Consider the following 72089-nt stretch of genomic DNA (forward strand, 5'->3'; position numbering starts at 1 on the left):
GCATCAGACTTGATAAGTCCCTTATTATATTTGATTCAAACTCATTTTCACTAGCCACCCAAGTCGCACATCTAGTGCGAGTGTGCGACTAAACTCGAGCAGGTGAACAGACTAACACAAACTAATTGAAGTTCAAAAATTGCATTCATAACAATTGCACATCAAACATTCCAAAAGAAAGATAACATAAAAAAATCTCATAGCTTCCCTAGGTAAGAAAAGAATAACAAAAAGGTACCAACTAAACAAAATGTCTCCAAAACTTCAAATTCTCATAACCATAAATAACGAAAAGATAAAGTCAAACCCCGAAGAGAGCTTTTTATAGTACGGTACTAACTATAGTGACATCTCTAGTAGCGACCGATGCCCCAAACTCTAATGACTCCGTCTGTGTATCCACTGAAAAGTGTGCTTCCATCCGCACTCCAGCTTAGACTTGTGCAGTAGATCACCTAAAATAAATAAGTAAATCACCGTAAACACGTATTTAAAACATGTACGTAGTGACTGCTCGAGTGTTGAAATATTATCATATAAGATAACACGATGCAAATCAACCAGATTAACTAAAATATAACTAAAGCAAATACCGACAGGCGTGCTGCAAGACAGTGTTATATAACATACGCACAGACACGCATGTAAGAAACATATGGCATTGTTCCAACAGTTGCAAGCACATATAACCACTAGGCTATAATAAGGCAATTGCTAAACTTATCATATGGATTTAAACGAATTGACCGCAAATAATAAATAATATATATATATATATATCAAATGAGCATAACTATCATATCCCCCCCCCCCAAACACAGTACACAATAACATTCAAATGCACAGAACAAAAATACAGCATTTCATCACTAATTATCCAAATGCAATTTCTTTTGAGACTAAATAACCAACAAGCTTCTAAACGCATATCTCAAATCTTGTAAACTTCATATCAAAACTCAAAAATTGGAAACCAATTATCCAATTTGGTACAATAGATAATAACATAAACCACAAAGCAATGGCATCGAAATCATAGTTATTAAAAGCGCAGCGCTTTGGCGCCCAGGCGATTATTTAGGGCGAGTCGCTAGTATACCGCTTCCATGATTGAAGGCGCTAATTTAGGAGAAAAATCGGCAGCTTAGAATTTTTTTTTTGATTCTTTTTTAACTTGATTGATTATCCCTTAAAACAACTTTCCTAAAAATAATGGGATTAACAAAAATAACTCTAATCTCTCTCCTTTCCTTATAATGAAAGTCAATTAATTATGCATATGTGATGTACCACAGAATATACTTTATCAGCTGTTTTTGGTACTTAAAGTTGAGGATTATGGTTTTGCAATATTTTGGTATTTGAAAAAAAGTGATGATTTCCATTACAAACTGTTTTTTTGAATTTTTTATTAAGTGTGCTTATTGTTTTTTAGGCCCGTGCTTTTTTTGCACCTAGCGCCTAGGCCCTAGGAGAGGCCCTTGCGCCTTAAGTGCGCCTAACGCATTTAATAACTATGATCGAAATGCAAACATAATAAAAAAGCAACATAAAAAAAGACCTTAGTTTTTCCAGCATTGGTTTGAGCAGCTTCAACCGCCATTTCAGACTCCTGCTTGAGATCAACCTTAAGATCCACCACAATGGTCTTGCTCTCCAAATCCCAAATCTTGATGCTGGATTCCGTAGCAGCACACAGCCAGTACCTGTTAGGGCTAAAACACAAAGCATGAATAATCGAACTAGCATCAAGAGAATACAGCCTCTTCCCCTCAGCCAAATCCCACAGCAAAATGCTTCCATCTTTCCCACCACTAGCACACAGCGAACCATCAGGCGACACGGCCACAGTGTTTACGTATCCGTTGTGTCCGGCCAAAGTTGACCTGAGCTTGCAGTTAGTCAAATTCCAGATCTTCACCGTCTTATCCCAAGAAGCAGACACAATAGTTGGCTGCAATGTGTTAGGGCTAAATCGAACACAGCTGACCCAATCACCGTGAGCTTCACCATCCTGAATCGTGTACTTGCATTCACCGAGGGTGTTCCAGAGCTTAATCGACTTGTCACGTGATGCAGACACAATCTGACGGTTATCGATCGAGAATGCCACTGAGAGGACGTCCTTTGTGTGACCTAAAAAAATTAAATCAAAGTTAATATATACATGTTCTCAAGGTTTATCATTACAACATAGACACGTATACCGAGTCCACTAGGAGTGATAAAAAACCGAAACGACAAAACTGATAAAAAAAACTAATCGTTAAACCAAATTAAACCATTCATATTTTCATATATTTCTTCTAGTTTCTATATCTCAACTTCATATATTTCATGTATTGTACCACCATTTCTTGTATATATACCTCCATTTTATGTAATTGTAGCTATCTACAGATGTATAAATCTAGAACTAAATATCAAAAGCGTACCGACAAATCTCCGGGCGGTGGTTCCGGCATTAAGATCCCAAAGCCTAAGCTCTCCATCCCAAGAGCCAGAGAGAGCAAACTGTCCATCAGATGACAAAACCACGTCCTGAACGAAGTGCGAGTGGCCGGTGAGACGGCGCTGGGCGACACCGTAGGTCTTGTCTTCTTTCGTTAACCGCCAGACGATGATGGACTTGTCACGGGAAGAGGTCACAATCATGTCTGAGTTGTCGATTGGGGTGGCGATTGCCGTTACCCAGTCGGTGTGTGCTCGCATCGTGCCACGGAGAACAAGTGAGTCGGCCATGGTTAGGGTTTCAAGTGGCGGCGGCTGCTGCTGCTGCTGTAGAGGTGGATGTGAACTCTAGGGTTTTGAATACGTCAATTTATAAATATAGAATGGAATAAAATAATCTGAATAATTTATTTATTACTATTATTTATTTATTTATTTATTTTGCTATTATTCGTATTCGTATTCAATTAAAAGATGAATTATTCGATTCGTATTCATATTATAGGCTATACTCGAGATTCGATTCAACTCGTATTTGAAACTCGAATTCGAATCGAATACGATCCAGATTTGAATAAATTTGATTTGATTCAAGTTCACTTACGTTAAAATTTTCAATAACCAAAATCATAATTTAAAATGCACAAATATTAGTTTAAAGTAGCTACAATAACATCTAATATACAAATAGTATAGGATAAGAAATAATAATAATAATAATTGTTATTGGGTTTAAATATAGGAATATATGGTTTTAATACTCCCAATTTTCACTCATTGGTCGATAGCACTCTCAACTCAAGATTTGTCTCCCACTACTCTCAACATGTAATTTGTTTTCTTCTGTCACTCCTAAACTTAATGGACCCTAACTCCGTTAATTTTTTTTTACTGGCATGGCATATTTTTACTAATGTGACATTTCTAACATGACATGACATCTTTTCAAAGAAATAACTAAATAAATAAAATAAGCCCCACCAATAGGCCTTCATCTTCATCCCTTTTTCACTCATAAAACCCTAACCTCCACCACCACCCACCCAATTGTGACATTCGTCAATTTCTGGTCTTGTTTGTATTCGTTTTTGTATTTGTTTATTATGTAAACCAACCCGATTTGTAAACCGAAGCTTATGTTATAATCAAAATGATGGATTTATGTTACAATATTGTTTCACACTTGTTTGTTGGGTCTTGAAAACATCCTACCTTTATTTTTATTTTTATTTATTTATTTATTTTATTATTATTTTTTTGTTATTTTGTGTTTTTGTCTTGATCCATTTTGCATGAAAACTCTTGTGTCTCACACCCATATTTGACCACCAACATTACCCTATATATACACCACATTTCCTCTTCATTTTCCCTTGCTACAACTCCAAAAGAAAAACTTTCTCAAACATCAAAGATTCAAGGTTATCTTCTTAAGTGTTCTTGAAGGATTTTGGTCTTTCATCTTAATTAGTTTATGTAGCCTTATTAATACTTGTTTATGGTTGTGCAACATATATATAATATACACCCCTTGTTTACCTTTGGTAGTTACTTCTCCAATTCCGGTCGGTGAGGTTTTGGAACCCATAAGGCAAGGCTTCATGGAGGACTTCATGTCCTTGATATATATACATCTATATAACTTGTTCATACATATTAATCTTGCTTATTTTAGTTTGTTGGTCATGTTTACAAGTTCCATGGTTATGGGTTTTTAAGAGTCTATGCTTCGGTTTAACCGTAAATAGCTCTAAACCGTAAACCGAACTTTGTTACTAGTTTTGTTTGTTTAAACATACTTAGTGTTAGATCTAAGTTTCTAAAATCATTTTTACAAATTCTATGGTTATGGGTTTGTAGAATCTTACCTCGGTTTTAACCCGAAACACGATCCGAACCGAAAACCGAACTTTTATTTAAAGACTTTATTGTTAACTTTTGGTATTTTTTTTATTTGTACATTATTATACAAATTATTTAGTGTTTGGACATGTGGAAACCATCTATGAACTTGTTGTAAGATGGAAACCGAACCAAACCGATTCTTGCTCGCTTAAGACACACAAGTGTGTTTTTTTTAGCCATCAAGACTTGTATATTTCTTTAAAAATAGTTACAAATTGATTTTTAAATATTTTCTTAAGTACTTGGAAATGTTGGATCCAACTTGATCTCATAACAAAGTTTGGACCGACAAAACCGAACACTCGCTTAACGTGCGTTGTTAGTTCTAAAACAATGGAACTACATACTTGGTTAAGTCTTATTAAATTTTATTGAGTTATCTCATAACATTCAATATTTTGGAAAGTTGACTTTGGGTTTGACCAATTATCAAGACCCGAACCGACAACCCGTTTTAGTATCTTTATTCCAAAGGGATTTGCATTTTTGCATTTTACCCACCTTATTACTTGACATAGGTTGAGTAAATATTAAGGTTAGATACTTTAACCCGGTTTCGAGCAAACTTACATTTTTAAAGGGTTATTATTATAAATTCTTAAATAGTCACATTTTAAACCTTGAACTTTAATTATTTACATTTCTCAACATTTATTTTGTTTAAAGACCTTCAAGACAACCTTTCTAAATTCAAGACTTCTTTTCTTTTTAGGCATTGTGCGTTAAACTCGTCATTCCGACAAATCTCCAAATTATCATCTTTCAAGTTTACTACTTGAAGGTGAGTACTTCATACCCCATTTTCCATCTTTTATTTTGGGGTGACATTTCATACTTATTCAACAAAATGCTTTATATTTGAATCTTAAACCACAAACGTAGTTGTATACTTTACCTAAATAATTGCTCGATTTGGTGTTCTATGCTTATATGCCTATGTGTTTATCGCTTTTGGTTGGTGGAACTATAAAATCCTAGACTATTTGGCATCCCCTTATAGCAAGGTGTCGTTAACGTAATGCAATTAACGATAACTATAAAATCCTAGACTATTTGGCATCCCCTTATAGCTAGGTGTCGCTAATGTGTTTAGTGATATCTATTTATCCAAATTACCACTTTTATTTATCGTTTCGTATGCAAGTTTTGTGGCTATCTTTATTATATACTAATATGATTAAACTTATGAATTGCTCACCGACCTTTGTGTTGACAAACTTTATTTTATGAAATGTTGCAGGTTTGCATCTTGGTTGATTTATGATTGTGAAGAAAACGACATCAAAGACCTTAGGATATTAGTAAAAATGAACAATATCAATTTGTCATATTTTGTGATATCTTGTTTATGGTTATTTTATGGATAATTGTTATGTGACATTTTCGATGTTGATGAAATGAGTTTATTAAATACTGTCACTTTAATTAGTGTCATGTGCTTATGGACAATCGTTACACCTTGGCATGTTCCGCCGCCTTTGGTCGGGGTGTGACACCAATCTTCATCCACTGCATATCCTTCTTTGAATTAGAGGTTATCATTACACAAAAAAAAATGTTTAATTAGAGGTTATTACTACCGTATATCATGATAGAAGTTTCGAGCTCTAACAAATTAGGCTGTTGAAGGAAGACTTCGTGAGAGGTGGAACAAAGCAAATGGACCTCGACTACGGAGAGTTGAACCTAGCGCGTCGTCTTGGCTTGTCGGAATTCTAGCAACGATTGATGATACTGTCAACCTCGTTAAGTCACAACCACCTCGGTGATTAAACCCCCAGATTGAAGTGAGTTTAGCGTGAAAGAGGTTGTAGTAGGTGTCACACCCCGATTTAGGGCCTAGGTGTGACACCCATAGTTGGTACCTGTTTTGAAAATATATCAGAGTTGCAGGTTATTAGCGGAAGTCTTTTATTATAATAAAATATTAATTTATTTTGAAAATTCTTTTGGATAATAAATATCCAAGTATTTAGTTTACAAACCTTGTTTATTCTATTATAATATTTTATTTATTTAAAACTGAGCCATCACCATCTGCGAGCATCTGACTCCATAAATGACTCTTATGCCTTGTTATCTGTACTATGCTTGCTTACCTGTAATGTGAGGAAAAATACGTCAGCAATATGCTGGTGAATCGTTGACTCTAAAAGCATTTTAAATAACAATTATAATACAAATATAGTTTTCTTGACATTGCTCAACAGAAAAATTTCTATTTCCGGTATTGTGACACTGCCCTACACACACACAAGTCTCCGAGCCACGTAGCTCATTCCGGAGAAACTATATATGACCATTAGCCCGCGGCCACGTAGCCTTTGACTGTATAGGCTTAATGGTTATGTTTGAATCCAGACACATGTGTATTCGGTCTGAGTTGTTTTATTCTCTAATTTGTATTATAACGTTTTAGAGATCACGTAATCTCATGCAAATAATTGACTGACTCAATAAGACAAACAACCTGTTTATCTTATAGAGTATAAATATGTCTGACTGTTAATAAAGGTTTAACGTATTCACGTTATAAAAAGGTTGAACGTATCCACCTGTGATTGTCTGTCTGAATGATTTGGTGATCTCGTTTAAAAAACCTTTCCCGATTGTGACTGATTGTTAACCTATAGACAAATAGGTTTGAATGATCACCTTGATGGTGTTTCTTGATTAGACTGCAGACTTTAAGTCTGGTTTTAACCTTGATTAGGTTTGTGAATGTATTTCGAAATCATGATTGTATTTGGGTGACGTTTGGTATAGCATGCTTTGGCCTAATAGAGTCTATCACGTTGGCAAACTTCTCAAGGTAAGTAAACAGGGTCCGCGGTTGATTGGGATGTGTACGAATTACTTACCTTAGGCAAGAAGAATCTACTAATGATATCCCCCTTCTAGTTACTACATGCCCGTCAAAATATAGTTTTGTATAACATTATATTTATAAACATAATGCTTGATTGAAATCTGTTTGTGAATGCTTTTGAAAATACTTTCAAAGTTAAAGGCCATAGCCTTGACTGAGTCTAAGCTATTATAATATGATTAACAATAACTTAAACTTAGATTCTACCTTAGTGAATGCTTGGAATACTTATGCTAAGGCAGAATGATTGCTTAGTTGGCAGAACTTCGCTCCTAACTCGCTTAACTGCTCTACAGCTCGTTATATCTCCAATACTTACACGAACTTCAAGAAAATGGACCTTGGAACTTCACGGCACTCGGGCACGTTCTCCAACACTAAGTGTGTGTTTGTGAATGTGATTGTGGGATGAATGGGGTTTAAACCTGTAGCCCCCTATTATAGGCAAAGCTTTGGGGACCGTCGCGTAGCACGATGGTCTTTTCCTTAGGCCATCGCGTAGCGCGACGCCGCAATTGACAAGGTGATGACACGTGTTGACACGTGGTTGGCCACGTGGCCCTGATTACTTAATGGGGTATCGCTTAGCGCGATGCCCATCTGACTCCGGGTCGTCGCGTAGCGCGGCGCCCCCTTTTTCTTGGCTTTCGGGAAATCTGCATCACGTAGCACAATGATCCTATTTATCTACCCATCACGTAGCGCGATGTGTCTGAAAAATCCAATTTTTCATTTTCAATCCTTTAGGTTTCAGAATTGTCACTTTTGGCCCAAAATTGATCAGGGTATTCCCGAGATGTTACAGTAGGTGTAACATCCCGAAAATTTCCATACTAATTTTGTCTATTTAGGAAGTTGAGGGACCGGTTAATCATTTAGCTAAAGATATATGGAATCGACACGTGTCATATGACTCATCACCATGAAAAGGCACATGTCATGTGGTGGCAACACGGATGGACACATGTCAACACATTACCACACGTCTCCTCATGAAGTGACATATGGCTATTGACTAATCAATTATAACGCCACATGTCAACACCAAATAGCACGACTCATCATCAAAAATGACACATGTCGCATGGTGGTGAGTGATGGTCTGACCGAGGATGGCTATAAATAATGAACATGGGCTCTTCATTGTGGCATCCAAAACATAAAACCACTTTCACTTTATCATAGTTCGTGCCATCGAGTTGGAGTCATGACGCAACTTCGAAGTTCCGACGTTTCACACCCCGACACCTAGGGATGAGCTCGGCACCGACCGGTACCGGTACGGGACCGGGATGGGTACCGGTATTTAAGGTAAAAATTCGGGAAATACCGGTACCATACCGTACCGGTCCCAAAAACTCAAAACCTTGGTACCAATTCGATACCAAATCAGTACCGTACCGATTTTTGCTCATCCCTACCGACACCCTACGTATAGTCGAAGTAATCCTCGTTTGTCCTTAAGAATTATACGTATTTTAAGGTAAGAGTTATGTTTAAGATATTTTACTTAATAACTTAGATTCTAGTCGAGGTTATAACCTAAACCTTGAAAAGTTTATATATACATATATTTAAGTCTTTTTTATGGATAAAGGTTTAGAAAAATAAATGTTTCTTTATTATTAAGATACATAAAATTTTACATACAAATGTTATTGTCAATTGAATTTCTTCTAAAGGAAGAAACATTAAATTATATATATATATATAAATAATTAAACAAGAAAGCGTGATGGTCATGTAGTAAATGGAAATGTGACAATACCGGTAGTCGAGTTTCTTGTCTAAGAAAAGTGATTCGTATAAGTCTCAATCAATCGCGGAACCCGTTTACTTTTCTGGTGAGTTTGGTGAAAGTGTTCGAACCTATTAGGCCAAAGCATGCCACACCAAACGTTATGCGAACTAAAGTAAGCATTTGGAATAAAAATGACTTTTATATCAACATAAATGTTTTATCAAGGTTTAAAGGTACAAAGTAGACTAAAAGTCTAAAGCTAGATTAGTTGATCTAGATATTCATATAAAGATATTATTGTAACTACAGGCTCGAGATAACATGCACAACATAAATCAGTAAAGACATACTGATCATAACAAAGGTGAGTACATTGACTCTAAAACTAACGCGAAAGCGAAAAGCATTTTACATATGATTTACAAATCAAACGCATGGCTTGAATGGTTTTCAAAACGTTTGATGCGTAAAGGTAATCTACTAAAAAAAGCATTCGGGCCATAATTGCACGTATAGTTGGATTCAAGTTATACACGTGTTGTGGATGAAAGGCTGCAACATGGCTAGCAAATAGACTCAGTTGTAGGCATACTTAAAACTACGGTTAACCTGAGTAAAAAGACTAGTGTGCTCCGTGGTTGTACACTCGGGTGAAACAGTCCCGCTGAGTGTGTAGATATACTAATACAATTTACGATTAAACGAGTTTTAAATTCTTGCCAACATAAAATACTTTGTGTCTGTTAATGTTATTCACCAGCTTTTAGCTGACGTATTGTGTAAAACATTTTCAGATAATCAGTAGTACGTAATAAGGACAGTAGAGTAATAGGGAGACAGCTCAATGGAGAAATAGAAGGATCCGTGGGCTCATTTTGTTAATCTCTTTGTAAAACATGATTATGTTAAAATAAATGTTTTATATTATCAAGGGTATTTAAATCCCTATTTATATTAAGAAATATTTTGTCAAAAGAATTTTCCGCTGCAACAAAATAAACTTAGATATATTTTCAAACCGATACCAACTATTGGTCATAGGTCTACATGGCGGGTGTGACAGTAGGAGGGTATCGACAAGTCATCATGGGAATCATGGTTGCAAGCTGTGCGGAGAAAGAGGTTTTCAGAGGCGATCTCATTGGCAAGTCCCATGGAAATCTCGAGGTCTTCTTCGTGTAAATCGAGATCGCAGCCGTGGGAACAGACAAGTCACCATGGAAATCCTGATTGCAGCCGTGGAAACCGACTGGTCATGGTGATAAAGGTGGGTGATGGTGGTGGTAATGGAAGTGGCTGGTTGGGTGGTGTTGAGACCGTTGGATCAAGATTTGTTATGCTCTTTTCAGTTTTTTATGCAGGTTATGGTTTTAACTAGAGATGATCAAAAAAACCGGTTCCTGGAACCGAACCGAACCGAAACCGAACCGGTTCCTACCCGTTTTTTGTAAGAACCGGACCCTATCTGATTCAACCCGATGATCCGTGACCGGTTCTTGCATTTCTGAGTGGGGGCGGGTAGGAACCGGAACCAAACCGGAACCGGTTCTGGAACCGGAACCGGTTCTGGAACCGGAACCGGTTCCTAACCGTTTTTTTTGGCCGTTTTTTGACCGTTGGGGTCAAAAATAGCCGTTTTTTGACCGGTTACGGTACAGGAACCGGGTTAGGAACCGGTAAGAACCGGTTAGATAGGTTAGGGGTCCGAGGGTGGGAGAACCGGTTCGGTTCCCTAACCGGTTCGAGCCTAGAACCGGTTTAAAAGGTGGTTTTGAATATAGGAACCGGTTAGGAACCGGTTCCGGTTCCTAGTCCGGAACCGTTTTGAACATCTCTAGTTTTAACCGTTAATTCAATTCATTGGTAACTGATTATAACTTTTAATCAAAATTATGTTCATGTGTTAAAACTAAAACAATTAACCAAAAAAGCATTCGTCAAATTTTATAAAACCTTAACTTTAAGTAAACTTAAAACTCATTTTCACTAAAGCTTGAACAGGTTAACAAACTAGTTGTCCACAAAGCAATTGATGTATAATAAATTGCAGGCACCAAAGAAAACACTCATCACCACAAACATTCATAAGCTTGCACATAGACACTCAATAAAATTAAACATAAAAAATCTCATATTGGTAACAAAAGAAATAACAAAGCACCAACTAAACAAAATGTCTCCAAAACTTCAAATTCTCATACCCATAAATAAACCAAAAACATAAAGTCAAACCCCGAAGAGAGCTTTTTATAGTACGGTACTAACTATAGTGACATCTCTAGTAGCGACCAATGCCCCAAACTCTAATGACTCCGTCTGTGTATCCACTGAAAAGTGTGCTTCCATCCGCACTCCAGCTTAGACTTGTGCAATAAATCACCTAAAATAAAAATAAATAAATAAGTAAATCACCGTAAAAAATACGTCAACAAATACTGACAGGCATGCTGCAAGACAGTAGTTTAACTAAAATATAACTTTCAACAAATACCGACAGGCATGCTGCAAGACAGTGTTATATAACACACACACACATGTAAGAAACATACGGCATTGTTCCCACAGTTACAAGCACATATAACCACTAGGCTATTATAAGGCAATTGCTAAACTTATCATATCGATTTTAAACGAATTGACCCCAAATAATCAAAAAAGAAAAACAAATGAGCATAACCATAATACGCACCCCTACACACAATAACATTCAAATGCACAGAACAAAAATACAGCATTTCCTTACTAATTATCCAAATGCAATTTTTTTACACTAGATAACCAACAAGCTTCAAACTCATATCAAAACTCAAAATTTGTAAACCAATTATCCAATTTGGTATTATAGGTAATAACATGTACCACAAAGCAATGGCATTGAAATGCAAACATAATAAAAAAGCAACATAAAAAAAGACCTTAGTTTTTCCAGCATTGGTTTGAGCAGCTTCAACCGCCATTTCAGACTCCTGCTTGAGATCAACCTTAAGATCCACCACAATGGTCTTGCTCTCCAAATCCCAAATCTTGATGCTGGATTCCGTAGCAGCACACAGCCAGTACCTGTTAGGGCTAAAACACAAAGCATGAATAATCGAACTAGCATCAAGAGAATACAGCCTCTTCCCCTCAGCCAAATCCCACAGCAAAATGCTTCCATCTTTCCCACCACTAGCACACAGCGAACCATCAGGCGACACGGCCACAGTGTTTACGTATCCGTTGTGTCCGGCCAAAGTTGACCTGAGCTTGCAGTTAGTCAAATTCCAGATCTTCACCGTCTTATCCCAAGAAGCAGACACAATAGTTGGCTGCAATGTGTTAGGGCTAAATCGAACACAGCTGACCCAATCACCGTGAGCTTCACCATCCTGAATCGTGTACTTGCATTCACCGAGGGTGTTCCAGAGCTTAATCGACTTGTCACGCGATGCAGACACAATCTGACGGTTATCGATCGAGAATGCCACTGAGAGGACGTCCTTTGTGTGACCTACAAAAAAAATTAAAACAAGTTAAATAATAAATTTTATCAAAGACTTTTCATTACAACATTGACAAATATAACCAATCCAATAGGAGTGAGCAACAACCAAACCAACAAAACTGAACAAAGATTAACCGATATCCAAATTAAGCGAACGAAATCCGACGAAACTAAACTAAAAAATAACCAAATTAACCGAAAAGAAGTTATCGGTTATTTTTTGTACCCTCACTAAACCAAACCATTCATATATTTCTTCTAGTTTCTATATCTCAATTTCATGTATTTCATGTTTAGTACCACCATTTCTTGTATATATACCTCCATTTTATGTAATTGTAACTACATTTATGTAGTTATACATTTACATAAACACACTTACATACATATATACACACACATAAATATACAAACATATATACAAATCTCGACCTAAATATGTCTTAATCGAAACAACGGTTATAATCACAAAAATTAAACAAAAAGCAAAAGCGTACCGACAAATCTCCGAGCAGTGGTTCCGGCGTTAAGATCCCAAAGCCTAAGCTCTCCGTCCCAAGACCCAGAGAGAGCAAACTGTCCGTCAGATGACAGAACCACGTCCTGAACGAAGTGCGAGTGGCCAGTGAGACGGCGCTGGGCGACGCCGTAGGTCTTGTCTTCTTTTGTTAACCGCCAGACGATGATGGACTTGTCACGGGATGACGTCACAATCATGTCGGAGTTGTCAATTGGAGTGGCGATTGCGGTTACCCAGTCGGTGTGTGCTCGCATCGTGCCGCGAAGAACCAGTGAGTCGGCCATGATTAGGGTTTCAAGTGGCTGCTGCTGTATGTAGAGGTGAGTGGGTGGAAGGCTAGGGTTATGAAGAGGTGAATTTATAGGTGGGGGGTGATTAGGTTTTGGAGGACTGGGTGTGTACTTTTGGTTAAATAAGGGTGTACAATTATAAATATTTTATTTATGACTTGGAATGTCATTTAATAATTTTTTACTGCCTTGTTAAATTAAAACAAACATGATGCATAATAGCAATAGCAATAGCAATAGCAATAGCAATAGCAATAGCAATAGCAATAGCAATAATCCCCCACTTGTGTTAGTGTTATTTTGAATGGATATTGACGATGAATGATTTAAGCTAGGCTTTATACAGGGTTGTCAGTTCAGATTTTGAGCTCACCCGGTTATCGTCCCACCATGTGTTACGTTAGAAAGTTATGCCTTTGTGGCGACACAACGACTGTCAAGTGGCAGTCGGCGGTATGGTTTCCCAGAGGAACGCCCAAGCCAAACTCTGAAGCCAACGTGGACCCGGTTAAGACAACATAGTCTGGCCAGAGTGAGGCATTGAGGCTTTCCAAATTTGAAGAGTGGGATAACCTAAACACTAGAAAGTCGTCGTTCTAAAAAAACAATAACAATAATTACGCTTCCTTCGGCAGGTCACAGGTTCAAACCGAGCCACACATTGGTTTTATTCTGTCTACATTACAACATAGGGTTCAATTCTTGTGGCGGTGTAACTAATGTCAAGTGGCATAAGAAACTAATGTCAAGTGGCATAAGAGGAGAAGGTTCCTCCGACGCGTGGAGGACCCGGGACCAGGGGTTATGCCCTTCGGGAAAAACTCTCTGGGGTTCTAAACAAAGTCAATCGCAAGCCAATCTGCGAATATCCAATCATACATGACTGAAAGACAGTCGTCGTTCAAAATAATAATAATAATAATAATAATAATAATAATAGAAATTTAATTTTAAACATTGAATATTACATTTATATATTTGGGAATTACAGTATGCTCTTAATTTGGTAATTGATTTGTATGGCTCCATCACTTACCTTGGTTACTTTTTCAATTTTATGCTACAGATTCTTGTGCAAGTGTTTGGAGGACAAGGTAATGAAGGTATTGTAGGGAGGAATCTACTCTTGCACTAAGAAATCCAACATGTGTTTGAAATGAGAGACATGTTAGACTTTAAAGGAGTTTGTATGGCTCTCTGCACCGAGTATTAAAGAGGTCTATATCACTTAAATCTTACTAATGAATTGCAAAAACTGAATAGGTATAACAGTTAAACATAGGTGCACAATTCACTTTCAAGCTCCTTTATGTGAAGTTTCTTTTTGTCATAAGATTAGTTTTAGTTCAAGATTTTGAGTTGCGCACGAGAGTTCATTCAAGTATAATACATCACTCACAAACCGATCCGTGGTTGGGCGTTGGATATTAGCTGTGTTAAGAAATGTCTCCACAAAATCTTTGTTTCAATTGCAGTATAGAAGTCAACCACACCAAACACATGGTGAATGTTTAAAAACAATTATGAGCATGATACAACATGAATTTACAAAGCAAAACGGAAAACTATGATGGTCACATGACCAAGCCTAAAACTACATGAAAACAACTATGTAAGAACACAGAAGAATCAGAATCCTATAAAACGCACACATTTCCATTTCCATCGCCATATTCAAAGAACAAACTTTACACTTCATATAGATTACATGACTCGCACGGCTTCATTATTCACAGATTGTGAGTGCAGACATTTTGCCATGATGTCAATTTCTGGCATATATATTATGCAATCCAAGTGGTCTTAACCTGTTTTAGAACTTACATTCAACCTCTGCAGTGGCTTCAAGGCCACCATGATGTCAGCAAATGTAGGTCGTAGCTTCGGATCACTATAAAATAGAAAAAATTTTATGTTGAGATTCTCTCATATAATCATAAAGTTCACATAGTAGTCCGCAGAAATATCATACATTTTCTGTATATATAGAGGTGTAAACGACACAAGCCACTCGTGAACTACTCAAGATCGGCTGGTTAAAAGCTCGAATCGAACCAAGCTTAAACAAGTTTGAGCTTGAGCCTAAATATAAGCTTGTTTAATATATGAAATATAAACTTTTATAACAATAATGATTATGATAAAATAACTAAATAATATTATATTCAATCAATCAATCAATCATGCCCAGTAAAATCCCACCGACAGCAAAGCTATAAGTAGGGTCTGGGGAGGGTGGGATGTAGGCACACCGTACCTCTATCCAAAGGAATAAAGAGGTGGCTTCCAGAGAGACCCTCGGCTCTAGGTACATGTGTATGAAGCAAAATAAAGGAAATCAAAGTTTAACAGTTATATAAAAACTACTACTAATTATAATAATATTAATATTAATATTTATAAAACTATAACCAAAATATTTATAAAAAATACTACTAATTAAATAATATTATATTATGTTATATATAAAACTATAACCAAAATATTTATAAAAAATAACTATAAATGTATATAATTAATTCATAAGTGAAAAGCGAACCGAGTTCTAGCTTGAAAAACTATTCACGAGCCAAGCTCAAACTTTAGACATAGAGCTCAAAACCAACCAAGCTCAAGCTAGAGCTATCTTAAGTTAAAGGAGCCGAGCTCAAACTCAGCTTGGCTCTTTTACACCCTTGGTTAAACATTCTTTGATGATAGAGAATAAAGATGGAACATTTTTGGGTCATACTTTATCTCTAATGTATTCAAACCAAATAAATACTTCTAAAAAGTTTTATTCAAAAGAAAAACGATTATTATCACAAAAAGGAGTTTGATGTCATATTTAACACAATTAATAAAAACTGCTGGTGGGTTGGTGGCCCGTTTTGTCATATCACCCAAACTGCCGCTTTAGCCACCCCTAGCGCGTACAAATTACAAAAGCTTACAAAAAGATTGTAGTTGATAAAAAAAAGATGTTGAACTGTGGCTTAAAATTTTGAAGACTCACGTTTGCCAACATTTTGTGATGATATCTGCAATGACGGGGTCCATATCATCTGGAATTTCAAGACGACGATGTTGAAACCCAACTGCACCAACAACTTGCATCGGGTTCATTCCGCCCCATGGTTGTTGCAAAGTGCAAAGCTCCCATAAAACCACACCAAAGCTGTAAACATCGCTCCTACAAAGTATAAGATAAGATTTAATTATTTATGGTGTCAGAAAACTTATTTCTTTTCTTCTTATTCTTCGTAAGAAATTAAAGTACTAACTTTTCATCTGAGGGCTCGTTTCTTAGGACTTCTGGCGCCATCCACTCAGCCTGAGGGCATGCAACACGATTATTGGCACTGGGTCAAGTAGGGTTATATTTTATCTCTTAACGGGTCACTTGGGTAAAATCAGGATAACTAATTAAAGGATACCCCCAAATGGGCCATCGAAAGTGTAATTTAAATGTATAAAATCTCCTCAAACCATTTTAGTAAAAATTGTGCATGTGTGTGTATTATTTATTTACATAATATCATTTTTGACATTTTGTAATTGGATCTGACAAACTAATTAGTTATAAAAAGTAACTTTTCTAGACAAAAGATGCTTTACGTGGACCCGCTTTGATCTACACCAAAAGTTGTCCATTTTGACCCATAACCCAACTTAATCATTTTACCAATAATTCATAGTTTACATTTTCGCCCTGGCATATACTAAATAATGCATACCGTTCCAGCAGTAGATCTTGAAGAAAGAAACGTGCTGTACTTCATTCTCGACAACCCAAAATCAGAAACCTAAAAATTAAAATATCAGCCACAATAAACCGTTTTTAGAACACTATACCAGAATCATTTAAAAAAATTTAGGGTCTAAAAGGTTGGTAGAGTGGTAGGCTACCTTCACAACCCAATTCTTATCAACAAGAAGATTTGGAGTCTTCAAATCACGATGAACTATAACAGGCGTGCAATTGTGCAAATAGTTCATACCACGAGCCTGAAATTTTTAAGTTAGAAAACAATAATAAGATACAACACAAACATTATTAATATCGGTTAATAAAGGGTCAAAATAACAATTAGATTAAAGATTTTTAAAGAGTGTTCGGATATGTGTACAACTTCAGGAATCAGAAGTATATAGCCAGTTGCGTTAAGCTAGGGGTAATATCGTAATTTCACATTTATCTCAATAATAACATACAATACAAATATAAGATATGATAAACAAAACCTTTAAATAGGAATCAAAATAATTGGTAGATTAAAGGCTAACAAACAGTGTTTGGAGTAAGCTAGGGGTGATATGGTAATTTTACATTTGTCTTGATAATAATCAGTTTTGTAACAACAGCAGCTTACCTGATTATCCAAATCTGATAATCAGAAAACTGTAGCCATAATGAGTTTACCCAAACAGTCTAAACTGATTATTTAGGCTTGAAATTAGAATAATTAGTTAAAATGCACATTCAAAGTTTAAAGAAGTGAGCATACAGTATCAAAAGCCATCCTCAAGCGCCTTCGGATATCTAGTTGGTTGTTGGGCCGATGGAGTAATCTATACAAACTACCTCTGCATAAGGTTAAAACATGTTTCATTATTTCATAGGAAATAAATAATAGTGTATGAAGGTTTACACCATTTAAAGAACGAGGTTAATATATATACTTATTTGACATGAGAATTACTTAAAAAAAACTTTAAAATGCTATTGGAAAAGGTTTCCGGTCGACCCAACCCAACCCATCCATTTTGCTACATCTAATTGTCTGGATCCGAACGTGTATTATACTATGATAGAAAAGATGAATACCTAGGAAGAAACTCGGTAACAATTGAAAGATGTGGTGCACGTGTTACGGCCCCCATGAAGAGTACAACATTCGGATGCCTAACTCTTTTCATGATCCTCACCTTGTAATCCAAACCATTCACAAAATTGAAAAGGATTAGCACACAATAATCAAATTAAGAGAAGCCAGTATGGACTTGCTATAAGAAACTGATTGTTGAGGTAAAATTACATAACTTTCCCTAAGTTTAAGCCCTATCTGATCAACGGGTTCTGTGATTCTGATTTAACAGGTTTGTTTTCGAAAATGTCATAAGGTAAAATATCAGATTATGCTAATTCTATATTTGCAAAAAAATAAAAATAAAAAAAAAATAAACATTAAATTAGGTGCGAGTATCCGCCTGTGGGAAGAAGGGGGGGGGGGTACCTCGCTTCTGAATTCCTCAAGCGATTCGGTTGTTATTTCTTGGTCTAGGAACTTCTTAACAGCAACCTCCTTATAACGAGGCGAATAACGTCACATAGATATTTTACAAAAATGTATCAAAACTATTCTAGCATCAAAAGTATCAAGATCAAGAGCACAAAGTGACGGCAAATGGTTGTAAAAATAAACTCACGGTTCCATGCCATTCACCACGGTAAACCTCTCCGTATGATCCTGTACCAAACAGGAAATATATATAAATTAAACTTGCTATTGTTTGTGATCAAGTAATTTACAAGGTAGACAGAATAATAGATAAAAACGTCACCGTAGTCGCGACATGTTGCCACCTCTACAAAATACCAATAAAAGTAAGCAAGTGAAGCATTAAAAAATAGCAAGATAAACTCAGTACCCAATCCAATACGTTCACCCAATGTGATATCCTCCCATATTATTTCACAATCCGCCACATCATCAAGTGACACGTCAGACACCGTGCTTTCGTTACCCGTTGACCGGTCTGATATCCTCTCTCCATCTTGACCTATCTCATATTGTGCTTCAGTGTCCCCTTCCCTTATTGGAGAAAAATCCAAAACAGAAGTGGTTGTTGTTGCCGCCATAACTGCCGCCGTCACCGTGGCAGCAGCCGCCACCGGTAGTTGAATGTTCTGGTCCGTCATTGTTTTGGTGGCGGCCACCATTGCGACGGCGGCTGCAGCCGCGGCCGCTGCAGCCGGAACACTTTTCATGTATTCTGCTGGATTTAGTTCAGATTGTGAAGAAGCTCTCTGTGGACGTGGCAATGGAGGCAACAAACGAGGTTGACTTGACTGATTTTGACCTTGACCTTCACTTTGACTATCAGTGGGACTTTTTGATAGTTCCTCTTCATAAACTTGGGTAAAGAGGTCGGGAGGAGCAACAACACCACTTTCAAGTAACACATCGTGTAATTTCTGGGCTAATTTAGGGTTTTCTTTTGCAGCTTCCATCATGTATTGTGAAACGTCGTTTACTTTCATTTTACGTACTGCTGGGGAACTTATGCCCTCGGTCCACGAAGGGGATCTTCCATGAGCGTATGCTTTTTGTGGAAATTGAGGTAGGGATTTCTTGGGTTCTAATACTGATTTGATTGGTTGTGATAAACCGGATGAATGCGTGTTGTTATTGTTTTCCATGTAATCTACAGATGAAGTTGTGAGGTTACTTGTGGAGGAAGCTGCATACGAAGAATCTTCATCTCGGGACCATGGGCTTGAAGATAAAGATTCTTCATAATCTACATGTGATCCTCCGAGTCCTCCTAGTGTGTCGGATGGAATGACAGTTCCAGGATCCGCCATCAAGTCAACAATATATTCCCTGGCAATTGTGTCAATTCCATTAGTTAATATTAGAGAAGAATTTTGTAAGAAATCATATAAAGTTTTCTGTGGTATGTCTTTGCAGATAACATATTTACAAGTAACCGAAAGCATGAACATGTATAATTTAAGGAGGCATAAGAATACCATAGTATTATTTGACTCGTTTACCTATAGATGGGTTGATTTGGGTCAACAAGTCCAATTTAGGGGAGCCAACAAGCCGAGCGGAGCCCGAGCTTGACTAGGCTCAAGCTCAGCTCAATAAACTTATGAGAGTTCAAGCTGCATCTCGTCTCATTTCGAGCACTACCTCTAAACTCGACTTGGATTGTAAATGGTTTTTCAAGCTCAAGTTCAGCTCGTTTATTATTTATTCTGTACGTTATATACATTTATAAGTCATAACCCTCTAAATTGCTTTATTGTAAAACGTTACATGTAATAATAATAATAATAATAATATAGTTTTCCAACAATAAATTATACATATATTATCAATTTTCTAATAAAAACTGGATAAAGGAAGCTTAAGGGTCAACCCAAGTCGACCAGTTTGACCTGCTCGTAAAGGTTACCCGTTTTGGCCCGTTATCTAACCCAGTAACCCACCCAACCCGTGCATTAGTGGATAAATTTCCACCCACCAATTGTTTGCTTTCTGCATCATTTTATATTTATTTCCTAATCTAATTGAGTTAGTATGCTTTTTGAGCACCCTTTTTTTTCAGTTATTAGCTAGAATAAATAACAATTAAAAAAAAACAAAATGCATATTAACTTGTGAACTATAAAATTTGCATTTGACATAATGAATATTTAAATCAAAGAAAAGAGCAGAACCTGCCATCACCAAGTTTTATAAGGTTCATTGCAACTTTGTCAGAACCAGTGTATTGCTTCCCTTTCACTAAGCAGCAGGGGATGCCCACACTATCAGCCAAAACCTACAATTCAAAATAACAATAACTAATCATGATATATCATTAAGTGAAAAAAAAAATCCCACAAGTGCATCTATCATAAATTAAGAATATGCTAAGAATATATAAAAATTATCAAGTGGCATATATATTCATCACATTTTAGAAGAAAAAACACAAGAAAGTCAAAAAAAAAACTTGGAACTCTAAAATATAGTTGTGATGATATGCTCGCATGTGTTAGTTTATCTAAATATTATTTTACACAACAAGAATGTGTTTTCGGTGCATACCCGGCTTCCATGTGGACTCTAATCTTATCTAAGCTAATTCTTGTGCTTACGTTGAAACTAATTTGCTATCTCTATGATAAATCCTTCATATTAGTAAGAGAAGAAGTGTTTTTCTAATGATTTTAATTATTGTTTATAAATAAGACGTAGAATCATATATCAACTATAAAGATACACTCCTTAACTGAATGTTATTGCTAAGCGCAATATCAAATGATTTTTGTAAGGATATATATTTAGTTTCATGTGGTGGTTCATGTATCCCTTTTGGCATCACGGAGCCGAGCCTAGCCCAAGCTCACCTAAGCTTGAGCTCGGACCGTGAGTAGTTTTTCAAGCTCGAGCTCGGCTCGTTTATTATTTGGTAACTTTTTTTATAAATATATATTTATAATTATTTTAATATATAGTTATAATTATAGTTTAATATTTAACATAGTGTATACAAATTTGTCATGTTTATCATAACTTTATTAGAACAAGTATTATGTAAATGAATCAATATGTTCAATAAAAAGTATATAACCAACAAGCTTGTTTAGGCTTACAAGCCTGATAAGTGATGATAGGGCTTGGGTTCCTACATTAAATGAGCTTATGTTAGGCTCAGGGCCTCAAGCTCATGTAAGCTTGACTCAATTTAAGCTTTTAGCGAGTCGATCTAGATAGCTCACGAGCACCTTGGCTCATTTATACCCCTAGCCAACAGGATGCAATGTTATCACGACTTCGACTTCATGTCGATAATGAGTTTCATACCAACTACAAAAATGTTGAACACGCATGTATAAAAGAACAATAACTACTTTTAAACTAATTAGAGACCTTGTGATTTTCACAATACTTTTTTCACCAAGAAAAAGTCCTACTTGGCCTATTTACTTACTAATTTTACCAAGGAATCACTAAATTAACTTCATTTAAAAAAATCACTTTCAAAGTGCACATCCAAACAACCGCATAACTTGAATTCTTGAAAAGAAAATGATCCAGAGAGAAAGTGAATACCTTAAAAAGCAAAGCCCGATGATGGGCCAATCCAATTTTCAAAGAGCCAAGAGGCAAAACCATGCTTCCAATAGTACCCTTCAACCTTGAGCTAAAATCCCTCCAAGCTACCAACATATTATCCGGATTCCTAACTGGGCCCCCCATATGATCAGAAACCAAAACCGCAAGCCTCTGTACCAAACTTTGGCCAGCACAATCAATAGATTCAGACACTGACTTTACAGCAATCTCCAAAGCCCTTTGTTCAAGCTCTAAAAGCTTGGAATCTGCAGCCTTGTTAACAAGAACTGCTTCCCATGTAACATTATCTGACACGGGTGTTCCTTGTAACTCCACTAAGGGAGGCATCTTTGAAGATGTGGGGCCCGTTAACACCCCATGCAGATCATAGAAACCATCAACAATCTTGTCATCATAGCTAAGAGCATTGTAGTTCTGTGATGGATGAACAAGTCTAGGACATGAAATGTTAGAATCCAATAAGCAAAAACAAACAAAGAAAAGAGGCAAAACTTGAAATTCTTTTCATCAAGATAAGCAAGCCTAGTAATGCTATGATTAAAAGTATAACAAATTCCATATTCATTGTTAAAACTTTTGATGGAAAGGGATTATCCGACGCCGTTTAGTATGCTTGACTTGATATTCATTTAGGATTAAATTAAAAGTGTTATTGGGAAAGATCGATGTCACTCAAAACTAAAGCAACCTCATTTTGTAGCTCTGAGTATATAACTGACTATCAATAAAAATATTATTCATGCCCTATTGAATCCTTATGTTCAAACAATTATACCACAAACAATTACACCACAAACAATTATACCACAATAAAGAGTTGGTTATGAGCTATAAAATTAAATGGGAATGACAAGTGTTTGTTTCCTTATGGAAACGAATACACTTATAACACATAAGGGAAGACCTATTATCAAAAGGCGATATGGTGCAAGACTGCAAAGGGTTGACCACAACTTGAGAGCCGTAATGTTGACCTGAATCCCACAAACAAAGTAACTATCAAATTCATCATGCATTACTAATTAACATTTAAATGGAAATGAAACAGAACGGTATGCAGACAAGTTTCAGGCAAGAGATTTGGTCAAAATAAATGACACAATGCAATTTTGAGGGAAAACTTCGTCCAACAGTAACCAAGAGTTCCACCAAAGTCACCCAACTTTCATTAGATGTTCCAATCTTGTGTAAGTTTTTCATTAATGTTATTTTTTTTAAAGATAGTGAGACAAATGAAATATATATGGCAATATGAATCTTGATTACTTTTTCAAGTTAATTTGAAGTAGGAGGTAATAGTGAAGAAAAAAAATTAACAAAATAATAACCAAATTAAATAACTGTTCAATTCAAGTCAAAGTAGAAAAAGAGTCACTAAGTAGTAATCAAGATTCGTATGTATTTCATTTGCCTCAATTAATTTAAAGAAAATATAACATTTATAAAAAAAAACACTAAACAAGACTGTAAAAGTTAGGGACTTTGAGGAAACAAAAAACCTAAGTTACTTTAGCGGACACATAGGAAACTTAGTTGCTATTCTGCAAAGTTACCCTAAGTTTTGAACACCACTCGAGAGCCGAATATTTTAACCTAACTTGCACAAACAAAGTAATAATCACACTCAACACACCTTCCTAATTGCAACTCAAATGGATTTAGAAACAGTTTGATTGGTTTCCATAACCAGAAACACTTGATGTCTGCCTCAAAATGGCAATCAAACATATCATCAAGCAAATAAGTGCCCCAACAATTTATGATCAACTGAATGAACCAAACTGAAATAAGAACTCAACTTACCCAATAACGACACGCAACGATTTCCGCAGGCGTATTGTCCGCAACACAAGACCCCAAACTGATCTGCTTAACAGCCTCAATCTGCACAGCTTCCGGATCCTCTCTGGCACTCAACTCCAACGCCAAATGAATCTGATGCTCTTCTTCCGCTTCCGGATCGCGATTACTATCATCATAACCCCTCAATTCACTAATAGCAGCATCCAGTTGACTACTGCTAATCGAGTCAAACTCTTCAATTGACTTAGGGCTTTGACTTCTCTTACTCGTGACCGAATTAAGCCATCCGGTGATCGACGACAACGGCGGCTTGTTAATGTTAACCTCACTCGATTCCGGTTGAGTTTGAGTTTGGTTTGATCTAATGTGCAGCTTCTTCAACAAGCTTTTCATAGTTAACAGTTCGGTCAACTTACTTACACTAGAAAGTCACTGCAGACTGATTCAATTGGATGGATGGATAACCGAGAAATAATAATATAGAAGATAATAGAGGATGGGAAGGACAGTGGGAGTATGACAGCAACAGCAGCAGCAGCAGCAGCCACTTGTGGTTTTGATTTTGATTTATTAGGGTTTTGAATTTGGGGAAAAATGAGTAATTAATGATATATTGTTCTGTAATGCACCCAACAAGGCAACAACTACTACTGTGGATTATTGGAGTGGCCACTTGTTGTAGCAGGTGAGTGTACAAAAATGGAAGTTTAGGGGATTTTGGATTATACCACCAAACCAAACCAAACCACTCATACTTATCTACATTTCTTTAAAGGAAGGGCATTCATTCTTATCAATGGAGTCGACCCAAGGTGGGTTTGAGCTTGAAATTAAACGAGGCGGTTTGGATCGGGTCAAGCTTGAGCTTTAAGTTAAACGAGCTTAAGATCGAACCAAAGAGCCGAGCTTGGGTCGGGCTCAACTCGGTTTCAAAAATGAGTCGGCTCGACTCAGGTCGTTTTAAATCAAGTTTTTTTAGTTAGTTTTATTCGAACTTTTGTTAAACAAGCTACAAGTCGTGGGTTTTTTGAGTAGCCATGTATCAATGTATTTTAACTTATTTTTTGTTGTCAACTGTCAAATTATCCTAAAAATATTTGATTTTGAAATTTAATTTCACGTGTGTTAACTTGTTTGCTATTTTAGACGAATTAATCACATATAACCAAGCATATTCAACTTAGAGGTTGTTTGACAAGCGTTGAAACAGTAAAATGTTCGAATGGTTAAGAAACTCTGAACCAACAAGTGTTAAAGCAATAAGTGTTGTTTGATTGGACCTCTAAATGACTATGCAGTAGGGGTGTTCTTTGGGTTATTTATTTAGGTTTCGGGTTGTTCGGGTTTGAGCTCAAAGCAAATTAACCCAAGAACCGACCAAAATAAGGCCGGGTTGTTCGGGTTTAACAAGTTAAAAAAGATTCACCTTTAACAAGATTATAAATAAAACCATAATTCAAACCTTCATAAAACCATAATCAAATCAATTTCAACATACAACCATATTTAACTATAACAAAATCCAAAACCTTCATAATTCCAAAACTTAATAGAAATAAATGTTTGAAACATAAAATTAACAATAAAAACGATGATAAAAATAAACTTCTAAATGGTCTCCACTCTTCACGTTTGTAAAAATACTTTCAATTTTGCTCCTCTGCTTCTGATTCTATTGTAGAAAATACCAAATCAAATAAACATTGAAATAGTTAAATTCAACATGATTATATGATTAAATATTATAAAAGTATCAAACTTAGCATACCTTTATCAATTTGTTGTGAATTGATAGATATTAACTAAGTATTAATGCCTCAACTATAATATTAATGATGTATACAACACATGCAGCAACAAGAATATTTGAGAGCATGAGACTTTTGGTTACTCTAGGCTAATAAAACATCAAAACCAACTATTTGAGTTATTCAGATTGTTGGGGTCAACCCGGATTTTGATATTTTAACCCAATTACCAACCCGAATGTTTATTCTCATGTTCGGGTTAGGAGTTTAATCAGGTTGATTTATTCGGGTCTTGGGTTGCTACGGGTCGGGTTTGTTATTCGGGTACGGTTAAAGAACACACTCCTACTGTGCAAAATGACTATATTACTCCTCTGAACTATTTCGTGTCGAATGAAATATTTTTGTTTAGTCAGAGCTTTTAATAATGATACTAAATGACCAAATTACCATTACAACCGATCAAAATACATCTTAAAACAAACTTTCATCATAATCAACCAATGCTTAATTAGATAAAACTTGAATTAGATAAAACAAACTCATATGTTAATTATCATTTGAAACCTTCGAGACATAATCGTCACTAAATTTAAATGTAAAAAAAAATAATAAATATACATATACAAAAGCCCTTAGGTAGATTATAATTACATTAACATACACAAAATATTCTTCTTGATCCGATCCGAGACTTCATGCTTGAGCTGCACTACAACGAACCCTTGTCTACACATAATTATATGGTATAAGTGTTTGTATAATCATGTACAACATATTAAAGTACTACTTACAGCACTTAACACCACCTATTTTAACAATTTCAACACCAATTAACTGCATATCACGATTCACAGCACTTAACAACACGAATTTCAGCACCATTTTTATAACAATCTACAGTACGAGATTACTACAAATTTTAGCACCAGCTAACGGCATACTTCGATACTATATAAAGCAACTCACAACACTAGTTAACAACATATTATAGCAACGAGTTACACCAAAAGCCAACAACAATTAATAGCAAATTTGACTAATTTAGTACCATATTCTTATAACTTCATATAAAATCCCCCATTTATATCCAAAGTAACTAGCATAGTTATTTAAGACATCCATTTCATTGAATTAGACCTTATCTATCATGAAATCTCCTAATCTATCAAAGACGAAAATCAATATGTTTTCATGTGCAAAGAACCTATTGTGTAACAAAACCGAATACATACACATGAATACACCATATTACAATGATGAATTGAGGATGTAACCGACCACATACAATGACATTGACTGAACTTTGATTTAACAAAACCCAACCCCCCCCCCACCTCATTTAACTCCAGAATTATAAAAATAATAGAAAGATTCAACCAATCTTAACATCAATTAACCGTTCGAACCATAACCCCTAGAAGTCAGGAAACAAAAATAGAAAAGGGTGGTAAAAAGGAAAACATAAATCGAGTAGAGAAACAAAAATCATACCTTAACTCTGAATGGTTCCATTCAAACCTAAACAGACAGCCCCTTAGTAGTAAACAACTTACAATACTGCTTTAGACGATTTAATAGTGATAGCTTCAAGTTGATAATGAAATCTAAGCCCAAGCTTATGTTAGAAAGTAGAGGGGTTGTTCTGTTATAATTCCAAACTTAGAGGACTAATGATGCTGGAGCATCTGGCCCCCTGAGTCGGCTCGATCCAAATGTTTATTTATATTTATAAATAGGGTTGTAAGGTCGTATGTTTAGTTAGTTTTATGATATTTTAATAAAGAATTTGTGAGCTTTAATCTTGTAAACTGAATCATTTGGTTCGAATCATATGAATGAAATCATTGTGTTCTTGAGCCATTTGATTGCTAGCCAAATCTGCATCAGTTGCTATCAGATCTCATGCTTATTCAAATGGCTCTGCGTGAAGGCGCCTTCTTCCTTGGTCGAAGAGTCGTTGATCTAGGCGTCGATAAAAACATTGGTGATTCACGTGCCCGTGGAGAAGATCGACTCTCTACTCACAGGTTCGATGACCGATGAAGTGATGGAGTCTATCCATATTCGTGGGGTTATTATATAAAACAACTCAAGCGACGAGTCCGTGATCTTGAAAGAAAACAAGAGATCAAATGACTCCGCCAACGAGTCCGAGATATTGAGTTACAACAGGAGAGACATGTAAAGAAAATCGAACCGGGCACCATCGTCTGGGACGTTGTGTACGAGGAAGGGGAGTCGGTCACACCCAAACCCGGATCCTCGAACCTGCCTATGAAGAAAATTTTAACTATGATTATCCGCGTTTGTATGTTGTATACGGGGATGAGGAATTGTATTCTTGGACAATTGGTGGCGTTGAGGCAGATGATTACATGGAAACTCCATTACAGAATCTTGATTTTTGGTTAGGGTCTAATTCTTGTGGATTAATAAAAACCAAGGTAACAGAATATGCGAAGACCTCTGCTATTAATTTTAATGAGTTCATAGAAGATTCAACGGCCATCAACGGTGGTTCTCCAGTGGCCGTTGGTGGTATGACGGTTGTCAAAGGAAAAAACAATGGTTGTTTGGAACTTTTGTTATTTAAGGCGCTAGACAAGAAATTGCCTTCCAAGATATGTGATGTTAAAGGTGCTGGCCCTGCATGAGGATTGGCAGTTTGGTGGTAGGAATAACATACCCAAGCATTACGATATTTAATAAATATGGAAATTTAATTAGATCTCCTAAGAAGATCAAAAAGGAAGTGATTTTTCAATTGAAAAACAAATATTGTTTTCTCATGATAAGGATCAAGTTTCGAATAAGGATGCAGGTGACAATTGTGTTTCTATGCGGGTGTTGAAATGTTTTGAAGATAATAATTGTGGAAATACACATGGGTTTGAACTTTGAAGCCAATAGGTGGAATAGGGATTTATTTCAAAATTTGATTACTCACGTAAAAGATACTGATATATTATTGCATGTGAATGGGCTGAATTTAAAGGAGGCTCAAGTGAATATATGGTGTTGGGCCAAAGAGTTTAAGTGATCAAGTTGATGGGCCACAAATGGGTTGAAATCGTTAGTGAACAGTAATCGGTTCAATGCTCCATTCGACCAAGGTGGTAGTCCCGAGTTGGGTGAGGCGACCTGGGAAGTTAAGTTATTTAGACGGGCCAGATGATAATAAATAAGGAGCAGTTTGATGTTTCATTTGATCCAGGTGGCTTTGGTTCAGAGACAAAACTCGAAGACAAGTTTTTTTTTTTTTTCAAGAGGAGGAGTATGATGCAGGAGCATCTGTCACATTGAGTCGGCATGATCCAAATGTTTATTTATATTTATATATAGGGTTGCTAGGTCTTATGTTTAGGTAGTTTTATGATATTTTAATGAAGAGTTTGTAAGCTTTAATCTTGTCAACCGAATCATTCGGTTCGAATCATTTAAATGGAATCATTGTGTACTTGAGCTATTTGAATTCTAGTCGAATATGCATCAACTGAACTGTAAAATGTTTGTTAATTGTTAGTTAGGGCTTATAAGAATAGTTTTGTACGCTCCAATTTGTAATCGCTTTTATAATAAACGAATTTCCTCTGTAACCATTTCCATCTCCTTGTTTCTTGATTACCAATTCAATATTAGGTATCAGAGCATAGGTTCTTGATCAAGTCGCTCATCTCTCAACAATGAGGGAAATTTGGGATTCGTTGAAGGCTCGATTCATTGGAATTGATCGAGCGCAGAAAGTGTCACACCCCGAACAAACTGGTGGAACATGCCAGGGCGTGACGTTGATTGCTCATGAACACATAACACTATTAAAGTGATAGTAATTAAACAATTCATTCATTAATTTCAACTCAATTACAACCTGTTCAAGATAGGAACAACCAAAACAACTTAACAATAATTGTCCATTCAATATAACCTAACAGTCCAAACTAGATGACAATGTCTTCAATTCTTCAATCAACTTACTATCACACCTATAGCATTGTATAAAATAAATTTGATCAACACGAATGTTGGTGAGTAATTCACTAATTTAGTTACCTATAATATGTGGCCAAAATACACAATTCATATTCGATACTCAACATAAATGCAACAATTGTAGTATATAAATCATAAGTAAATGATGCTGCTTTCTAATAGGTATAACCAAAAGGTAAAAAGAAAATCTTGATATTTTATCCACAGCATGCTTTCTTGTATTGGACTTCGAAAATATGAGATACATGTTATGATCAATTTATCTAGTTTTGATAATTTTAAAATAAGATTGTTAAGTACGATTGATTAGGTCGTCATGCTAGTTAAAGAAATCATATGTTAAAAGGAATGTGTAATTATAATCTACTTAAATCAACCAAAGGGGATTATGTGAATAAACTATAGTTCCCTAAAATTTGTTAGGATTAGTGTTTGAGAAATTGAATTTAATCATAATCTTTATACTTCACTAAATCTACTTAATATTACCACACACACTTCAAATGTTACATATTTAAATTTTACATTTTCTTAATATTGAAATAATGTTTTAAGATGGTATAAAATCAATTATTGGTACCTAAACATAAAGATGCTTTTATTATCAATATGAATATAAGTTAAATAGTGTTTTAAAAATTGTAAGATTATAAATATTGTATATATTCAACGAAATTTGAAGTACACACATAATTTAATATTTATTATAAACATAAGTCACTAAATATTATACGATAATGGTTCGTAGATAATTATTTAACTAATTTAATAATTCATTATTTGATTTTAAACTTATTATATATATATATTCATTAGTTTATATGTTTTTTTTAAATCATGGTAAAACTTTCTATATCTAATAGTAAAATTGGATGTAACTGGTTTGTAAAGGTTATTGTGATTTAAATTACAGTATATACCTTTTTTTTCATATGAGTTACAACTAATGGATAATACCAATTAAACACATGACTCATGGATAGCATGGATTAAAGAGAGTGGAGATTAGAAAATATGAGTGAGATTAATGTTTAAAATAGATGTGGTTATGATACATCAACATTATTATTTTTGTTTATTAGTATAAGTAGATCTAGTCATCGTCTTAACTAGGAATGTGCAAATTCAATATTGGTAGCGATTGGTATCGGTACGGTACCAAGATTTGGTACCATTGGTACCAAATCGGTAGCAAGGCTTTGAGTTTCTAGACCGCTACGGTACCGATATTTCCCGACTTTTACCTTAATTACCGGTACTGTCCTGGTACCGATACCGTACCGTAGGGGTGTGCATGGGTCGATTTGGGCGGTTTTGAGCCAAACCCATAAACCTAACCGATATTTCGGTTAATGGATAACCATAGCCATAACCGACCCGTTATGGCGGTTTTGGTTAATCGATTTTATAGGTTATAGTGAGTCGGTTATGGGTCGGTTAACCGTAACCAAAACCATGCAATTGGGCCTAAAAGTTTGGTACCACTTATTACAAAAAAACGACATGACATAATCTAACAAAGTATATAATCTATAATATTAATACTAAATATTCAAAAAAAGAATGAAATTATATAATCCAACAATGAAATTCAACTTAACTTGATAGCAAACATTGAACCAAAAACATCAAAATGATATAATCCAACAACATGTTTGGTGGAAGTTAATCCCAAACACATTGTTGGTTAAATTAATGGGTCGGTTCAGTTATAGCGGTTTTGGAATTATTTTTAACCAAAACCGACCAGAATTTGGCGGTTTCATAAATTCATTAAACCGACTCAACGGTTATGTCATTTATCGGTTAAAATTGGTTTGGTTATGTCGGTTATGGTTCGGCTTAACGATTATGGCGGTTAAGTTGCTCACCCCTACCGTACCGATACCGAACCAAACATTTTCTGTACCGGTACCAAAAATTTACGATTTTCGGGATCAGGATACTCAAAACCGGTACTGGTACGGTACCGAGCTCATCCCTAGTCTTAACCATTAAAAATGTTATCTTCTCACTTCTCATTACTATTTGATTGGTACTTAAAACCTAAAATTGGGCTTTAATACATTTGGCTTAGCATTTGGTTTTCAAACATGGTCCAAAGACACCGTAACACTTCACATATATGAGCATAAGGGAACATCAAACTATATGCACACCTTAGACATCATATTATTCATGAATTTAAATACTATTACTGAGCCTTAAATCGACTCGAAAAATTGACTACGAAGAGTCATGACAAAATTTCACAAATTAGCACGGTTTTGCAAACGTCAAACGAGGAACAAAATCTTCCCTAATTTTACATGCAAAAAACATGTAGGACCGCACCACTTATGTAAAAAATTTACATCTTTTTATCACTATAATGTGTAATGTTTTTTGCATTTATACCCATGGAATGAATGAGCTCGTCTCTTATTGCTCGCCTTGTTGATTTTCATCCGTTTCCTACAAAAGACAACGAGAATGGTCAACCTCTTTTTATTGTTCTTAATTCTTGTATTATTTTCATGATATTGAAGACAATATAAGACAAAAGTTTGAAAGATCAGATGCTGTTACCTCTGTAGGCCGTGTTCCTGTTCCTCCTATACACTTGGAAGCACTGATACTCGCACTCTTCAACAAGCTACGAGAACTATTGTTTCCTTGATCTTCGGCACCATCTGAGGTTTGTTTTCCTGGATCGTTTTCTTGAGAATCACCATCTTCCTTGGGTGCAGGAACGCGCTCCCTGGGCCCACATAATATATATTTAATCAAAGTCTCATACGAAAACATCACCCTTAAATATAATTACAAACTAAGAATGGATAATTACATAAATGTTTTTCAATTAATTGATTCAAAGGTTTCATGCATTTGAGATGACTTTCAACCCGTTTGACCTTTCTGACCCGTTTCTAATTTAGTTAAACCTTTTGTCCTGACCCACTTAGCCATTAGAAATAAAAATATAAAAACCCAAATCGACCCATTCGTATACAAAAATGAGACATGAAACTTCACGGGTCACTATTTAGTAACGGTTTTCCATTACAAAGAATATATTAGTTAAGGTTTATTGTTATTGCTACATAACAGTATACCATAACTAATATATTATCTCATAAACTCTCCCGAATCATTATCGATTGTTACAAAGAAAACATAATCAATTCATATATTCTAACTGATACTATCTCTTAATATTTTCATATAGCAACTTCTTACATGCTTCTCCAAACACTAGGAGTTAAGTAACTTGCCTTGGAAGTGAAGCATGCTGCCTTAGCACTGGAGTCGAATTTTTAGGTCCGCCTTTACCCAAACCCTCCTCAAGATGTGCAAATTGCCTCTTAAAACGATCGACCCCCGCTGAAATAAACAACAAAAGAATAAATTTATAACAACTATTTTATTTAAATTTAACAAAAAATGTTATATAGCATTGTATGACCTCGGGTACAAGAAGCTAGTTTGTTCACCGCCGCTTAGATATTCCTGAAGCATCTGAGGATGGTACTCCAAGATCTGCATGTATATATGAGAAGTTGTTTTAAAAAGTTATATTAACATAAACATGATGATACAAAAATATTAAGTGATAACCGAACGGACCTCTCGATAAATTAACTCTCTAACATCATCTTTTCCAAGTTTCCTCCTCTCAAACTCGAATTCAAGTTTTGATATGGGTTGAGTGCTTGGTTCTCGTTCCACATTTGATAAGCCATTAAAGTAAGGATCGGCTAGTGACTACAAAAGAAAGCAGCGGATATCGTCAAGAACAAAAAAAATTCTATATTTCATCATTTCTTTCTAGATGGGTCGGTTTCGGTTGTGTTATACTTATATCTTGGGTCAATTAAAAAAACCAACTGAAATGGGTGTAAACGAGCTTGGGCCCAAGCTTCACTCATAAAGTTTGACCAGGCATGTGAGCCTAAACGAGCCACCTATTATTTATATAACTTTTATTTAATATTTATTTTGCATAGTGGTTATTATATAACATTTTTATAAAAATAACATAATTATAAATATTATGTTCCATATCAAAATTATAATTAGAAATATTAAAAGCAATACTCATAAATGCATATAACTTAAATAATTAATAAATAATAAGCAGCCAAGCACTCATTAAGCTCGACTAGGCTTGCAAGCCTAAACAAGCATATTATTTATATAAACTTCACTTAATATGCATTTACATAATAAAATTATGATAAAAATTACAAAATTACATATATTATTTGTCATATATCAAAATTATAATTATCAATGAATATAAATAAAATAATTGAAAAACGAACAAAAAGTAAATGCACCCAACTCGAGCTTCATAAATGGAGCTCGAGTTCTCCTAAGTTAAACTTTATAAACTTCTTTCCAAAATACCAACACAATGTTTACGGGTCAACCCAACCCTATACGAGTTGACCCGTACTAAAAATGATCTGTTTCAAGTTTTAACACAATACCCATTATTCCAACTCTAGTTCCTTCTTTCAACCTATCAATAATTCAAAAAAGTCCAAGAGTCAATGCATGTGGTAACATACCTCTTCTGCCAATGGGCGGTCTTTGGGGTCAAATGCAATTAGGCGTTCGAGTAGTTTGAGAGCCAATGGGTCCACATTAGGAAACTTTTGTGTGAAAGGAATCGGCTGTTTTTTCCGCATATTGTTGAGATATCTTCTTGCCTTTTCATTGCGAATCTGCATATTTAACATAAAATTTATTTGACTCATTATCCCACCTAACGCGCCCCGCCCGTTTTGCCGGGCATACTAGTTATAATGTATGCAACAATTGAATATATATAAATGCACACACACACACAAACATGAAAATTACGGTATTAGAAACAAACAATTAACTACAAAACAAAAATGGGCCAAATGGATTAACGGGCCGTATCTGTACGCACAAAACCTCTTAAATCATTTATGTAACAATATTTTTCACAACAATAGTTATAAAAGAAATTGAACAAAAGTGTTTCGGGTCAATCCAACCCGACCCAACCCGTACCCATTCTGCTACATGTACCCCAGAAAGTTCTAGAACTTTCCTTAGTTGAGCCAACTGTATAATAAAAGAATGAACTAACCCGAGCAATAGTTTCAGGAGGAGGGGTGCCCAACAAATCAGTCATGAGATCTAACTGATGTACCACATTCTTTCTGGGAAACAACGGTTTACCCAAAAGCATTTCAGCAAATATGCATCCAATGCTCCAAATATCAATGGCTGGAGTGTACTGCAAAATAAAGCAACTTAGTAACTGTCGTTTCGGTTTTTAATAAGCATCCATACATAGTTAACTTATATTTTGCAAAAAAATGATATAGATGGTTGTAAACACTCTGGAAGACTTCAAGACCCATTTGGCAAAAACACATAAAAGCTCGCAACTAGTTCGAAAGCGGCTTATTTGTATAACGAGCCACAAGCCAAGGTAAGCTCGCTTGTTAGCTGGCTCGTTTAAACTGAAGCCCAAATTTTAATATATATATAAATTATAGCCCAAATTTTAGTGTATATAACATGCAAATTCTGCATTGTGTGTATGCTCAAAAATATTACTTCTTGTTGTTATACATATCAATATGTGTAAAGAATACAAAATTATTTATCAAAAAAAAAAGTAGAAGAGCTGGCTTGAGCCTTTTATGAGCGAAACTCGAGCTCAACAATTCAGCTCTTTAAGTTAAGCAAGCCTAGTCGAGCTGGCTGGTTTAACTTCAAGTCCAAGCCCAACCTGGCCCACCTCCGCTCATTTACAGCCCTGGCCCAAACCGATCCATTCATTAGTAAACGGGTCAAAATTGCCACATCTAATATTGATACAGATTGCAGTTCGAAGATCTCAGATTGGGAGCACCGTACTTTAGAGAAAAAGGAGCCACAAAGTTCAGGAGCACGATACCATCGAGTCGCAACATAATCCTGCATTGATCCAAAAAAAATAATGTAACTAAAGACATTGATTTTCCCAAATATTACAAATGCAAAACTACACAGAAAAGCACGTACCGTCCAGAATATGGCGGTTGGTGCATCATTAAACGACACCCGAGCAAGCCCAAAGTCACAAATCTTCAATTTACAGTCAGCATTAGCAAGAATGTTTTTGGGCTTCAAGTCTCTATGATACACATTAGCTGCAAAAGTTACGTTAAAAATAACTTCATTAACAACTGGTTTCTGTATATATTGAAGGCTCCCATACATCTAAATACAAAACATTAATATATTATTTCACCATTACTTTTACAGCTATATCATAATCCTAAAGTAAGAATAAATTGCATATGAATTGATGTTAACTCACCCGCGAAGAAGTTGGTACAAGAAAAACTGATGATGTTCAGGGGTAAGATCGTCATTTGCTCTAATAACTTGGTGAAGGTCAGACTCCATGAGTTCAAACACTACATAAATGTCTCTAAACTCTCTTCTAGAAGGGGGAAGCATAATATGCCTAATTTCTACAATATCCGGATGCCTTAGCAACCGAAGGAGTTTGATTTCTCTAAGGATCCGTGTGGCATCGGAAACATGCTCAAAAACATCATTAATCTTTTTGATTGCTACCTTTTCTCCAGTGTGTGTGTCGGTTGCAGAACCGACAACACCATAACTTCCTTTGCCAACAACTTCTTGAACTTGGTATCTACCCGCCTCTCCATACTCCGTAAAGAATTCTCTTTCGAGCTGAGCAAACAACAAAAGGAAAACCGCTTGGTTACATAACATTACACATGGAGCTAATATTGCAAATGGGATTGATTCAAGATTCAAGCTCTAAGCTTTAAATTCAAGACTCAGGATTCAAGTTTCAAGATTCTAGCTTTAAGATTGAAGATTTAAGAAGTGGACTTTCATATCCTAAATTACACTAAAAACCCAACATTTTAATGCAGTTTGGTGCCTACAAATCTTATAAATGCAAAAAAAAAAAAACGAAAATCATGCCTTCGTGCATTCAGGCACACAAGAAAACATTGTATCAGTTATCAAATTCATCTATGCTGGGATTGGTAAAAGCAAATGAACAGCCTTTTTTGATATACTTACGGGTGTAAATCATTTACGATTGGCAGGTTGATGAGTTCAAGCCGAACACAACCCGTATTTTTTATTCATGTCAAAAGCATCAGCTCTGAGTCACGTGCATATAGAATCATGTAACCCAAACACGACCCATTAACTCATTTATCTAAACGTGCCAGAACTCAGACGGGTTGGAAAGTAGTAATAATAATAATAATAAGCGTACTAAGTAAATTCCATCAATAGTAAAGCTATGGTAGGGGTATGAGGAGAGTAAGATATAGACAGCCTTACCTCTACCCCTTATGGATAGAGAGACTGCTTCCGGTGAGACCCCCCGGCTCAACAGTAGTTTTGCATCAAGCCTTGGACATAAGGCACACAACACTCAACCATCGGGACACAGAATGATTGGTGCATGTACCTTGTTTTTCGACTATCAACGCCACTATGATTAACCTTCTGCTACGTTTAGCATTATTTTCTCGAAATAAGTAAAATGACATCAAAATTAATGCAATTTCACTTCCCCGGGCCCACACATATATACGTTATATGTGCGCACCGCTGAGAATGAACTCAAACAACAAAAACAACACATGATTTGAAAAGCTTCTATCTTTCTCATGATTGAAACAAAATGACAGTATAGGTTTCTATAATTGTCAGGCATCAATAATATTATTATTCAACAAAAACGTAGAAATGAAAGTGAATCATGAAGAAAGAAACAAACCCTTTTGAGAGGATCCATGGGAAAAGATTCTATGGGTTATAGATCTCTGATCACAGAATGAAGATGGAATCATCAACAATGGAATTTGGGTTCATGATCAGGATTCAGAAGAGTGGCATTGGATGCAAAAGAATAAGAGGAATGCCCATAAAACAGCCTTAAATTACTCATCCACACAAACACATGCCACCCTTAATTCTCTCGAATCAAAACCTTAAATTAAGGTTATATTTATACCAACGGTCGTTTTCTAAGTCTAGCAAGACTCATTTTTCTATTAAATGCATAAGGTAAAATATTCGGTTTTTCCTCTTCATATATCCATCCCATAGGAATGTTTAAGAACTTTTCTTCCTTTGTCTAAATCGATATTATTCCATTCCAACTTCTTCGGGACTCCTTGCAAGGAAAATATGGAATTGGATCCTAAGTTAACGGGTTGGTGTGAACTTATTTATGTGGGCATGCAGTCTTAGAAAAGGAATCTGTTTTCCAAAAAGAACCTGGCTTCTGTGCTTTGGTTAGTTTTCGTGATCATTTTGATGACATATGCTGAGTTGAAGGGATTTACAGTAGCTGTCGTCGTTACCATGCCCACCATTGTCACCATCACCTCCACTACTAGATGCCCTTTTATTTTCTAAAACAACTTGTATTAAGGTTAACTATTTTTCCAGTTAGAATTCATTATGAACCGTACTTGTTTTTAACAAAAAGTGTTTTAGCCAAAAACTAATTTTATCATAAAAAAATTTAAACTGTTTTCTAACCTAATCAAGCTTTTCTTTGATTAAAACCCCCCATCAAGATGGTGGGTTTTAGAATAAACTAGCATATATATTAAAAAGGAATTTTGGTATAACATCTTAAAAACTTACAAATCAATTTTCACAATTTAGAGAGTTGAGGGGGACTAGTTAGCCATTTAGTTAAAATTATATGGAATCAACACATGTCTTATGATTCATCGGACGGAACGACACGTATCCTCACAAAGTGACATGTGGCGGATGACTAATCATTATGAATGTCACATGTCAACACCTTATGACGCAACTCATCATCAAGAACGACACATGTCGCATGGTGGCGAGCGACGGTTTACCGAGGGTGTAAGTAAACTATAAATAGCGGCCATGGTTGCTCATTTGTGGCATCCCAAACACCAAACCATTCTCACTTTCTCGAAGTTCGTGCCATACCGACGCCATTCAAGAGTTCCAACGTTTCATACCCTAACACCCTATGCATTGTCAAAGTGTTGTTGTTCATCCTTAAGCTTTATATCCATTTTAAGGTAGAAGGCGTGCTTAAGTCATTTCAAGATATAGCTAGACCCTATTTGAGGGTATAACCTAAACCTTGGAAAGTTTTTATAAATATATTTAAGCTTTTAATAAATAAAGGTTATTGTCAATTGTTGATTCTTTTAGATAAAGAAACATAATTTATATGTTTCTTTATGAAAAAGAAGCATAACAAAAATAATGAAACAGAAAAGTGTGAAGGGTCTGCAGTAATTGGAAGGGTGATAATACCGTTAGTATAGCCTCTTATCTACGGAAAGTAATTCGTATAAATCTCAATCAACCGTGTGACCCGTTTACTTTCCTGAAGAACTTGATGAGTGTTCGAACCTATTAGGCCAAAGCATGTCACACAAAGTCATACGAACTAAAGTAATCTTTTTTAATAAAAATGACTTTTATATCAAAAGAAATGTTTATCAAGGTTTAAAGCTATAAATCGAACTAAAGGTATGAAGCTAGATCATTTGATCCAGATAAACTATTAAATTATTATTCTTGAACTATAGGTCCGAGGTAATCGTTCATCAAATACAGAGAAACTGTTAGTTGAACACCTCATCAAAGGTGAATACGCGCAACTCTTTTAGCGTGATACGTGAAACTTTGAAATCATTTACTCTTACAAAATTACAGATAATTATCTATCTTTAAAGAGTCAGAGAAAGAATTTATGTGAGGGTTGGTTCAAATCCTATAAAACGTATTGATATAAGGTAGTATTAGGCACTCAGACTAAAATAAACATGTGTCTGGATCCTTACATATATGTGCTGTAGTGCGCACACTACAGACATACTAATCATGAGGCAACTAACTGTCTCTATGACGCGTAATCGTCCATTAAGTGGTCTATGCGTATGCTTAGTTCTGATAAGATGGGATTGAGACCCACTGAGTCGTTGATCGCTATTGATGATTGTGTCATAATGAATTATAAAAACCTTTTATCGAGTCAGCGTTATTCACCAACATATAGCTGACGTATTTTTAAAAATGTTTTCAGGTAACCAAGAGTAAGGTATAGATATGGATATGTCCAATGAAGGTACAAGATCGCTAGGCATAGAATACAGCTGATGGTTTAGCTAAATTTTGTAAACGAAGCATATGTAAAACTTGTTTTAAAGCAAGTAATTTTGTAAAATGAAAAGGGGTGTTTAATTCCCTATTTTATGAAAGTAAACATTTTACTAAACATTTTTCGTTACGTAATCAAACTTTGATAAATTAATAGAGCCGGTACCAACTATAGGTTACCGCGGCTAGACCCCTAAGGCCTGGTGTGACATTTGATGGATTCCTTTGTTGTGAGGTGAATTACCGTTCAATTTTAATTGATGTCATTGATTGTCATCACCAATTGTAATCTCAGTGTCTTAAGTTTTAAAAGCCCAAGGCCATTAGGTTGAAAGTTGAAACTAACAAGGCCTTTTAAGCAAAACATTTTTTAGGTTCAACTCAAAATTGAGTAATTAACTAAACATGTTTACTTAAATCCAAACCCATGAATTTTGTGTTATGCTCATGTTTTTTTGTGCAGTAAGATTCCACACTACCTACCTAAGGTTGTACTTCAACTAAAACTAGCAGTATTCAACCTATGCATTGTGGACAAGACGTGGCAGGAATTTGATCACTGTCCGTTTGGTTTATTACAGACTTGCGAGATCAGTATAATACCGACACTCGCTATAGCAACCGATTAAAAGTCAAAAATAAATAAAGTAGTCCTAAGGATTCCAAACATGTTCTAATATTATTATGTAAAATTTATTTAATTAAAACATTTATGAAACAAACATTATTTGAAAAATAAAAAGGAAATAAAAAACACAGAACAAAACAAAACAAAAAAGAATAAAACAAAAACCAAAAAAAGGGTAAAACATTTTGGGCAGGAAAACAGAAAAATGCACTAGAAATACTCTTTTTTTAATGTTAGTTAATTTAGTTAATATACAAAAGTATAATATAATAATGTTATTTATATTATAAAAGAAATGTATATTATTTAGAAATAATGCCAAAGTGATATACTTATATGTTGATATGAATTGCGGCTTGTTTTGTAATGGGTGTCTCTTTTCTTGGAATCCTGCTTCCTTTTGTCGACTATATGCATCCACTATGATTTGGTAGTTATCTGTTGGTAAACTTTTTCCTTTAAAGAAATTTTAATAATGTAATTAGAGAAAAAGAAATGTGAATTAGATTTAAAAAAAAAGTAGAATAATATAAGATTTAACATAACATATATTCATATAAATTTTCAATATTACATATTCATGTTTCACATAATCAAGTTTTAAGAGTAAGAAAGGAGAAACGCTAACCTTGGATCATATTGGATTTGGTTCTTGTAGAGTTCGATCGGATATCAAGATGAGATTTGTCGATTGGAATTGATTTGTTGAGCAATTAATTAATGGATTCACATAATTGATCGGGATTTGTCACTTTAAGTCTTTGTCAAACGAGCTTGAAGAGGTATGTACCCGCCTCAACACCGAGCGAGGCGGGTCAACCCACAAGACATAGACAAGAGGCTTGAAATCAAGATATTATGAAGGCACAAAGCCAAAACCTATGCGCATGGCGCATATCACATGCTCACGCATCACATATGCTCACGCACCATATATGCTCACGCATATCACATCTGCGCGTGGCGCATCCGCGCGTGGCGCATATCACATGCTCACGCATCATACATGCTCAACCATATCACATCTGCGCGTGGCGCATCCGCGCGTGGCGTATATTACATATGCTTGTGCATATCACATCTGCGCATGAAACATCTGCGCGTGAGAATAAAGAGAAGACCTCGCGCATCCTCAGGATAAGCGCATATCACACATGCACATAATCAACCTCGTCCTTATCCAAATCAGGATAAGGACAACCTTGATTGTGCACGTCAGACAACCTTCCAGAAGGTATCCTTTAAGGAATAAGAATATGCTGATGTTGACAGCTACCAATGAAAGGTGGACAACTCAGCAAAACCCATGTGCTACCACGTGATTGCACATGGGTCAGGTAAAATACCTGGGTCAGAGAATAATCAATGAAAAAGCACCAGGTGTCCTAAGGACACGTGGCGCAAAGCAATAGGAGGAGGCCAAAAAGGCCCTAATTGGGTCTGAGCCCAATCATTGGAAACCCTAGCACTATAAATACCACATCAACTCCACAAGGAGAGGTACGCCAATTACGCAATACTAAGCAATATTAAGCAATACAAGCTAGAAAATACATTCCAATTCCTTACTCTCAGATTATTATCTTCTCCTACAATCTCTTATTCTCACACCGGAGGGTTACCCCAAAGAGGACCCCTCTGTCCCTTTCTGAGGGGTAAGTTTACGGTGCTGTTCATTTTGTAGGTGGAAGAATCCAGATTCCTTAGAACCATCGGTGAAATAGCATAATCATACCCGAGGAAAGTTGATCGTCTACTAGTGAGCCGATACACGTTTCTTCATTGGCGCCATCACCTGTTACAACGGCAACAAAATCTCATCAGTTCTCTCTAAAAAATTTCACCATGGTTTCTGGTGTTCGTAACAGCGATCAAGTTCTGGAGGATATTGAGCGTGAGGATGTTAATGAGGGGCAGCAGTTTCTGAGGGTGCCGCGTGATTCTGCGCGCACCACCCGTAACCATCCCTTCATCACAACTCCTCATAGCCAGACTGAAACTCCTCCAGACGATCTCACGTTCCAAAATCTTACTGGCGCGAAACAAAAAGGACCAATGGGTCCAGAAGATGAATCCAATGACCCTAAAGAATGGCTCATAAACGAGCAACGACGTCTAATGGACAAGTACAATGAGCTGGTCAAACACAAAAAGTTAGGCGACCTAACACAAAGGCTCGCGTTTGATAAGCAAACCGTTCAAGGAACAACAAAAAGGGCGCGCGCGCCGGAAGATGGTCACTCTGTTCACACTGAACACGCTGAGTTTAGTGATGAAGAAGTGCACAGCATGAGGAAGACGCGAGATACTCATGCAGGAGGCTCACAGCTCCGCGCGCACATGAACATGGTGCCTGGAGCCAAAGCCGATCTGGATCTGTACACACTATACAGCCCACCAGTGAGAGGGCAAGTGGACGTAACCACACCGTACAGGCCAGCCATCTTGGTGAAGCATTCAAAATTCACTGAGCGCATCGCGAAGGCTCTCATTCAGCACAAAACCAAGATGCCAAGTGGTTTGGGCAAATATGACGGCACAACAGATCCAGACGATTTCTTACAAGGTTTTTATAACACTGGAAACCTAGAAAGCTGGACGATGCCAACATGGTGTCACATGTTTGCTCGCTGCCTTACGGGCGCGGCGCGTGTCTGGTTCGAAAGCTTGCCGACTGGGCAAATCGATGGGTTCGAAGAGCTGTTGGAAAAGTTCCAAGCTCACTTCGTACAGCAGCGCAGACACACGCGCGACCCTGATGACATCATGCACTGCGTGCGCAGGAATGATGAAACGATTGAAGACTACATAACTCGTTTCAATCAGGAATCTCTTGCCATCGGAGGTATCACTGAGCAACTCTTGCGCGTGGCCTTTATACAAGGTGCGCGCAGTGATCAACTCCGCAGAGCTCTCGTGAGCAGAGATGGCATGCCAACCACTTGGGCTAAGCTAATGGAAGCATCGCGAGTCTTCGCGCGAAATGAAAAACAAATTGCCCAAGATAGAGCAAGAGAAAGAGGGCATCAAGCAGAGGCACCGCGCAACAACGAAAGAAGGGGCAAACAAAACTCTGTATGGTCCAGGTTGCAACAAACCAGTTTTTCTCCCGCAGAAAAGCAGGCGCAACCAAGCTCACCCCAGCCCCAAAAAGACATTCGTAATCGCGGAGAGGGTGACAAGAGGGAAGGCGGCAGAGATCCTAACAGACCTCTGCCAAGAATATGGACTCCCCTCACTAAAACGCCTTCACAAGTGTTAAGCACTGAGAATGTCCAGTTCAAAAGCCCCAAGCCACTACACTATAAGGGACCATCAAACAGTGGCAAGTATTGTGAGTTTCACAAGTCCACAGGGCACAACACTGATGCATGCCACCATTTGAAGGATGCAATTGAAAAAGATGTGAAATCAGGCAAGCTGGCTCACCTGGTGAAAAACCCAAGACCAGAAAATGAACAACCAGAAGGAGCCTCAGCCAGCAAAAAGTTCAAAAGAATCTGTGTAGCCGAGGGAGGAAGGCAAGGGCAAAGATCAAGAAAGAGAAGCGCGCAAGTCCAAGGAGATTGGCGCGAGCAACAAGTAATTTTCCCAAGAATCAGGGGAGGCCCTTCTATCAGCAGTCCTCTTGTCATCACTACACACATTGCTCATTATGAAGTGTCAAAAGTCCTGGTGGACACTGGCAGCGAATCAGACATCATGTATGAGCAATGTTTCAGGAAGTTGGATCCAGCAGACCAAGCAAGGCTCGAAATTGTGAATGCACCAATCTCTGGTGTTTCAAATGAAATCATTCACCCCCTAGGTCAAATACAATTTGAACTAACTATGGGGGATGAGAAACACAAGCGAGCCGAAGTTGCCAACTTCTTGGTCTTGCCCACCACTTCTTGCCACAATATGATCTTGGGTAGAGGAACGATTGCCCAATTCAACGCCATACCGTCGCCAGCGCACGGCGCGTTGGGGTTCCCAACACCAACAGGTGTAACATTTGTATACCGAGATCATTTGTGTGCAGTAACAAGTACACCACGGGAAGGGAGAATGAAACTTCCAATGGCAGACAACGCGCCAGAGGAATGGATTCTCAACCCAAAATTCCCAGAGCAAACAATCACAATTGGCGCTACGATATCAGACGACACGAGGTTGAGAATGAAAAGATTGCTCACAACATATATGTCGGTCTTCGCGTGGCAACACTCTGATATGACTGGGATTCCGCGAGACCTGGCGCAACATTCTCTCAACACGTTCAAGTCTGTAGAGCCAATTGCTCAAAAGAAGAGAGTCATGGGGGATGAGAAGGCGAAGGCCATGAATGAGCAAGTTGAGGATCTACTGCGCGCAAACATCATCCGCCCGATACGATACCAGACATGGGTAGCCAATCCTGTGATGGTAAAGAAGAGTAACGGGTCATGGAGGATGTGCATTGACTTCAAGGACCTCAACAAAGCATGTCCAAAATATTGTTACCCCCTCCCAAATATCGACGTGAAGGTGGACTCTGTGGCGCCATTCAAGCTCAAATGTTTCCTGGATGCCTACAAGGGCTATCACCAGATTCAAATGGCACCACAAGACGAGGACAAGACCGCCTTCAGAACCGACAAGGGTGTTTTTTGTTACACAAAAATGCCCTTTGGTTTGAAGAATGCGGGAGCCACCTACCAAAGACTTATGGATGCGGTTTTCAACGAGCAAATCGGAAGAAACCTAGAAGTCTACGTGGATGATTTGGTGATCAAAAGCAGGGAGGAAAAACAAATGCTCAAAGACATCGAAGAAACCCTTGGGCGCCTAAAGGAAGTAAACATGAAGCTCAACCCGAGCAAATGCACTTTCGGCGTACAAGAAGGGAAATTTCTAGGTGTAATGGTCACCAAGGATGGTTTCAAGGTGAACCCTGAGAAGGTGGAAGCCATCCTTGACATGCCCTCGCCATCCATCATGAAAGAAGTCCAAAAGTTGAATGGTAGATTGGTATCAATAAACAGGTTCCTAGCGAACCATGCAAGCAAATCTACTCCATTCGTTAACACATTGAGAAATTGCATAAAGAAAAGCCAATTCAAGTGGACTCCTGAGGCCGAGCAAGCTTTCAGTGAGATAAAAGAATGTTTGATAAATCTGCCCGCGCTCACAGCTCCACTTCCTGGTGAAACTTTGACATTGTACCTGTCAGCAGGAGAGCGCGCCATCGGCGCAGTATTGTTGGTGGATCGCAAGGGAATCCAAACACCAATATATTATGTGAGTCGGGTGCTGACAGATCCTGAGACGCGCTACTCCATCATGGAAAAGTTAGTTTTGTCACTAACACACGCGTCGTGCAAGCTTCATAGATATTTCAATGGTCATCCTATTGAAGTTCTGACTGATTACAACATCCAGCAAGTCTTACGGCGTCCCGCGCTCTCAGGAAGGCTGACAAAATGGGCGCTGGAATTAGGAGAGCACACGATCGCCTATAAGCCCCGTCCAGCAATAAAGGGACAAGTCTTAGCTGATTTCATCACAGAAATCCCTGAAGGAAAAATTGAAGAGGCTCAGCTCGAGGTAGACCCTCCGTGAGCCAATGATGAAGAAAATGTTTGGAGATTATTCACTGACGGAGCTTCAAACAACGAAGGGTCCGGCGCAGGCCTCAAACTGGTGGATCCAGAGAATCATGAATATACTTACGCAATCAGGTTGGATTTCAAGAGCACCAACAATGAAGCTGAGTATGAAGCTCTGCTGGCTGGCCTGCGCATCGCGCACAAATTCGGAGTTAAAAAGCTAGAGGCCCATGTTGATTCATACTTGGTAGCAGCACAGGTCAATGGCCTTTATGATGCCAAGGAGAACACCATGCCTCTGTATCTAGAGCAGGCGAAAAAGCTCATCGAGCAATTTGACTGCTTCAGAATCATACATATTCCGCGCAGTGAAAACAAGTCTGCTTACGCGCTGAGTAAGATGGCATCAACCAGCTTCGATCACTTTGGCAAAGATGTCAGGGTAGAAGTAATGAGCAACCCGTCGGTGGTAGCGAAGTCTGTCCTTGTAACTCATACAACCCCTTCATCATGGATAACTCCAATAATGGAATTCTTGAAGGAGGGAAAGGTACCGGACGATCGCGCACAAGCGAGGAAGATAAGACACAAGTCGCAGAACTATGAACTGCTTGATGGTACATTATATCGACGCTCTTATCTTGGACCGCTCATGAAATGCCTAGATGCTGAGGAAGCAAGCTATGTGATCAGAGAGATACACGAAGGAATCTGTGGAATACATGCTGGCCCGCGCATGGTGGTTGCCAAGGCAATGAGCGCAGGTTACTATTGGCCAGGCATGTACTTGGACGCATTAAAAGAGATCCAAAAATGCAAAGCATGTCAGAGCTATGCGCCAAACACCATGCGGCCAAAGAACAACTTGATTCCGGTGACCTCCGCATGGCCTTTCCAAAAATGGGCAATCGATATTGTGGGTCCCCTACCGCAAGCGCAAGGGCGAGTAAAATTTTTGGTAGTGGCGGTAGACTATTTTACAAAATGGGTTGAAGCCAAGCCACTAGCAAAAATCACAGCCGAGGCGATGAAGCAATTTATTTGGAGCCACATCATATGCCGTTTTGGCTTGCCCATGGAAATTGTGAGCGACAATGGTAAACAATTCACTGACAGGAAGATATCCAGCTGGCTTAAGGAATTGCGCATCAACAAAATCTTCACTTCAGTATACCACCCTCAGGGGAATGGCCAAGTGGAGCGCGCGAAGCAAAGCTTGCTAAATGGGCTGAAGAAAAGGTTGGAGGGAGAATCCCATTCTTGGGTCGAAGAGCTACCTAATGTCCTGTGGGCGCACATGACATTAAGCAAAACCAGCAATGGCGAATCCCCGTTCAGCCTAACCTATGGAACGGAGGCTATGATTCCAGCAGAAATTGGATGCCCATCCCATAGAGTGCTCATGATGAGCAAGATTGATAACGAGCGCGAAAGGAGGTTGGATCTCAACTTACTTGAAGGGCGCAGAGAGGCGGCTATCATCAGTGAAGCCAAATACAAGAAAAAACTGGAAAAATATTACAATCAGCGCGTGAAAGAGTACCACTTCAAGAAGAATGATTTTGTCCTTCGAAACAATGAAGTTAGCCACGCGATACCCCCGGGAAAGATGTCCCCCAATTGGGAGGGACCTTATCAAGTCTCGGAAGAATTGGGAAAAGGCGCATACGCTTTAAAAGATTTGAATGGAAAGAAGATCCCGCGCGCATGGAACGCGGCACAGCTTAGAAAATGTTTCATGTAAAAATTGTCAAGTTTGTAATCAAGGCTTTTTAAGCCATTATGAATAATGATACGCGCTATCTTCTCTTAATGTGGATTCTATTACCTTTTGCATACATGTTTCACACTTCCCTTTATTAATTTTGAGCAATATGACAACATTGTATTGACATCAAAACAAAAAATAAAACGAAGTAAAACATACATGCGCGAGCTTCAAGCTCAAACGCGTTAACGAGTCTTAACTCTAAAACGTCAGGGCCTTAGCCCAATAATATGAGCCTTAGCTCAGGGCCTTAGCCCAATAATGTGAGCCTTAGCTCAAATCACTCACAACATCCATCCTACATGCTGCGCAGCCTGACCATAAAAATACCTAAGCACAACTAAGGCAAAGCACATGCCAAAACATAGTTGTTAAGGTCTCGGGTCGAGGTCGCGCATGAAATTGTAATGGATATCTGAGTAACACATGCTGACGTAAAGGCTAAAAAACTCATAATTCCCTATAATAAATGCGCGATAACGTCGCGCAAAAGAGGAATAATGAAACGCCAAGGCACGTGTCAACATAATCAGGATATTGCAAAATCACTTACAATATGACAAGGATTAAGTAAAATAATTTCCTTACAACCTTGTTCTTATTTCAACGTGCAAGCATATCTTATATTCAACAAGCAAACATGCAATATAAAGAGATGAATTGGGAATGCGCAAGATGCGAATAAAGGGAAAACAAAATTTCATTCCAAAGCATTGAAGTTTACAAATTTACAAAGTGATGAGATACAAACTACAAATAAAAAAAAAATATGAAGGGCTTCTCAAGTCTCTATATCGATGTTAGCCTCTTCATCGCCCTCATCACCTCCCACAGCATCTGGCGCAGCCCGCTCCTCAGCATCTCCAAACTGACCATAGTCAAGTTGTTCGTCTTGAATGGAGTCTTCTATCACAATAGTGTCAGGAGCGGGTCCTTTGGCCACGCCAGAGCCGCTAGCAGGGGCAGCATTCCCCGCGCCATCATCGCCGCCACCAGCCCCTTCGCACTCGTCAAGTAATTTCTTTAGCGCGCCGAGATCGGGCTGGTCAGCAAGCGCGGATATCTGCAAATCATAAGGAAAAATATGAGTACAAAAAGACTAGGAAAATAAGTCAAGGTAAACTCATTAAGGTTAAAATACCTGCGCAAGGATGGGAATGGGAGTATTCAAATACTTCTCCCCCATCTCGGCCATGTCCGCGCAGACAACGTCGAGCTGATAAGGGTAGTCGGATGGGTTCTTCTTCAGCATGCTATATTCACAGCCATCCTTAAACCCTTCAGCTCGACCCACCAAGCGCGAGGCAGCGTTGCAATCCATCACAAGGGTCTGAAACTCGTCTGAGTATTTCATCGCATAAGCGCAACGAGTCATACCCTGTGAGACTAGCCATTGGCGATCCTGCGCAAGGGAAGAAACAGACGTCTCAGGAGCAGGAATCTGAGAGTTTAACAACTCAACAGTTTCCTTGGTCTGTTTCAGCTCCTCTTTGTCGGACGCTGCTGCCGCCAAGGCCTCTTCCCTTTCCGCTCGCGCAGCATCGAGAGCTTCTTGGCTAGACGCTGCCGTCGCCAGGGCCTCATCCTTCTCTGCCCGCGCGGCCTCTAGCTCCTTCTTCAGGCGCGCAACCTCACTCTCTAATGAAGATTTGTCGGTGATAGATTGCACAAGAGCTTGGTCACGCGCCTCTGCGTCCAGCTCCAAGTCGCGCACTCGCCGCGCGTACTTGGCCGCGTCCGCCTCGGCCGCCTGCAGCTCATGCCCGCGCAGCCTGTAGCTCATGCCCGCGCTTCACAAAGGCAGCGTTGGCACTTGCTCGGTTTTCGCTGAGCTCTGCTTGGAGTCTCTCAGCTCTCTCTCGAGCATCAGAAAGATTCCAAGCAGATACTTTAGCCTCTTGCTTGGCTTCCGCAAGAGCATCACGTACCTTTACGTAATCATAGCGAAGCTCTTGGGAGGCAGCAAAGAAAGCCGACCCAGCGAACAGATGGTCATTGAGCAAGTCCACGCGAGCGCGGTCCTCCTGAAACCTCCTTTCAGCTGGAGGCACAGAATGAGCCCAGAAGTCCTCACACACACCCATGGACTGAAATGAGCTATCCTCAGTAATATTCCATCTCGGGCGGTAAATGTGATCGGCTTCCTGCAAACACAAAGTAATGATCTAAGTCATCAAAACACTAATATGGAAGTCCGCGCAGCGGAGCAAAACGAACTTATACCTGCGGGGAGCAAGCAGAAAAGTCAGCGCCAGCCCCACGAGAAGACTGCGCCGCGAAATCTCGTGGCGCTGCAGGGCTGGCGCGGCCGCCGTCGGAGTCTTCAAGTTGAACCTCCTCATCTTCCTCTGAAACAGGCCTTTTCTCCTGCGACCTGGAAGAACCAAAACCAGTCTCGCGAGGAGGGCTGCGAGCAGGAGGAGGTGAGGGAGGTCTCGACGCCGCCAGATCGGCGCGTAAAACGGCCTCCTGCTCCTTAGTAATCCCGATGAGGGGAGATTCAGCGCTTGCAGGAGCAGGAGCAGAACCAACGGCGCTGGCACCGGCGCCAGCAGTGCCGCCAGCAGCTTGTACGCCAGCTATGACTCCTATGAAAAAATCAACAAAAAGAAATGGTTCATGACTTGATCTAAAAGAAAAAAGTCAGAAAATAAAAGCGCAATACATACCTTGGCGCACCGCCGTTCGCGAGTTAAACATCGCCATGAAGTCCATTCTCCCCCTTTTTGGGGGTAAAACAGGGGACATCGAAGCGACCTCCGGCGCAGCCTCGGCACCTTGTTGCGCCTGAGGTTGATCCACCAAGGTCGCCAGCTCTACAAACATTTTAGTGAGCAAAGATTCATTAATAATTCTATCAGAATCGCGCTCATAAAACCATAAAGTATAAACAAAGTATACCTGTCGAAGAGGAAACAGCAGGCGCAGCGCCGCTTCCCGTTTCTGCCGCGCGAAGGGAGGAGGTGGCGGCACCATACCTCGTGTGGACAGGAGGTCTGCCCACATTTTGAGGCAAGGAAGACAAGGAAAACTTGGAGGTAAACTCCTGGGTTTTCTCAAGTCCCTTCGCCTGAGTAGGAGGATCCTGAGCAACAGGGGCATCATCTTTCTTCTGTTTCTTACTGGCCCCTGCGCCAGTTTTCCCTTTAGCTTTACGCTTTAGTTGGGGCACCTCAGCCTCCTCCTCCTCCTCCTCCTCATCCTCTTCCGCGAGCTCCAGCTCGTAGTTTTCGAGCTCATCTACAATACGTGCAACAGAAATGTTAACCAAATTTGGTATTATAAAGGCATAAGCATAAGTACAAAGGCTTACCAGGCGCGTCGCTGTCAAAGCGAAATCCCAGATCAACAGGGATGAACATGTCATCGAAGCGATCGGGGAAGCCAACTTCCCCAGCGCCCAGCGCGACAGAGCCACCCTCCATATGCTCATCATAGGCGGCGTGGACATACTCCTTGCTTACTGCACAAAACAAGACAAATGATATCAGCAAAACGAATTATATTCGCGCAGAAGTAATGCAATGAGTTAATAACTTACACAAGCCGTCAACTTGGATAACAGGCTCAGTCGCGCTGTCGGCCCACCTCCTGCTCATACCAACCCCCACCAGCGCCTCCTCGCAAATGTTCTTGGCGGGGGATGGTTCAGCAGTCAACTTTTTAACCCAGGCGCCAGTTGGGTTCTTGAAGACACCCACATCCGCGGGTGCAGAAGAGATCGCGCGCTTGGTCATGCGGATGGGCATCACACCAGCCTTAATATAGAAAATCTCTCAGACCAGTCATGAAGGCTCTTGAAGGAAACAGTGCAGCACTTGACCTTCTGACTGCGAGGAATAAATGAGAACCAAGAATCTTGGATCTTTGGCTTATAAAAGAACTGAAAGCGCCGAGGGGTGGGCTCCTCGCGCTAAGATTTGCACATGAACTCAAAGTGAGTCATGCGCACAAGTCCAAACGGATGGACTTGGGATATGTGAATCCCATAGAATCGAAGCAGCGCACCCACAAACCTTGTCATCGGGAGACGAAGGTTGCAGTGGGTGAAAAAATGGCAATACAGGGAGATATAGCCGGTGGGCGGATCCGCCGCCGTTTGCCCAGCCGCCGGCAGCATGCAGCCATACTCAGGGAGAAAACCCTGAGAGGCGATAAGACTGTCAAAATCGGACTGCCTCAGTTTACAGGGGATCTCATCCCACTTCTTCACTGCCTTGACCTTCCCACCTCCTCCGATGAGGCCTCGGCAGCCCTTTTCCCCTTTCCGGTCTTCTTCAAAGTAGACATTACTAACGACTTCACACGGCGTTGGCTGGGGGAGATTGTGGTGTCTGGGCTATCAGACATACAACTGTAAAATTGGACAGAGGATACTTCAAGAACGGAAGTCTGGAAGCAATAGACAGGCAATCGGAACAAAATGGAAGGAAAAAGCTCTGAAATAACAAGGAAGATGAAGGATAAAAACTCAAAGGGCTTGCTTTTATAGGCCCAGGAGAGAGAGAAATTGGTACTGATCAGACTTCACGCGCCCCCACTCGCAGGTGTAAGCCAACGCGAGCGCGACACGTGTCCCTGACACTGTGTGAGGGGACACGAAAGGGAACGAAACAGGTACTGCCAGAGTTCACGCGCCACCACTCGCAGGTGTAAGCCAACGCGAGCGCGACACGTGTTCCTGACACTGTGTGAGGGGACATGAAAGGCAACTGTAGCACCTCGAGCACACGAAAAGTCTGACACGTCTCCATCTCTGACGCATGTCAGCAACAACCAACCACGTACAGGGACGATTCGTTTCAACCAAAAGGATAGAATTTCGCGCAACGATGAGCAATAAGAAGAAAAAGACAAACCCTATTAAAAGAGCAAACTATTAAGTCTAATATCTATCTTACCTCGCTCGCGCGAGACAAGACACACATTAGACTGGGGGGGCTTGAAGAGGTATGTACCCGCCTCAACACCGAGCGAGGCGGGTCAACCCACAAGACATAGACAAGAGGCTTGAAATCAAGATATTATGAAGGCACAAAGCCAAAACCTATGCGCATGGCGCATATCACATGCTCATGCATCACATATGCTCACGCATCACATATGCTCACGCATCACATATGCTCACGCGTATCACATGCTCACGCACCATATATGCTCACGCATATCACATCTGCGCGTGGCGCATCCGCGCGTGGCGCATATCACATGCTCACGCATCATACATGCTCACGCATATCACATCTGCGCGTGGCGCATCCGCGCGTGGCGTATATTACATATGCTTGTGCATATCACATCTGCGCATGAAACATCTGCGCGTGAGAATAAAGAGAAGACCTCGCGCATCCTCAGGATAAGCGCATATCACACATGCACATAATCAACCTCGTCCTTATCCAAATCAGGATAAGGACAACCTTGATTGTGCACGTCAGACAACCTTCCAGAAGGTATCCTTTAAGGAATAAGAATATGCTGATGTTGACAGCTACCAATGAAAGGTGGACAACTCAGCAAAACCCATGTGCTACCACGTGATTACACATGGGTCAGGTAAAATACCTGGGTCAGAGAATAATCAATGAAAAAGCACCAGGTGTCCTAAGGACACGTGACGCAAAGCAATAGGAGGAGGCCAAAAAGGCCCTAATTGGGTCTGAGCCCAATCATTGGAAACCCTAGCACTATAAATACCACATCAACTCCACAAGGAGAGGTACGCCATATTACGCAATACTAAGCAATATTAAGCAATACAAGCTAGAAAATACATTCCAATTCCTTACTCTCAGATTATTATCTTCTCCTACAATCTCTTATTCTCACACCGGAGGGTTACCCCAAAGAGGACCCCTCTGTCCCTTTCTGAGGGGTAAGTTTACGGTGCTGTTCATTTTGTAGGTGGAAGAATCCAGATTCCAGAGAACCATCGGTGAAATAGCATAATCATACCCGAGGAAAGTTGATCGTCTACTAGTGAGCCGATACACGTTTCTTCAGAGCTCGAGCAGGAAGAGGTGTGGTCAACTAGTCGGTCGTATGGAATTTTGATCAATGGCTAGGAACTTGGGCAACCGATCGTGATTTTGTGAACAACATAATACAAAAAGCGCAAACTCAATTTTCAAATTCAATTGGATTATTAAAATGAGTTCACACACTACACCAGCTTAGTCGATTTCAGTTTTGCAATTTGGTTTATTTAAACCATTAGTCAATAGTTTAAAATTTTGGTTTATTTAAGTCCATAATAGTTAAAAAGAAAGCAAATTGGAATCATTGGTTGCAGTTTTGTTATAATTTTTTTTAGAACGGCGACTTTCTTGTATTTAGGCTATCGAACCCTTCAAATTTATAGAGCCTTGATGCCCCACTCTGGCCAGACTATGTTGTCTTAACGGGGCCCACGCTGGCTTCAGAGTCTGGCTTGGGCGTTTCCCCGGAAACCATACCGTCGACTGCCAATTGACAGTCGTTGTGCCATCACAAGAGTAGAACTCTCTGGTATAACATACGGTGAGACGAAAATCTGGGTGGGCTCAAGATTCGAACTGACAACCTTTGCACAAGGCCTAGCTTAAATCCATCATTGCCAATATCCACCCAAATATGACACAAGTGAGATTCGAACTTGAGTCTCCAAATATTTTATAAAAATTTATTCGCTTCTAATTAGCATAATGTGTTTGAATTCATGAAACAAAAGAAAGAAAGAAAAATAATCATTTTCTTTCTTTTTCTTTCTTTCCTTCTCTACCATTCCCTTTCATTTCCTTTTAAATTGGAAAGAAATATCTCTCTCTCAAATTTAAGCTTTAAACACCCTCCATTCTTTTCTTTTTTTCTCTTAAATGAAAGTAGGAAACAAAATTTTGATGTTTCTTTCCTGTTCTTTTCATAAAAATTTTTATGAAAGAAACACTCTCATTCTTTTCCTTCATTTTATTTTCTTTCCTTTTTCTGCATAAGTGAAACTTCAAAACACATAAATGGATTCAAAATCTTTTTTTTAAATATCAACGGGTTCAAATCATCAAAATAAAAATAAAAAATAGTAGGTTCGTGTGACATTCGTTAATTTTTTATTCGTATTTGTATTTGTAAACCCGACCCGGAGGGTCGTTTTGATGTATTATCATTATTAATTATCATTCAATAAAGTTTCCCGACATTTAATGTTCATTGTTGTTCTTTTATTTCTATATTCGATTTGATTATGAAATCCCGAACTTCATCGATAATCGAGCTTTACGGGTTAGGCACGTGAATATCCAAAACCATAATTAGTTAACCTCAAATATAACACTTCAAAGTTTAAGGTCCATTATGTAATTTATATTTTAATTCAAAATTAAATAGAATTTGGTTATATAGGGACCTAAGTTGTAAAATTGATTCAAAAATATAATAAAATAAGCAAACCCTACCCCGCCCCCCCCTCTTCCCCACGTTTTTCCGGCCACCGGCGCCGCGATGGCGCGCGGATTCCGGCCATTCCCAAAACACCCCTAAACCTCAAACTTTGACTCGAAAAAGTTGTTTAAACGCGTTATGCCAGCGATATAACATCCTAAGCAACAAATTAATTGTGTTATAACAACCTTTAACGCGTTAATCAAATCCGCGATTCACGCCGGAAAATCCGGAACCCAAATCAAACGAATTAATGCATAGACGCTCCACCCCGTAGTATAAATAGATGCCTAAGCTCCCCCACAACTCGCTCACACTTCTCAATCCTCCTCTAATACACCGATTTGTCTGTAATTGGGTTCTATTTATATTTTTCCAACGACCTGTTCTCGGTCAATTCTTAATAATTCCAGGTAATTATTATATGCAAATTAACGTTTTAGTTACGGGGAACAAAACCCCTAAAACAATTTTATCAATCAATGAACAGAAGCGATGAACTGGAATTAGGGTTTATATATTGTAGAAGATGAAGTGGGTTTTAGTATATAATTAATAATAATCAAACACTATCTGAATGTTGGTCTAGAGCAGCCGATCACGCGTCCTTGTTATCAATCCCCAGACCCGAGTTCGAAACCCGGGTCATGCATAAACATGGTTATTTTTGTTAACTAATAAGAACTTGGTTTTTCCAAAATGTTAATACATATAAACAATAAAAATCAATCATAGTTGGATGTCTTTCCCCTAGAGCTAGGGGTGTTCACAGTCCGGTTTTTAGGTCAAACCGTAAACCAAACCGTTACTAACGGTTTTTAGTTATCAAAATCAAAACCAAACCATTGAAGAATAAAACCAAACCGTTGAAGAATAAAACCGAACCGTCACCAACGGTTCGGTTCTGGTTTGGTTTCACGGTTTGGGCTTTGTTAGGCCTCTTTTTTTTAAAGTGCATCATATGCTAAAATTGTTGTCTAGAAATATACAAATCAAGCTACCTGAAAACAATCTGATCATAAAACACGATGCAAAATGAAAACAAAAGAAAAGGAGGAGTAAAAAAATGAAAACATAAATTAAGAGAATTAATCAAATCCAAACATGTAATCTATTTAGGTGAAGATCCACCCAAGTGCGTCAAAACTATACCTAAATGTTTCAAAATAGACAATTAATAATACTTAGTAAGACATATTCAAAAGAATAAATACACATCCATTCTCACGGTTCGGTCCGGTTTTATACGGCCGGTTTTATATATAAACCGTAAACTAAACCGTTCATTACGGTTTGAAAATTTTGAAACCAACCAACTGAAAATAAAAGAAAAAAACCGACCATGAAACCAAACCGATGACCGGTTTGGGCGGTTTCACGGTTTCAAACCGAAACCTAGAGCAACTGGTAACAGACGGAACTCGTAACACGAAAACCCGGGTTCGAAACCCGGGTCACGCATGGTTTTCAACATTATTTTTCAACCTTTTATTAACCTTTTCAAATCATTTAAAAATCATAAAAATTGTCATAAATTAAATAAAAATTTTCTAAATTAAATATAAAATATAACTCACCATTTCACACTTGAAAACCAATTTCTTGTTTTCGTAAGCAGTAACTAAAAATCGTTTAATAATCGCAAGTAAACTTTAAATTCATAAAAATCGTTTTGTCAACGCAATAATTATAATATAACTTATAATCAATAGTTCAAGGTTTTTGAACATATAAACTTCATTTTCTCGCCGTTAAAATACTTAAATCATATTAATAACCAAATTTCCGTTAAAACTTAAATGTTAATATTATAATTAAAGAATACAAAATAACATGAAATGTTCAATAAAAATACAATCTCGTAAGGTTATCGAATGAGTCTTGTTTTTATCTATTTTAGTTGGTATTGATCACACGCTTCGGTTTTCGTGACGTGTTCGGTTGTTGCATTCTTCAACGCTTACAAGCCTCTTTTATTACCTTATTCATAAGGTTAGTTTTTCACCACCCTTTTTTAATGTTTTAATGATTTGGGGTAACATATGTATCCTTATAAAAATTCAAGTATTGTTTTTTCTATTACAAAACTACAATTCGTATATGGACTTGTGTATTACTTGTATTACTTGCACGAATATTACTTGCACAATTGGGAAGCTTCATTAAGTATGATCATATGCCCCCCTTTGCACTTCGGTCCATTTGTATCAAGTGGAAAAAGGGCCTCATTATCAAAGTACGTTGGTTGTTACCAATTGGAACGGACCTTACTTGCGCGATTATCCAAGTACGTTGGTTGTACCAACTGGAAGGGACTTACTTGCTCGTTTATCATATGTCTATGAATTGTATGGTTTTTAAGTACGTATTTAAACTGTGAAAATTCACTAGCTATATTTATAGCTGACCATATTTTATACATATGTTACAGGTACCGTGATTAGAGGTTGAAGTATTGAAGACACTTAGATTACTTAGGGTATTTCAATAAAAGAACTATTGTTACGATTATGTTTTGATTTGAACTTGTATTGTTACTTTCGAACTTGTGTTACTTGGCTATTTAATAAATTAAATGTTATTATGGTCACTTAATAGTGCCACATGTGTTTGAGCAATCTGTACATCACACTCGGGCGTTTTCCGTTTTAGCCGGGGTGTTACAGTTCGTTTGAAAATATTGTGTTATACGCTCTGAAGAAATTAAACACTAAAAGGATAGGTGCTAGGCAAACCCGACACCTATAAAGTGGCTCCACCATTGTTAACATCATTTTATTAAACAGATCAACTTAAATTAGACTCATCTAATAAAGATGTTAATCTGACATGACATATTTACAATACATATATATATATAGCGGCTAAAAACATTTGGCTAAAAGCTTGAGTAAACCTTATGCACCTTTCGTAACCGTGACAAGGGTGTTATGTGATTTCACGATTGTCCTGGGATTGGTAATACAATCCTATAATATTAAAGGCAAATTCTTTTAAACACTCAATTGTTACAGTCGAGGGAGGGAGAGAGATGCTTTATTATATACTAAGGTATATTTTATGTACTTTTACTTTTAAATGGACTTTACACGGACAAGGATAGAAATCTTTTATACACCATTGAGGTATACAACTGTGCTAACTATAACTACGTGTAAATTAAATATTTTACGATGGTGTACAAACTTTATAAACATATTTATATTTTATGATTTTTTTTCTTGATATTATATGACCTAATAATATGCATGAAAGTCATCAATGTTTTTTTGTCCCCAAGTCGAAGTCGAAGTCGGTCGAACTAAAAAGCAAAAGCTTTAGTGGGAGAAAACCAACTTTCTGATTGACGTCAATTTGATTCAATTGACCAAACAATTTTCAAAATAAATAAAATGAATACAAGAGTTCTATACAACTATACAAGTATTCATTACTATTTTTAATCGCAACTAAATCATGAAAATAGCATGACACGCTCAACTTTATTCGGCTTAAGGTGTATTTTAAAAACTGAATTTCTTTCATGAAATAAATAACACTAGGTTAAAACCCGTATGATACACGGGTGATTAAAAAAATACAACAAAAAGAACATAATAATATTTTAATACCATACCTTACGGATTTATAATATAATCACCAATTTAACGGATTATTTTTATATAAGTCTTTCAGGATAAAAACAATTACAACTAATAAAAACAGTTTAATAACACAAATAATACGATATAAACAAATTTATGTGAAGTATATGTGGAATCGATCGAATCGCTAAGATTGATTATTTTAATTCAATTTTGATTTGTTATATTAAGGAGAAATGTTAGAAGTTGAATGTAATTTAATTTTGAATTATTTTATTAGTAAGAAATTATGAGAATGTTTATTATTTATAGAAAGATGTATTGTTTTAATAGTATAGTAGATTTTTGTTTAAATTCTAACATGTTGGATTACCACAACAAATATTTGTCTACGATCTTAAAGTAATGGAACCAGACAATTCTGACTAAATTTGAGAAATTAAAAGCAAACGGAGTTCTATTTGAAGAGAAAGAATAAAATGAAGTAAGAATCTATAAGCTCAAACTTGTTCTTTACATACTTGAGTCATCCTAGAAATTGATATCTAATATAAAGCGATTTTGTTATAAAAAGTTAAAAACCCAATTAGCATTAATTTAGTTAAGTTATTTTGGAAAATTTCAGAATTAAACTTAAGCACAATATCGGTTATTTTGAAAACAGCTTTTTCTTTTTTCTTTTTTTTTTACGTATATATTAATGTGTTAGCTTTAAAGTTATCTTATTTTAACACGATATTTTCGTAATTTCGTTTTATTCACCTCTATCATCTACAACGCTCCCTTTTCAAGATTTAACTACACGGAGATGATGATATAGTTGACCTAGGTTTGGTTTTTATGTATGGTCCAAAAGTTTTTGACTACATGGAGATGACATATCAATTACTATACTTATCCTTATTTTATGATCTTCTATGAAATCAAGTCTAAAGTTTTATAATATGTTAATATTTTTGTTCATGCGTTTTTTTTAATAAGAGTATTTAAAACTATCCCTAACACCCGAGTTAATCATTCTAAAACGAGATGTCAATCTTTTATAATGATTTTTATTTTAACGCTCAAAAGCTGATCCACCTAATTATAAACGTTTGAGATGATTGCCACGTAAGCAACTAAGTCATCAAATAACTAAGTATTTATCATTTATGCCATATTGCCATACCAAACGTTTATGATTATCTCAAACAAATAAGAAAGTGATGACATTTATGATTTATCTCATAATATGCATAACAGAAAAAAAAACATATATATATATATATATATATATATATATATATATATATATATATCTTTTATATAAAAAGAGAAACTAAAACGAATATGGCCATTGCCCACCCGTGATAACCACAAAAGTAGATATCGGAGAGAGAAAATTAGATTTAGGCATGTGAAAATTATTTCCATTAAAAGGATTATTTAAGGGACATGTAACCATATGATCTACAAACACAATATACCGGCACAACATTATTTATTTTGAAATCTCCCAAAAAGTTTCATTCATATCTCACTCAATAATTTGACACATCAATTTCCACCATTCCCATTAAGTTGAGTTCATTTTTGATTCCTACAAGCAGTCAACTTTATAGCAATCAAGAACTTGTCTTCACTCCACATCAATAAATAGACCACATATAACACACCAATATTCACCATTCACATATTTTGTTACACATAATAATATTATTATCAAACACAACATGAGTATAGCCCAATCTACCGGTGGTGGTGCACGGTTGAAAGACATGGGTAACCTAGCCTTAAATGTCTTCACCGGCCGGTGGTTCATGGTGTTCGCCTCGCTTCTTATTATGTCGGTCGCAGGGGCGACCTACATGTTTGCTTTATACTCGGGTGACATTAAACACTCTTTAGGGTATGATCAAAGCACACTTAATCTTCTAAGTACGTTTAAGGATTTAGGCGGTAATGTCGGGATCATTTCAGGTTTAATAAACGAAGTGTCTCCGCCGTGGGTGGTGCTCTTTCTAGGTGCCATCATGAACCATCTCGGGGTACTTCATGATTTGGCTAGCGGTCATGGGGAAAATAGCGAAACCGCCCGTGTGGCAAATGTGTTTGTTCATTTGTATTGGTGCTAATTCGCAAACGTTTGCGAATACGGGTGCGTTGGTTACATGTGTTAAAAACTTCCCCGAGAGCCGAGGGGTGGTTCTCAGGCTTTTGAAGGGGTTTGTGGGGTTAAGCGGGGCGATTATTACGCAGTTGTATCATCGGTTTTATGTGTACAACACGAAGTCGCTTATATTGTTTATTGGGTGGCTTCCGGCCGCGGTGTCAATCGTGTTTTTGAGAATCGTTCGGGTTATGAAAGTGGTTCGACAAGTGAACGAGGTCAAGGTTTTTTTATAAGTTTTTGTATATTTCACTAGGGTTAGCCGGGTTTCTAATGGTTGTCATAATTACTCAAAGCAAGCTCCGGTTTTCGGAGTTTGAGTTCGATGTCACGGCTGCAATTGTTGTGATATTATTATTCGCCCCGTTCGGGATTGTTTTTAGCGAAGAATTTAAGCTTTGGAGAAGAAAGGAAGAGGCGGGTAGTTTAAATCATGTCGCGGTTAATATAACCACTGAGAACCCGAGTGCTAGTGTTGCAACGTTGCCAGCCCCGTCACAGGAGAAGGAGGTTTCGTGTTGGAAGACAGTTTTTTCCCCGCCCGAAAGAGGGGAGGACTTTACAATATTACAAGCGGTGTTTAGTATCGATATGTTGATATTATTCACGACGACCACTTTTGGTGTCGGTGGGACACTGACCGCGATCGATAATCTTGGGCAGATCGGGCGGTCGCTTGGGTACCCGAGCACGAGCATCTCGACTTTCGTGACGTTAGTAAGTATATGGAACTACGCGGGTCGGGTCGCTTCGGGTTTTCTTTCGGAAATGTTATTAGCCAAGTACAAGTTTCCTCGGCCATTGATGCTCACTATAGTCCTTTTTGTCTCATGTATTGGTCACTTGTTAATTGCATTTGGTGTGCCTAATGGGCTCTATGTGTCATCAGTCATAATGGGCTTTTGTTTCGGAGCTCAATGGCCATTGATCTTTGCCATAATATCCGAACTATTCGGGTTAAAATACTACTCGACTTTGTATAACTTGGGTGGCGGGGCGAGCCCGCTAGGGGCGTACATCCTCAATGTGGTGGTGGCGGGTCGGCTATATGACAAAGAGGCGGAAAAACAATTGATTGCAAGCGGAATGCCAAGAAAAAAGAATGAAGATTTAAGTTGTACGGGTGTCTACTGTTACAAAATGTCTTTCCTTTTAATAACCAGTGCAACGTTGTTTGCGTGTTTTATTTCTTTCATTTTAGTGATCCGTACAAGGAAGTTTTACCGCGGGGATATCTACAAGAAGTTTAGAGAGGCGGCAGAGGCGGAAACTGCAGGTACTGAGATGGTCGCCTCATCGATGACCACCAGTAAGCCACCGTTGGCGCCGCCTTCGGAGAGAAAAACATGAGGCGAGGAAGAAAATACCTGATTTGGGTTCGGTCCGTTTGTAGTCAAGGTGGCATAAAAGCAAAGTTAAGAGAAAGATATCTAATTAATTGCTTTGTAGACGCAATGTTGATTTCCATTATAATGAGAAATATAAAATGATTTTTATTAATGAAAACCGAAATTTTCATAGGGTTATGATAAAACCAAAAGTGAGCGAGGCTGTGGCCAAGAAATTTCAGTGGATATATTTGTTGCCACGTGTCACGATAGGAGCGGATGTGTCGTTCAACATCTGATTATTTGTTTTGCGAAATGATTGCGTAATCATGTGACATGTGTTTTAAGATTCATATGTACTCGAAAAGTAATTTCAATATGGTCATAGTTACATTCTCAAAATGCGATAATAATAATAACTAGGAAAGCAAACCAGCCGCGTTGCGGAGGCAAAGCTACGTGAATTTAGTTGATATTGGTTAAATTTATGATGGCATCGACACTAATTGCAAAAGAAAAAATATCTCTAAACGCCTAAAACGGTATCGGTACAGGCACAACTTATGATCAAAGCGATACGAATTTGGGCAGTATCAGTTACGTTCGTTAAGATAACGACACTGAATCCAAAAAACTAAATTAATAAACGCCAAAATAAAAAAACACTTGGCGAGTCGACACAAATTCGGTTAGTAGACTCGTGCGTTGCATCGGCGAGTCGACACAAATTCAGTCGGTATAGGTTATGTTAGTTATAGTATCGGGGCCAAACTAACATAACTAAAAAAAAACTAATAGTGTCGCATAAATAGCTTAAGATAAGAAACATCAACATATTTAAAACGACGTTTATTTGTCCTGGGTAAAACTCGGGCTTTATGGCGATGATATGGTACCGAATATAAACTCAAAAATATATTTCAAGAAAAAAAATAAGGTACCGGAACTAAATTAAAAAAATTATATTTGACGAAAGAAATAATAAAATGAACTGATCTAAACAAATGGAAAACAACATATTCAAAAAACCTTCAAAATTAAAAAGGCAAGAGTGGGTATCAAACTTGAGCATGATGATCAACGACATTTGAAGTTAGCACAGTTAACCATCAGGCCACCATACAATAATTGATGGTTGATCCTAAATATATACTTAAAAGGTTAGTCTAGAATTAGGGGACAGTTTGTGGCACAAAAATCCAATAATTATCTATACTAGGTATAAACCTCGCCGCGTTGCGGCGGCGGCGAGTCGACGTGAATCGGACGGTACCGGATACGCTTATTACGGTACTCAAACTAAAATTCGTTAATACCAAAATACAACAAATTAACAAATTTAAAATCGAAAAAAAGACATATCGAAAACAAAACCGTGGCTAACCAATTGATACACAAATACAATGAGAAAAACTAAGAAAAATTATGTGTCATAAGCATAAACAAATTACTGGACTTGGTGGTCCATGTTGCCACATGAAGAAACGTGGATCTACTCACTGGTAGCAGATCTACTTTCCTCGGGTATGATTAAACTGTTTCACCGATGGTTCCTTTGAATCCGTGTTCTTCCACCTACAAAATGAACAGCGCCGTTACTTACCCCTCAGAAAGGGACAGAGGGGTCCTCTTTGGGGTAACCCTCCGGCGTGAGAATCAGTATCTTTGTGGAGAAGATAATAAAGTGTGAGTCAGTGAAATCTCAAGAGTCTTGCTGAATCGCTGAATACTCTTGATTGTGTGACTGTGTGTTTTCCTGTAACTGACTGTGAGTGAATATAATTCAATATGATTGAATGTGATATCACTGCTTGTAACTGTCAATGATTGAGTGTGAATGAATGTGTCATCAAAGTGGAGTTGATGCTGTATTTATAGTGCTAGGGTTTCCACTGGCTGGGCTCAGCCTCGTTGGCCTCCTCCAATCGCACTGCGCCACGTGTCCTCTGGGACACCTGGCGCTTTCTCGTTGGTTAAAATCATGTGGTAGCACATGTGTCATGCTGAGTTGTCGACCTTTCATTTGGCAGCTGTCAACATCAGCATATTCTTACTCCTTAAAAAGATGCCTTCTAGAAGAGTGTCTGACGTGCACAATCAAGGTTGCCCTGATCCTGATTTGGATAAGGACGAGGTTGATTATGTGCACGTGTGATATGCGCCCATCCTGAGGATGCGCGAAGTCTTCTTTTTATTCTCACGCGCAGATATTTCATGCGCAGGTGTGATATGCACGAGCGTGTGATATGCGCCGCGCGCTGGTGCGCCACGCGCATATGTGACACGCGAGCATATGTGATGTGCAAGAGCATGCGATATGCGCCGCGCGCATATGTGATGCGCGAGCATATGATGCCTGAGCATGTTTTGTATGCGCGATGCGCCTGGGTTTTGGCTTTGTGCCTTCATAATGTCTTTATCTTGTGGGTTGACCCGCCTTGCTTGGTGTTGAGGCGGGTACATACCTCTTCAAGCCCCCCCAGTCTAATGTGTGTCTTATCTTGCGCGAGCGTGGTAAGATAGATATTAGACTCACTGAATTGTCCTTTTATAGGGGGTTTTGTCGTTTTCTTTGTTGTTTCCACCGTCGCGCGAAGTTCTATCCATTTGGTTGAAAACGAAAGGTCCAAACACGTGGTTGGTTGGTGATGACGTGCGCCGTAAACGTGTCAGACGTTTCGTGTGCTCGAGGTGCTACAGTTGCCTTTCACGTCCCCTCACACAGCTGTCTTGAACACGTGTCGCACTCGCATTGGTTAGTACCTGCGAGTGGGGGCGCGTCTCTGTTCCGTGGCAGGTCGGTTACATCTTTTTGTCCCCTCACACAGCTGTTAGGGACACGTGTCGCGCCGTCGTTGGGTTGCCCCTGCGAGTGGGGGCGCGTGAAACCCGATCATCTGCCACATTTCTCTCTCCTGGGCCTATAAAAGCAGGCCCTTAGGAAATTTTTATCTTCATCTTCATTGTTGCTAAAATTCAAATTTCTGCTTTCACATTCTGATTTGAGTGTTTACATCGATTCGAATCCTCGATTATCGGCTATTACAGTTGTATGTCTGATAGTTCATACTCGTCTAGCCCTTCAATCACCTCCGTTGCCTCTCGAAGACGCCGTGTGAAATCTGTGGTGATGTCGACATTGAAGCAAAGGGGGAAGGGGAAGCAGGTCGTTGAGACCACATCGGAGGAAGTAGGGAGGACCAAGGCCACCAAAAGGTGGAATGAAATCCCCTGCAAATTGAAGCAGGCAGATCTCGACAACCTGATCACCTCTCAGGGCTTTCCCACCCTGTTTGGCTGCATGTTGCCTGATCACCTCGATGCAAATGAAGAAACGTGGATCTACTCACTGGTAGCAGATCTACTTTCCTCGGGTATGATTAAACTGTTTCACCGATGGTTCCTTTGAATCCGTGTTCTTCCACCTACAAAATGAACAGCGCCGTTACTTACCCCTCAGAAAGGGACAGAGGGGTCCTCTTTGGGGTAACCCTCCGGCGTGAGAATCAGTATCTTTGTGGAGAATATAATAAAGTGTGAGTCAGTGAAATCTCAAGAGTCTTGCTGAATCGCTGAATACTCTTGATTGTGTGACTGTGTGTTTTCCTGTAACTGACTGTGAGTGAATATAATTCAATATGATTGAATGTGATATCACTGCTTGTAACTGTCAATGATTGAGTGTGAATGAATGTGTCATCAAAGTGGAGTTGATGCTGTATTTATAGTGCTAGGGTTTCCACTGGCTGGGCTCAGCCTCGTTGGCCTCCTCCAATCGCACTGCGCCACGTGTCCTCTGGGACACCTGGCGCTTTCTCGTTGGTTAAAATCATGTGGTAGCACATGTGTCATGCTGAGTTGTCGACCTTTCATTTGGCAGCTGTCAACATCAGCATATTCTTACTCCTTAAAAAGATGCCTTCTAGAAGAGTGTCTGACGTGCACAATCAAGGTTGCCCTGATCCTGATTTGGATAAGGACGAGGTTGATTATGTGCACGTGTGATATGCGCCCATCCTGAGGATGCGCGAAGTCTTCTTTTTATTCTCACGCGCAGATATTTCATGCGCAGGTGTGATATGCACGAGCGTGTGATATGCGCCGCGCGCTGGTGCGCCACGCGCATATGTGACACGCGAGCATATGTGATGTGCAAGAGCATGCGATATGCGCCGCGCGCATATGTGATGCGCGAGCATATGATGCCTGAGCATGTTTTGTATGCGCGATGCGCCTGGGTTTTGGCTTTGTGCCTTCATAATGTCTTTATCTTGTGGGTTGACCCGCCTTGCTTGGTGTTGAGGCGGGTACATACCTCTTCACCACACAAATATACAGATTACAGAAAACTTAACTTTAAAAATAATAGAACAAAGGTTTGAGCATGCATTAAGGAAGTTGAAAGCCTTTTAAATTGTCATAACATCCATTGGACTATAATAGTCAAATTGTTTAACAACCCAAACATTTTAAATATAAACATACACAATTAGCTTTCAATTTCTTTCTGTGACACCGACAAAGTAAATTTTATCTACAGTATAATATAATATATTATTTTTTAGGATTCACGCACTAATTTTTTTTCTTTTCACACGAGTCATATTAAGATTTTTGTTAGATGATGTTAACTCCTTTTTTCTTCTAACATATATATTTACTTGAATTTAAAATAACTTTTGTATATAACATAACTTTTCCAATACACCGGACTAGTTATTTTAAAATTCGTTGCGCCATTGGTTAGTTTGTTTTTGGTTTTACGGTAACTTTGGTGTGCATGAGTTGTGAATATTCATCTCACAACTCGAATTGTTTAATGCTGATGTAATCATGTGATGGATAATGTTTTTGAACTAGCGATTAATGTTTTAAAACTTGTAACTATAATTGCTAGTAGATCTTTCTACTCCATGCTGATAACTAACTCGATAATCCTTGCTTTACTTACTTTATTGATCTTGTTAGTTGTTAGTATAAAATGGAATATAATATTACTAACTATAAAGGTATATGTAGTAAAAATAAGTGAAGTAACTTTCCATACTTTTTGAATTTAAAAAGTGAATATCCAATTAGTTTAAATCACGGACCAGAAACTCACATAAGTTTTTATCAAAAGTATCATTATATTTTTCACTTCAAAAGTATTGGATTGATGGGCTGTTTGGTAATCTCCACACTAGTAAACGATGAATTCTGAATGGTTAAGAGACTTTGAGACAGTAAGAGTCGAGTCAGTGCTGAGTACGCCAATGTGGTGGTGATTGATGGTGGAGGGTTGAGGAGGCGCGTTAGTGGCAAACTGAGGGTTACGAACACATGTGAATGAACAAAGGTGTAAACATTTCATTTCAGCATTATTTTAAAGCTTAATGAGTAAGAGATTTGCTACCTAGTTCAAATACGTCATTCTGATGAACCAAACACACATAATATTACTGATTCAGAGGTAGCTACTTTATGAAAATTAATAAAAGACTACCAAATAGCTCATGAATTTCTTTACATTATACGGAAAGATCATGGTTTTCCACTTTCCCTACACTAAAATTGAAGCTCTCATTTTTCCTTATCAACCAATGATAATTTAGACGGTGAAACTTATGTTTCTCGTAAAAGAAAAACTCAATTCTTTTATATTATGACTTCTGATGCATTTCAACGGTTAAGAGTCAGTGAACGAACCCTCGTGACCCTTGATTATGTCATGATTGGAATAAGGGGCATACCTACTTCTAGGATGCGGGGGTTGTCGGCCATACCATGTGAAATTGTATAACAGGAAAATAAGAAAGCAAAAGTGTAAAACTGCTAAAGAGATACATACCAGTCACTTTGAAGAGAAAACCGATTAGGCAACATCACTCTTACTTTATGAATTAGGCCAGTTCACTGTTGTTATTATGAAAGTATCAATGATTGATATACCGAATTTTCCTTTTTAGTTAATGGAGACAGTAAGTTAGACACCGAAAGGTTTGATTAAGACAATAATATTATATGTTGATTTTTATTTTGCAGCCTAACAACAATATCAATGTAATTTGTTTTGTTGTCTAGTTTGTATTAATATTATAAACGAGAAATGCATGATATGAATAACAATACACATGCAACAATAAGTGAATAGAAACAAAGAAAGAAATTAAGTTAACAGGACATGCGGTCTAGATTAGTTTTCAGTATATACATGATCAATTATCCAAATTAATACATTATAAAAAGTTATTTAATTACTATATTTTTACAATATCAAACAATGGTATTTGGCGGCCTTCATATCTTTTTTCTTTTTGAGAATATTTCTAATGTTAGCGGTCAAATTCCCGACCCAATTACAAGTCGGTCGGGTTGGGTCGATCCTCAAATCACAAGTAGGTGGATTAAGGGTATTTCTGAAACTTACTAATTCATTTGGGTTAAAGTTCAAGTATTTATCAAATTTAATGTTTAGATATAGATTAGTCTCAACGATGATATGTTAGATTAAATAAACAAAGTTGGGTTTATAATGCAATTTAAGTTTTTGAGGAATTTTTCTTGATCAATAATAGTTTGGAGTTTTCATTCGTTCTTTTGATGATTTAATTTGGGACTTGAATTGGTATCAGAGCCAATTACAAAATCTGATTGTGAGATACCTTAAACAACCAATTCGTGTACTATAGGAGGAATATGATTACAAGTTGCTGATCAATTTTATTGAGGAGTCTTAGACGACCTGATTTCAAGCCAAATATCAGGTAGAAGGATTTGACGGACTAGATCACGATCCGTCTACGCCGCTCACATATAGCAAGCAAAGGTAAGGTTTACTGACGAACCAAACTATCAAGCTTTGGTTATGACCAAAGAGAATAATACCGCCTCCCTTCATTGTCCTATGTTTACACAAAAGAATTACACGATATGTGGCATTGAGTTGGGGCCTAGGGGGGGGGGGGATGAAGACGATTTTCAACGTGTATGGAGAGTGGGGACAAACTCAAACCCAATACAAAAGTGGTCGCCAAGAAAATAATGGTTATTGCACTTTTGTTCTAATCGATTCCTGAGGAGCAGATAACATGACTAGGGGTGTAAACGAGCGAAGTCAAGCCTGAGCTCGTATAGGTTAAAGCCTAGCTCCTTAGTAATTTTTCAATATTGAACTTGGCTCTTTTTGGCTCTATTTCTTTAGCTCGAGCTCGGCCGGTGGGTAGTTTTTCAAGCTCATCTCGTGCTCTACTCATTTATTATTTATTACATATTTTACTTATATTTATATTTGTTTTTGTGTATAATTTAATTAAAAAATTTTATATAACATTATAGATATATAAAATATATTAAATTAAAATTAGATAAATAATAGGGTTGTTTAGGCTCAAATATTGGTTTGAGGTTGACAAGTGTGGCTCGAGATCGTTTATCAAGCAACTTATTTTAGGCTCGAGCTCATTTAAGGTCGGCTCGATTTGAGGTTTTAGTGATCCTATCTTAAGTAACTCACGAGCTGCTTGTCTTGTTTATACCCCTAAAAATCACCAAAACCAAAGAGATATGGGAAGCCATTAAAATCCGACATCAAGGTGTAAAGAAATTGATACCAAAGATTCATACTTTTATTGAAGGTCGTTCAATACATATAAACCAAAAGAATGCAAAAGGAAATTATAAGGACATATCCTTAAATCAAGGAGTTTAAATGGGGATGAAATATATGACAAAAATATGATTTCCAAGAAGGTGAAGATCGAGTTTGACTTCAAATGCTCAATTTCAATTTGAAGTGCTAAAGATTACGGATCCTTGTTCAAGTGATGAGTTTGTGGGAAAGATTGCGGTTGTAGCTGCAAAATCAGTCTCACTTGAAGAGGTCGAACCCGTTAAGAAATTTCTCAACAGGTTGCCGAGGGGTATCACCCATATATATAGAAGCCTCCATTCAACATGTGGTTGACCTAAAAATTATTACTTTTGATTATGTTAGAGGTCATCTAAAGGTGTACAAAGAAAGGTTAAAAGACGAAGATGATTGAACAAATCGAATATCAAAGTAAATTAATGTTCAATAATACGAACATGTGACCAAGAACCGAGTCATTGATCGGAATAGGGGTGCGAAAGAGGTGGGCTCCGGGGACATTGACAAGGAAGAGACGCGGGCGATGTTCGAGGCTTGAATAACCCGACACAAACTTGGCACACCCCATGAAGAACCTTAGCACCAAAGGAAAGGTAAATGGAATACCTAATATTTCTCATTCAACTAATATATTTGTGATTATTGCGAGGTATGAAAGCAAGCTCAACAATTGTATCCTGAACCTGTTTTCGAGCTTCGAAGCCACTCAAATTGCCTTCATGGAGATTTGTGTGGTCCAATAACACTAAGCACCCTGGCCAGAAGCCGCTAGATGTTCTTACTTGCTGACGACTATTCCTGACACTTGTGGTGCTATTTGCCAAAAACAAGGACCAAATATTGGATTGTTTCAAACAATTTTAAGAGTTTGGTTGAATTTGACACATGTTAAAGGTGCGTACGTTAGGACATGATTTCTAAGATTGAACTCATTATACGACCGTCAATCTTGCGAGAACATACTAACAAAAAGAATAATTTATACTTCAAACATTTTGAATTATTCTATCTACAATCAAGTTCCATAATCATCGTTTCTATTATTGGTAGTTTGTTTCACCTTTGTTGTCGATGATTAAGCCTTTCTTTTCTATTCACTTATATATTGTAACTTTTTTTGAGCTACCATCAGTACCGAGTGAAATTTTTTAAAATTGGATGTCAGCTATCTATACTAATTTTGATGTACATGCTTGACTTACTCAAGAACTGTAGGAGATCTGGTCATAGAATAATAAAACACATTTTTTATTAATATGAACTAAAATAAAAAATAAATAAAGCGGTAAATTACAATATTTGGAAATGAAAGTTATAACTAATTAAATGAATACAAGGAAATGAAATTAATAAAAATAAGTAAAGCGGGGTCGGGATTCGTTTTCAACATGAGTCCTTTAAAACAGATTGCGGGTCTCCCATGAGAATCCGTCTGTTTCCCAAGATACAACAGCCGAAACAATTAGTACTGCCGGGGAGAACCGAGCTCCCGAATTGGAACTCGAAACTCAAAGAAAGGAGTAGAAAACGATGTAGTACGTTCTAGTCCTTTGTTGTATTTTTCAAGTCGGTAATGCAATGAAGTTGGTGTTATAAAAAGTGAGAGTGTTCAAGCTCTTGCAAGACTCATCTTGCTCATATATATTATGCTAAAAGAGGGCTCTTGAGTTGGATAAAAAATGATTATTATAATAAGTTACATTAAAGGCACTTAACGTCTTTTATTAGTATTAGTCTAATCCAATCGCAACCCCTAACCTTTTATATGACGCATTTAGTAGAGACACTCAACAATCACGAAACCGCTACCGACAAGTTATGCATGCTAGTGCGTCACTCTGTGAGCCCCGACCAGTCAAACACGCTATGCATTCGCGTAACCGTACATGGACTAGCAGAACGCGCGCACCAACAGCACAGCACAAGCAGTCGGCTTCAGGCCAAACGCAACGCACTAAGTTAAAACCAAAACCGTCAACTTGTTGCAAGATCACACACGGGTGCACTGTTGAAAGTTTAACATGAATGTGATTGTTAAAGAGTACGTCAAGCGAGGAATGCTTCACTCTTACAAATCATTCAAAGTTTTGTCTCTCCACCAATGTGGGACAAGTTCCCACTTTTTTCACTTTATTTGTTAAAGTTGGCATCTTTAACATTTCAAACACCCAACTTCGAACATCGATATCTCATTCATCTTAT

The 72089-nt window shown here is 38.0% G+C and overlaps 4 protein-coding genes and 1 pseudogene across 4 annotated transcripts; 1 reads left to right on the top strand and 4 right to left on the bottom strand.

Annotated features, from left to right (window-relative positions):
• Window positions 1-211: 211 nt before the first annotated feature.
• On the bottom strand, window positions 212-2765 carry LOC143549971 (small ribosomal subunit protein RACK1-like). The gene is made up of 3 exons (XM_077040729.1): window positions 2436-2765; window positions 1562-2136; window positions 212-455 (listed from the first exon to the last, which is right to left on the bottom strand). Exons 1-3 carry the CDS (start codon window positions 2740-2742, stop codon window positions 354-356), a joined length of 984 nt encoding a protein of 327 aa, XP_076896844.1. The 5' UTR covers window positions 2743-2765; the 3' UTR covers window positions 212-353.
• Window positions 2766-11211: 8446 nt separating this feature from the next.
• Window positions 11212-13275, bottom strand: LOC143549972 (small ribosomal subunit protein RACK1-like). The gene is made up of 3 exons (XM_077040730.1): window positions 12948-13275; window positions 11882-12456; window positions 11212-11346 (listed from the first exon to the last, which is right to left on the bottom strand). The coding sequence occupies exons 1-3, from the start codon at window positions 13252-13254 to the stop codon at window positions 11245-11247; spliced, it is 984 nt and encodes a 327-aa protein (XP_076896845.1). The 5' UTR covers window positions 13255-13275; the 3' UTR covers window positions 11212-11244.
• Window positions 13276-14776: 1501 nt separating this feature from the next.
• On the bottom strand, window positions 14777-24317 carry LOC143549973 (putative serine/threonine-protein kinase SIS8). Its single transcript, XM_077040731.1, has 13 exons — window positions 23901-24317; window positions 22074-22511; window positions 20693-20796; window positions 18892-19847; window positions 18670-18710; window positions 18477-18545; window positions 18068-18168; window positions 17748-17826; window positions 17149-17247; window positions 16977-17045; window positions 16524-16573; window positions 16256-16432; window positions 14777-15151 (listed from the first exon to the last, which is right to left on the bottom strand). The coding sequence occupies exons 1-13, from the start codon at window positions 24291-24293 to the stop codon at window positions 15064-15066; spliced, it is 2664 nt and encodes an 887-aa protein (XP_076896846.1). The 5' UTR covers window positions 24294-24317; the 3' UTR covers window positions 14777-15063.
• A 9856-nt stretch (window positions 24318-34173) lies between these two features.
• On the bottom strand, window positions 34174-35869 carry LOC143549983 (mitogen-activated protein kinase 9-like). The gene is made up of 4 exons (XM_077040740.1): window positions 35672-35869; window positions 35525-35584; window positions 34746-34895; window positions 34174-34350 (listed from the first exon to the last, which is right to left on the bottom strand). The coding sequence occupies exons 1-4, from the start codon at window positions 35867-35869 to the stop codon at window positions 34174-34176; spliced, it is 585 nt and encodes a 194-aa protein (XP_076896855.1).
• Window positions 35870-60299: 24430 nt separating this feature from the next.
• Window positions 60300-62279, top strand: LOC143549984 (protein NUCLEAR FUSION DEFECTIVE 4-like; annotated as a pseudogene).
• Window positions 62280-72089: the final 9810 nt, after the last annotated feature.

Source organism: Bidens hawaiensis, unplaced genomic scaffold (assembly GCF_021521415.1).
Source record: "Bidens hawaiensis isolate Kalapana, Puna unplaced genomic scaffold, B.hawaiensis_p1.1 tig00015877_1, whole genome shotgun sequence".
NCBI classification, from domain to species: Eukaryota; Viridiplantae; Streptophyta; class Magnoliopsida; order Asterales; family Asteraceae; genus Bidens; species Bidens hawaiensis.

What these genes read in the sequence shown, in the direction of transcription:
- LOC143549971 (XM_077040729.1), bottom strand. Translation starts at nt 2,742, where the DNA reads ATGGCCGACTCACTTGTTCTCCGTGGCACGATGCGAGCACACACCGAC. An exon ending in CACCGCCCGGAGATTTGTCG is followed by an intron (nt 2,137 to 2,435) that starts GTACGCTTTTGA and finishes TAATTTTTTTAG; the next exon opens with GTCACACAAAGGACGTCCTC. An exon ending in CCAATGCTGGAAAAACTAAG is followed by an intron (nt 456 to 1,561) that starts GTCTTTTTTTAT and finishes TATTTATTTTAG; the next exon opens with GTGATCTACTGCACAAGTCT.
- LOC143549972 (XM_077040730.1), bottom strand. Translation starts at nt 13,254, where the DNA reads ATGGCCGACTCACTGGTTCTTCGCGGCACGATGCGAGCACACACCGAC. An exon ending in CACTGCTCGGAGATTTGTCG is followed by an intron (nt 12,457 to 12,947) that starts GTACGCTTTTGC and finishes TTTTTTTTGTAG; the next exon opens with GTCACACAAAGGACGTCCTC. An exon ending in CCAATGCTGGAAAAACTAAG is followed by an intron (nt 11,347 to 11,881) that starts GTCTTTTTTTAT and finishes TTTTTATTTTAG; the next exon opens with GTGATTTATTGCACAAGTCT.
- LOC143549973 (XM_077040731.1), bottom strand. Translation starts at nt 24,293, where the DNA reads ATGAAAAGCTTGTTGAAGAAGCTGCACATTAGATCAAACCAAACTCAA. An exon ending in TTGAGGAATTCAGAAGCGAG is followed by an intron (nt 18,169 to 18,476) that starts GTACCCCCCCCC and finishes TTGGATTACAAG; the next exon opens with GTGAGGATCATGAAAAGAGT. An exon ending in CAAGATCTACTGCTGGAACG is followed by an intron (nt 16,574 to 16,976) that starts GTATGCATTATT and finishes GCATGCCCTCAG; the next exon opens with GCTGAGTGGATGGCGCCAGA.
- LOC143549983 (XM_077040740.1), bottom strand. Translation starts at nt 35,869, where the DNA reads ATGTATGGGAGCCTTCAATATATACAGAAACCAGTTGTTAATGAAGTT. An exon ending in GTGGCTCCTTTTTCTCTAAA is followed by an intron (nt 34,896 to 35,524) that starts GTACGGTGCTCC and finishes TTTATTTTGCAG; the next exon opens with TACACTCCAGCCATTGATAT. An exon ending in CTCCTGAAACTATTGCTCGG is followed by an intron (nt 34,351 to 34,745) that starts GTTAGTTCATTC and finishes TTAAATATGCAG; the next exon opens with ATTCGCAATGAAAAGGCAAG.